Here is a 60,948-nt window from a genome sequence, read left to right as displayed (position 1 = left end):
CATGGGCTTAGTTGCCACATGGCATGTGGGATCTTAGTTCCCAGACCAGGGACTGAACCCGTGTGTCCTGCACTGGCAGGTGAATTCCTTACCACTGAGTCATAGGAAACAATCAGACAAACGCAAATTAAAGAATATTCTATAAAACAACTGGCCTGTAAACTTCAAAAGTGTCAAGATCATGAAAGGCAAGGACAGATGAGAAACTATTTGAGATTAATGGAGAATGTATTAGTCAGCTTGAGTTGCTAATATAAATATTAATACCACAGACTGTGTGGATTAAACAACTGAAATGAATTTTCTCACAATTCTGGAGGCTGGGAGTCCAAGATGACGGTGTTAACAGGTTGGTTTCTTCTGAAGCCTCTCTCCTTGACCTTCTACCTGTGTTCTCACATGGTCATCCCCCACCTGCGCTGGCTCTGTCCTCATCTTTTCTTCTTTATAAAGACATGGGTCATGTTGGATCATGACCTACCCTAAAAACCCAACGTTAACTTCATGGCCTCTTTAAAGGCCCAGTTTCCAAACAGAGTCACATTCTGAGGTACCGGGAGTCAGGGCTTCCACATCTGATTTCAGGAGATTCAATGCTGTCCATAACAGAGGCTAAGGAGATTTCTTTATATGTGGTCTTAGACTGGAAAAAATTGTTTCAAGGTATATTATTGAGACAACTGGAAATGAGTATGTACAGCATGACAAATTAAAAACAGCTTCAAATTCTCTGACAGTTCTCTTACTGAGGAATGGGGCTATGTTGCCCATGCCTTTAAATCTGGACTGGCCTATAACTGCTCTGTCACATAGGAGAGAATGGAAGTGGAAGCAGAAACTCCCTTTAAAAGGCTGGACTCAGAACTAATAGAGCTTCACTTCCTTATTTTCAATCTACTTAATTACTTATTACTTCCTTATTTTCAATCTACTTATTACTGCTTAATATACTCATTTCCAATTGTCTCAGTAATATACCTTGTAACAAAATTTTTTTTCCAATCCAGGAATTTAGATGTCACATCTAACATTCCCCCTCTAGCCTTGTCTTTCATGACATTGACATTTTTTTAAGTGTACAGGTCAGTTGTTTTGTAGCACATCCTTTAATTTGGGCTTGTCTGACTGCTTCTTCATGATTAAATTCCAATGATGCATTTTTGGCAGGAATACAATAATGGTAATTTTATGTCCTCAGAGTATCACCTCATGTGTGATGTCACTTTGAACTATTGCTGAAATTAATTTGGAGTACTAGGTTAAGGTAGTGTCTGCAAGATTTCTCCAGTGAGTACTATCTTCCCTTTGTAATTGGTAAATAACTTCTAGGGATATTGTTTTTTCTTTAAAAATTTAAAAAGGAGCTTTCCTGTATCCTGTTGCAGACAATTCCAGTATCTGATGTCCTTCGGGGATCAGGTGGGTCTAAATCTTTTGGGTATTCCTGCTAACTGTTCTTACATGCGGCTTCCAGTGCTTAGGATTTTTTTTAATTTATGAACTTGAATTTGAGTCCTACAGGACTAAATTGAGGATGCATCCTCTAAAGTGTGCTTCCATTGCTCAGCGCACAAAGAACTCCTCAGTGCTCTTCTGCAGCCTTGGCTTGACAAGGAAGGCACAAGTTTGGCTCTTCTCATTTGGATCCCAAATCAGTGTCAGCAGAGACTTTCAGTTACTTCAGTCATGTCTGACTCTTTGCCACCCTTTGGATTGTAGCCCACCAGGCTCCTCTGTCCATGGGATTCTCCAGGCAAGATTCAGTTCAGTTCAGTAGCTCAGTCGTGTCCGACTCTTTGTGACCCCATGGACTGCACCACGCCAGGCCTCCCTGTCCATCACCAACTCCCAGAGTTTACTCAAACTCGTGTCCATTGAGTTGGTGATGCCATCCAACCATCTCATCCTCTGTCATCCCCTTCTCCTCCTGCCTTCATTCTTTCCCAGCATCAGGGTCTTTTCCAATGAGTCAGTTCTTCACATCAAGTGGCCAAAGTATTGGAGTTTCAGATTCAGCATCAGTCCTTCCAATGAACATTCAGGACTGATTTTCTTTAGGATGGACTGGTTTGATCTCATTGTAGTCCAAGGGACTCTCAAGAGTCTTCTCCAACACCACAGTTCAAAAGCATAAATTCTTTGGCGCTCAGCTTTCTTTACAGTCCAACTCTCACATCAATACATGGCTACTGGAAAAACCATAGCCTTGGCTAGATGGACTTTTGTTGGCAAAGTAATGTCTCTGCTTTTTAATATTCCTATCTAGGTTGGTCATAACTTTTCTTTCAAGGAGTAAGCGTCTTTTTCTTTCATGGCTGCAGTCACCATCTGCAGCGATTTTGGAGCCCCCCAAAATAAAGTCTGCCACTGTTTCCACTGTTTCTCTATTTGCTATGAAATGGGACCGGATATCGTGATCTTTGTTTTCTGAATGTTGAGCTTTAAGCCAACTTTTTCACTCTCCTCTTTCACTTTCATCAAGAGGCTCTTTAGTTCTTCACTTTCTGCCATAAGGGTGGTGTCATCTGGGTATCTGAGGTTATTGATATTTCTCCCGGCAATCTTGATTCCAGCTTGTGCTTCATTCAGCCCAGCATTTCTCATGATGTACTCTTCATATAAGTTAAATAAGCAGGGTGACAATAGACAGCCTTGACGTACTCTCTTTCCTACTTGGAGCCAGTCTATTGTTCCATGTCCAGTTCTAATTGTTGCTTCCTGACCTGCATACAGATTTCTCAAGAAACAAGTCAGGTGGTCTGGTATTCCCATCTCCTGGAGTGGACTGCCATGCCCTCCTCGGGGGTATTTTCCCGACCCAGACATCTCCTTTGTCTGCTGTATTGGCAGTTGAGTTCTTCACCACCAGCGCCAGCTGGGAAGCCTGTTTCTTCCCATGGTTTGTTCCTTTTGGGGTGGGGTGGTTCTTGGAGACATCTACTTCCCCATCAGTAGAAGAGTGACTTGGAGAATCTAGTCTGCTATCTTCCCTGCCTAAGCAGAACCCACTTTAATGATTTTCCACTCTAATCGTTAGTATAAATATGATTCTGCTTGGCTTTTTGTAATGCTATCTTTGAAGAAATTTGGTTTTCTCACAACTTGTTAATATTCTCAATAATCCTGTGAAATGAGGAAGTCAATTACCTTGGTAGATTGTGCAGCTGGGGTGGTGCTAGTATTAAGGAACACGCCTGCCAATGCAGGAGATTAAAGAAACACGGGTTCTAATCCCTGGATCAGGAAGATCCCCTGGAGAAGGAAATGGCAACACACTCCAGTATTCTTGCTTGGAGAATCCCATGAGCAGAGGAGCCCAGAGGGCTACAGTCCATGGGGTCGCAAAGAGTCGGGCACGATTACAGCGGCTTAACACAGGGTGATGTAAGGTAAATTCATTAACTTGTAAAACCCCAGTTTTCTACTCCGGAAAATGGACAAGTTCCTATCTCCTTCCCAAAGCTTTGTGAATATTTACGAGGATGTGATTTGGGAAGTGCCCAGACCCTCGCGCAGTACTGGCACAGGGCTTTATAAGATCACCCGAAGAACAAGCGGTCCTTTTTCCTCCAGCTTCCCCTTCGGTCGCCGCGGGCAGCGGGGCGGGGAGGAGACCGAGGGTAGGGGCTGGAGGGCTGGCATCCGTCGGGCCCGCCCAGCGGAGGACCGCGCAGACCCGCCCGGGGCCTGGCCGTAGCGACTCTGGACGCGGCGGGGGCGGAGCAGGCGAGTGGAGCCTCCTCCCGGCGGCGGGGGCGGTCCCCACGGCAGCTGCTGGGCGGTCCCCACGGCGGCTGCTCCGCGTCTCCCGTTTCTCCGGGCGGTCCTCGTCGCCGCGGCGTCTGGGGTGAGTTCGTGGGGCCTCCGCTCCGCCGGTGCCCGGGACGCAAGGTTTCACGCGGGTGAAACCGTGTGGGCACTGCTGGGCGGCCGGGCGGGTCGGTCCCCGGGTTGCGGCTGGGCGCGCGCGGGCCGGGCCTCGGAGGGCCGTCCTGCCTCCTCCCGGGCGGCGGGGCCGGGCAGGGGGCCTGCGGAGGCCGAGCCCGGCGGGAGGCACCAGCTCAAGTGAGGGCACCACTGCGGCGCTCCCTCTGCTGCCGGAGGGATGGCCAGGCGAGGTGCTGCCAGGTAGGAATCCAGGGGTCATCCCCCGAGGCCCCGCGTCACGGTTCCGGGGTCGCCACCAGCACCTCTGTCCGTGCGGGGAGCATCAGCGTGCAGTTGTCCCTGTCTCCTTGGAGCTCTCTTTCCCCAGGGTTTCTGCTGGGAAACTCACCCGCTGATCCCAGCCTGTGGCCTGCAGGGAGGGGCCGGCGAGTGGTGAGGATCGACAGGATGGTAAAGTGTATCAGCGCTCTACGCTTAGGCTGGCTCTGTGTCCATACACTGTTGATCCAAAGCCCATGAGGATGGGGACTGAGGAAAGGCCTTTGGGTTGGTGGCCTCGGGAGAGCAGTTATCAATAGCGTGGGCGTGTGCCGGGTTGCATGGTGTTCAAGAGTGGGTGAACGATGAAGACGTGGAGGCGGCCGGGGGCACAGCCGTTGAGTGATGAAAGGGAGCAGGAAGAACACAGTCCTTTGAAGGTTGGGAGTGTTGTTTGCTTAATTTCTAAATTTCTGTTAAAAAAGAAAAATAACATTGAGGATGCGAGAAAGTCAAGGAATCTAGGATAGAGATGACTAAGATTCAGGGTCCAGGCTGAGAAAGTGGGCTTAAAAAGAGGGGCAGAGGGCTGTCCTAGGCACCCTGGCTGAACAGGGGGGCTGGAGGGCTGGAGGGCTGGAATATCACTCTGGGGAAGGAGATAATGCTTAATAGGACCATAGTTTTCCTTTTGGAATTTTATCTTATAGAGCCGGGTTGGACTTTAAACCCTATGAAAGTGCAAAATTTTCACGTGCCTGTTTGTGTTGTAGGGGAGAAAAACTTCTTGCTCCCTGCTAGGTTCTTTGGCTAGACTGGTAATTAAATTGGATGAACATATAACAAATTAATAGGAGAAAACCAAATTTAATTTCATGCCAGTGGGATCCTTTAAAAATATGAGGCTCAAAGAAGTAACCAAAGCAGGCAGGCTTTATATCCTTTAGACAAAGAAACACCACATATGTGAGGAATTGATAAGACAAAGAAGTTTGGGTTTGGGGTAGTAAATTAATGAAAAAGTATTAAGGTTTGTTGTACTGAGCTCTCCACCTTGCATTCTTATCTCTGATAAGAATACCTGATCCTGGTGCCCTCCTGGTATAGAAAAGGCACCTTTCACATGGGATATATTTCTGCTTTTAGGGGAAGAAAAAAGGGTAAAGTGTCCTTACACTGGCTGTTAAGTAACTTTAATTCAAAATAATCAGTATGTCAAAGTGGCCTATTTTGGTGTGGCATATCTTGCTTCCCTTCAGTGTGCATTTTTAATCTGATTCAAAACATCTGTTAAAGAGCAGTACTGAAATGTTTGACTATACAATGTTGCAGGGGGGCAATAAAACTAACTCTTAGTATATTTTAGGTGCCACTTGATAGAATAAGCTTTTGGTATCTAGTTTAAACTGAGCTGTTAATAATGTGTGTTTTTTCCAGAAATGCATGCAAGACTTGAGAACTGTTTCTTTGAAGATCTTTAATTCAAAGTGGAAACATTCAAAGCAAGTCAGTGGTGGTTTTCTTCTCTCTTTTTTTTAAAAAAAAAAAGCCATCGATTAACAATGGTTTCTCAAACCCAAAATATTGATCACCTGGTCCCAGCTTGGGCCTTGGCAATAAAGATCTCTTGGGGCTGGAGCCTAGGAATAGGAATTTCAGAAAGAGACCACAGAGTTCTCTGGCATGGGAAATTATTGACCCCTTCTGAAGTTTTTTAAGATTTGGGTTCATTGAGGCCTCTTTGGAACAGATTTCCTTACCAGTTATGTTAATAAATTGCTGCTGCTGCTGCTAAGTTGTTTCAGTTGTGTCCGACTCTGTGCGACCCCATAGATGGCAGCCCGCCAGGCTCCCCTGTTCCTGGGATTCTCCAGGCAAGAACACTAGAGTGGGTTGCCATTTCCTCCAATGCATGAAAGTGAAAAGTGAAAGTGAAGTTGCTCAGTCGTGTCCGACTCTTAGTGATCCCATGAACTGCAGCCTACCAGGCTCCTCCGTCCGTGGGATTTTCCAGGCAAGAGTACTGGAGTGGGGTGCCATTGCCTTCTCCGAAATTGCTACTAAACTTAGGTAAATTATAATCCCTGTCTGTATGTTGTTTCTAAATTTTAATATATTTTAAAGGAAAATTATATAGTCATCAGAAAAAAAACTTCATTTCTGATTATAACCCTATTTTTAAAAAAGTAGATTGTGAAGAAATAATATTTCTCTAATCTGTTATTAAGAGACAGTCACCAGTGATTCTTTCTGGCGTTTTATATATAAAAGGCATGTACACCACACATACATAGCATAACGTGGACTGTATTCTATGTACATTTTTATGTTCTATTTTTTTTTTCTCTAGCTATCATGAGTATTTTCCTGTGTAGTTAAATTTTTAAGTGCCATTTTAAGGAAAGCATGTGTGCCATCATATGTAGGTATTGTAATTAATTCAATCAGCTTCCCTGGTGGCTCAGATGGTAAAGAATTAGCCTGCAGTGCTGGAGACCCAGATTTTATCCCTGGGTTGATAAGATACCCTGGAAAAGGAAATGGCAGCCCACTTTAGTATTCTTGCTTGGAAAATCCCATGGACGGAGGAGCCTGATAGGTTATAGTCCATGGGGTTGCAGAGTCCGGCACAACTGAGCGACTTCACTTTCACTTTCTAGTATTCTTGCCTGGAGAATCCCATGGACAGAGGAGCCTAATGGGCGACAGTCTGTGGGGTCGCAAAGAGTTGGACACTACCGAGCAATCTCTGTGTGTCTGTTGTCCATATTGTTAGCATTTTGATTCTTTTGAATTTTTGGTGGTTTTATGTAATGTTGGTTTGAGTATCCTGGTTTACCTGTCTGATTATTTCTTAGAATAATCTTCTAAACGATAGAGTCGAAAGCTATTCAAATGCATTTTAAACATCTTTTCACATATCTTCTTACTGCTTTGCCTCACCAGAAGGAAAATGGAATGTTTCTGAAGATCTACTGCATTACAGGTCCAATCTCTTATTTCATCGGTTCTCAAACTTTAATGCATATAAGAATCACCTGGGGAGCTTGTTAAAAATTCATTTTCCTGAGTCCCAGGACCAGGTGTTCTAATCTATTAGCTCTGGAGCAGGGCCCAGGAATCTGCAATCTTAACATATTTCCCTCTGCATTTGATACAGGCACTCTTGAAATCAAACTTTGGAAAATGTTTTTAAAATAAATGGCAAAAGAGACTCAGTTTTAGGTCACTTGCCCAGCACCATTCATGCATCTGGTAACCAGATTTGAATTAGCTTTCGTGGCTTCAAAACCCTTGTTTTTTCCGTTATCTCAGACCTTCTTCAGCCTTTCATTGATGTGCTTCTAATAATGGCAGAAAGGGAACTTCAGCTGACCCCACTGTAGCATTCTCTGGGATAACTGAGACTGACACACAAATACACAGTGAGCCTCCATTAAAATCCCCCATTGGAAATTCTTTTCTTTCATGCTGCATAACATAGACTAAATGAAACAATTTCAGTCCTTTCCCGGTTGAATTTATTTCCTGCTTGCTGACCGTTTCATGCCAACCCTTGTAGAATAGATGGTGCCTGACCATCATGCTCCTCTTGCCCAGGAGGCAGGGACACCGCTCTGGTGTGTTCCGTGGGATCAGGGAGGAAGTGGCAGGCTAAACAGCATCTCCTCCTAGAGTCAGAAAAGAGACTACTGCTTTTGAAAAGTGAGTGTAGAGGAGCAAAAGGTGGTGGGCATGACTAAAAGAAAGTGTCCTTTATTAGAGATAGGGCCTCTACCCTTAGAAAAGCATTGGTGTTAGTAAACCAAAGGGAGCTAGGAGAGGGGGGTGAGCCTTTTTCAGTTTTAAAAATCTTCCCTAAATAGAATTTTATGCCCAGTTAACTTTCCCCCTTCTTTGTTAATCTTTATTTTTTCTCCTTTTATACTATGTCACATTTATTTTAGCAGTAGTTGGGGATAAATTGTGTGTCCTTATGTATTTCAACTAGTGTATCCTAGAAAGTCATTCATTATTTACCAAATTTAGCACCTATTATGTGTCAGGTCAGTGTGAGGCACTAGGAATACAAAGAAATAGTGATTCTTCTTGAGAATTAAGTTAACCTTACTGCTGTATGTTGACTTGAATTATACACAGCCTTTGACTTTTTAGCTTTAGTTGTAATTAATTTTAGACTTACAGAAAAGTTGCAAATACTGTACAGAGAATTCACTCAACTTCCCCTATATTGGCCCTTTACATAACCATTATTCAGTTATCAATACTATTAACTATAGACTTTATTTGAATTTCATCAGTTTTCCTGCCAATGAATTTTTTCCTGTTTCCATATGCTGTCAAGGGTCCTGTCTTGCATTTAGTTATTTCCCCTTATCTCCTTCAGTCTAAGTAATTCCTCCGTTTTGCCTTATTCTTCATTATCTTGACCCTTTTGAAGAGTACCAGTTGTTTTGTAGAATGAAGGTATTTTGTAGAAAAGTGCTGATTAGTTATTTGGTAGAGTGCAATTCATCACTGATTCATGAGGTTGCTAGGGCTTATCACTGATGATGTTAACTTTGATCACTAGTTAAGGTGATGTCTGCTAGGTTTCTTCACTGTAAAGTTACTTTTTCCCTTTGTTGTTTGTTTTTTAGTTACTCAGTCTTGTCTGACTCTTTGCGACCCCATGGACTGCAGCATGCCAGGCTTCCCTGTCCTTCACTATCCCCTGGAGCTTGCTTGAACTCATGCCCATTGAGTCGGTGATGCCACCCAACCATCTCATCTTCTGTCATCCCCTTCTCCTGCCCCCAGTCTTTCTCAGCATCAGGGTCTTTTCCAGTGAGTTGGCTCTTCCCATCAGGTGGCCAAAGTATTGGAGCTTCAGCATCAGTCCTGCCAATGAATATTCAGGGTTGATTTCCTTTAGGATTGATTGGTTTGATCTCCTTGCAGCCCAAGGTACTTTTAAGAATCTTCTCTAGCATCACAGTTTGAAGCATCAGTTCTTCGGTGTTCAGCCTTATTTATGGTCCAACTCTCACATCCGTCAATGACTACTGGAAAAACCACAGCTTTGCCTATATTATTTGAGCGGAGATACTTTGAGACTACATAAACTCTGTTTATCCTCAAATTTTTACCTACTAATTTTAGCACCAATTGGAGGATCTTGTCTGCCACAATTATTTACAGTGATGTTTGCCTAATGGTGATTCCCCCCCCCCCATTTCCTGCTTCTTCATTAATTGTTTATTGTAAGAAAGAGCTGCCTTTTCCCATTTATTTATTTGATCATTTATATCAGTATGGACTAATGGATATTCATTTTATTCTGTGGGTTAAAATACAATGATATCGTTATTTTCTTGCTCAGATGCTTCCAGTTTTGGCCATTAGGAGCTCAGTCTGAGTTTAAATGACCTGTACATGTAAATGGCTGTTATCATTTCTATCCTTCCCTTGCCAATAAAACAGCCAGTTACTTTACAAGCAAAATGGGTTTATTCAGGAGCAGTAAAGAATTGCAGTTTGGAACATGCAACTGTGTCAAACCACATGCAAGTCTGGTAAAGCAAAGAAAAGGAAACTCTATTATAGAGGAGAAGGGGAAATTGGGAGGGGCTGTTATTGGGGAAAAAAAATGAAGTCCATTGGACGAAACTGGGAGTTTGAAGTATGGTGGCTTTTCATTGGCTCAGTTGTGACAGTTGTGACAGTCTCTCATTGGCTGAGGTGTTGCCAGACTAGGAGAAAAGCTTCCTCCTCCTGCTAGTGGTAGGAAAGTTGCAACACTTCCTGCCAGAGTTGCAAGAAGTCTGTATTGATGTGATCTGTATCTCCCCTTCTGGCCTCCCAATTCCACTTCAGTTAGGTTTCTCTTCATTAATTTTCACAGAACCATTGCTTGTTTAGGGTCTGGGCAATGATCACTGAAAACCCAGGTTCAGTTCAGTTCAGTCGCTCAGTCGCGTCCGAATCTTTGCGACCCCATGAATCGCAGCATGCCAGGCCTCCCTGTCCATCACCAACTCCTGGAGTTCACTCAAACTCACGTCCATCGAATCAGTGATGCCATCCAGCCATCTCATCCTCTGTCATCCCCTTCTCCTCCTGGCCCCAATCTCTCCCAGCATCAGAGACTTTTCCAATGAGTCAACTCTTCGCATGAGGTGGCCAGAGTACTGGAGTTTCAGCTTTAGCATCATTCCTTCCAAAGAACACCCAGGGCTGATCTCCATTAGAATGGACTGGTTGGATCTCCTTGCAGTCCAAGGGACTCTCAAGAGTCTTCTCCAACACCATAGTTCCAAAGCATCAATTCCTCAGCACTCAGCCTTCTTCACAGTCCAACTCTCACATCCATACATGACCACTGGAAAAACCATAGCCTTGACTATATGGACCTTTATTGGCAAAGTAATGTCTCTGCTTTTCAATATGCTAAATATGGTAAAGGAGCTTTAATTCCGAGGAAAGTAGGACAATATGTGTGCAAATAGTCTGCTCTGAGGAACTCCGCAGGAGTAAAAGGAGTAGCGAAATATTGGCCTTTCCATTGGTGCTATCCCAGAGAAGCTCAAAGGGGTAGGACCATGTGCCTGGTGCCACATTTTGCGCACTCTAGACATCCTGTGTGTGCAGGATTACCAGATGGATTTAGAGACACTGGAATGCTGATTTTAGTGTTCTTGGCTGCTGAATGAAAACCACGCCCCTCTCCCTGGGTGCCTAAGTGCTTAGTGAGTATTTATGGAGTGACACTTGGTGTCTTCCCCTGGTCTCCCATGGTGCTATAAAAATGTGTGCATGTAGAGATTCTCTAAGAATGATAATCATACTTAGCATTTATGCTGATTTGCCCTTTGTTATAGCTTGTCTTACGTGCTAGATTTTTTTTTTTTTTAATGGAAAATTCCAAGCCTTCAAAAAAGTAGGGTGAAAAAGAAAATGAAACTCTCAGGTACCTGTCACCTTACTCAATACTTTTCAGTATTTTGCCAGTCTTATTTAATCTGTTTCCCCATTTTCAGGGTTGGGGTGGCATATTTGAAAATGAATTGCAGACATTAAAATCTAAGGAAGAGTTGGAAATAAACTCTGAGTACAAGGACTATATCTTAATTCCTTTGGTGCCTAGCACTGTGCCTGAAAATAGCAGGTGCTCAGAAAAGACTGGTTAAATTGAGAGGAGAAAGAGCAAAATTATGAGAACATCGTCGTTTTGAGCTAACTCTAGGGCAGACCTAAGAAGGAAAAAGGTGGTGAGACTTGCCCTAAAATAACTTCTTTCACATTACCTGAATTTGTTCTCTATAACTATGATCCTCCTGTCACTTTAAGACAGCCTTAATTAAAAGAGAAAACTCATTTTGGGGAGAGTTCAGGGACTCTCCTTTATTTAAATATTTTTACAGGTAACTCCAATCTGATGACATTTCCCCAAACACCAACCAGGAATGACTGGCCCTAAAAAGAGCTTTCTTTAAAAAAATCATTTTTTTAAAAAAAATTATAAAAGTAGAATATACTCATTGAAAGAAAATAGGAAATAACAGAGAAATAGAAAATGAAATGATTCAATATGGATTTCAATATGTAATTCCAGAGATAACATTTTCTTGGTTAGCATTCTGATAAAATTTGAGTGTGAATCACATTGGTAATCAGAGTCAATAACTATTTATTTGTCTGTGAGAATGTGCTAGGTATGACCGATGCATCATCTCATTCAGTTCTTACAGCAGTGTTGTAAGATAAGTTGATTTTTCATTATTGTTTTGCAGCTGAGGAAATGGAAATGCGGCAGGAGTATTTGCCTTCGATCACTTAGCTGATAAGCAGTCTGGGCAGATCTCTACTCAAACACTGTTCCTCTATAAGCATAGCAGCTCTTAGAAAACCAATGTTCCCTAAGTTTTCCAAGACTGAGATTTTATCAAAAACGATTGCCAGTCCTAGCATTCAAGCCTCCTGCGGTTAAGTCTGTGACACAGTCTGGCTCCAGGAACCTGCAGACTTACTGTTACCTGGAGCGAAGGAAACAGACCTCCAGGAAACCATATCAAAGACAGTCCCAAAGAAAGGGACAGGAGCAGAGAGGTAGAAAGCTGCATATTTCAAGGGTTTGTGCTGGGCACACCCAGGTACCAAGAGCAGGAAAGAGATAGCAACATCTACGTGGAGGATGTGGCTGAAGTCTAGGCTTTGGAGCTGAACACTGGGCTCACACCCCAGCTCCACCACTTACTATTAATAGTTGTGTGGTTTCTGGCAAGTTCCACAATCTCTAAACTTTTGTTTTCTCCTCTATAGAATGAAGAGACTAGTAATTCTAAACTCACAAAGCTGAGAAATAAGTAAGTTAATAAAAGTGATTGAACTCCTAGTACACGGCACAGAATAAATGCACAAGTGAATCACTCCTCTTTTTAATGATTAATCTTCTAATGAGTTATTACTGCCTTCAGCATTTCCTTGTGATGCCTTCACAAGACCTTAAGCACAGGCCATACTCTTTAATTGCTTCCTGGGTCAGATTTTCTCTTTTGTGGTTTGATCCAGGAACCTAACCTCCATTTATAACATTGTGTCTAGAGAAGAATGCTTCCAAGGTTTCCCGCAAACTCATCTAGGCTAAAATTTTGGGATACTACCCTTTAGTAAGTATGAAGCTGTCTTGAGAGTCGCTAGGGTTGATTTATTTTTCACAGTAAATTACCACATTCCCACATCTCATTTAAAGAATCAAATTTGTTTTCATTACAAAAAGACAGAAGTGTGTTATACTTTTCCAAAAATGAAGGAAAAAAGGAAAAAACACCCTTGGCTAATCCCATATTTCTAATAGAATCATTGCTAGCTTTTGGTTCTATTTCTTCCTAGAGTTTTCTTATTTCTATCATTTTAGTGGTAATCATATGCACAGATAGACTTTGTTTTCTATTTTCCTTTTTATTAGGATTTAATCATACATGTTTTTGTGTTATTTTGGCAGCGAATATAGTTTGGTCTCTATTCTCTCCATTTAATTGAGGGTATGTTTGCTAGTGGAGATTATCGGCATCCTGGCTTTAGCATTTTCCACACTCTTATGATGACACATTTAGAATTTGAGAAGAGACGTGGTTTTGGTGATGCAGAGAAGATGTGGGGCCTTGCCACGTAGCTTTCATCACCTTAGTGTAGTTACCATGGTCCAGGGAGGGCCCTCAACTATGTGGCCTCAGAAACTGCATTTTTGTTAGTTGCTAAGAGCATAGCCATCTCTCATGCTATCCTAGTACATGCAGCTGAAGTATGAAATGAGGAAGGCAGTTTCATTCCTGACGGAAATGCAGCACAGCACAGTGGGGATTCTGGCAGCCCAGTGGTCAGCCTGTAGGCCATCCCTAGTCTAGAGTCGTTACGTAAATAATATAACACAGCAGTAACAGTCACCACTTGGTGGGTGCTTCAGGCGGCACCAGTGGGGCAGAGCCTGCCGGCCAGTGCAGGAGATGTGAGAGATGCGGGTATGAGCCCTGAGTTGGGAAGACCCCCTGAGGAGGGCATGCCTACCCACTCCAGTGTTCTTGCCAGGAGAATCCAATGAACTGAGGAGCCTGGGGTTGCAAAGAGTTGGATGCGACTGAAGCGACCGCGCATGTCTGCATGCACTGTGCGAAAGGAGGTGGGCTAACACTCTTTGTATTAATGTGTTAGGTCATCCAGTCCCTCAATAACCTCTCTAGGAAGGTACAGTTTTTATCCCCATTTTACAGGTAAGGAGACCAAGGCCCAGTGAAGTGATGGGTGTGAGGTTTCATACGTTCTGTCTAAACCCAAACCCCAGATATGAAACACTGTGCTGTAGTCTGTTATTCTTGCAGATTCTTGCGTCCTGTGTTAGCATCTTGTGTCCTCTGCCCTCTTCCCCACCTGTTGGGGTGTGCTCTGTGTCTTATTGTGGCTTTAACATTTATAACTGAAAAACCTTTGAACTTGGGGCTGTGCCAGCTCAGAACTGAGGAGGCAATGATTGGCTCTCCTTTACCTTCTCCACCTGTGTGACGTCTGGAGTGATTGACAGCTGGAACCTTCTATCTGCAAAATCTCTGTTTTTCTGATCTTTAAGCTCTCACTGGAGAACTCCCATTACTGTTATAGTCAAGATTGGTTGGGGACAGGTTTTCAGTGTGTGCTGGTGAGTATTATCCCAGGTTAGGATTTCCATCTGAAACAGCATGTCTTTGTGATTGCGTTTCAGGGATTGTTGGAGCAGAACGCCCAAACAAAAGCAGGCATCGCACAGTTGTCATCAAGTTTGCAGACTGGAATAGCTGAACTTGAAGCTTCCTGCCTGCATTGGAGGCCGAGAGATACCTATTGCTCACATAATCAAAGACATGAACTTCAACGTGACTTTCCACCTTTCCTACAAATTCCGATTGCTGTTGCTTTTTACCTTATGCCTGACAGTGGTTGGGTGGGCCACCAGTAACTACTTTGTGGGTGCTATTCAAGAGATTCCTAAAGCAAAGGATCTCGTTGCTAGTTTGAGCAAGGGTGTCGTTTTAGGGAAGAAAGGAACTGTGACGGATGAAGCATTTGTGGAAAAAGCAAGACTTGACAGTTGCCCTTCTGTGTCTCCACACCTCAGTAAGTACTTGCTTTTCCTTTTTTACAACTAGTACATACACTTTTTATTTAAATACAACAAATGTACAGAAAAGTACAAAAAGCAGAAGTGTACATTCAAGATTCACAAAATGAACATACCTGTGGAACCAGGGCAAAAATTAAGATGGAGTCTTCCCAGAACCCCAGAAGCGCCCATACTTCTTTCTGTCACTACCCTTACTCCAGGTTTATAACACCAGCCTTTAGGTTTTTCCTGGTTTTGAAACTGTAGGTAATTGGAAGCACAGTATGTACTCCATAGAGTACATACACTATGTACTCTTTTACGTCTGGCTTCTGTGGCTCAGCGTTATGTTTGTGAGCTGTGTTCATATTGTGGACATATTATATTTATTATATGAATATCCCCAGTTTGATCATCCAGCCGCAGAAGTCTCAGCAGGCATGTCAGTAGGCGCGTGTGATGAGCTGGGGGTCAGTTGCCCTAGGCTCCGTGTGTTTCTTATCCTCCCGGATCAGCAGGCTAACCTGGACATATTCTCCTGGCATCCACAGAACACGGGTGGAGAAATGCCAGCACATCCAAGCTTCCACCCATGGCACATCTATTAGCATCCCCTTGGCCCTAAGTATGGAGTCAAGGGACAGGATAGTACTTTTTCAGTGTTGTCTTAGTTTATTTCTTAAATATGTTGTATGTGTTGATTCTCCTCTAATGCCTTGCCTTTCACTTTAAATGAACAGTAAGTTGGTCTTAGGGAGCACATTAATTAGGAAAAACTCCACAGCAACATTCTGTCTAACCCACAAAGGTTCTATCAGACCTCTCTAGAACATTGAAAGCCTTGTAGTTCTTCAGATAATCGTCGGAGTGTCTTCCCAGAAGGTCTTTCCTCAACCCATGTGGGTCTGGCAGATTCGTGTTTAGTCATCAGACATGTGGTTTAGATCACTTCTGTTCCAGAAAGTTTTCTGGGACTGTCGCAGAGTTAATCTCAGGCTCCCTGTGTGCTTGCTGTTGTTTCTGTTGCTGTGTTGTCAGTGTATTGCCTCATGTTTGACTTTCTTTCCCAGGAGCCTGTGCAGTCAGGATGAAGGCAGGCTGATCCTTTCTAGCTCTGTGACGTTCTGAGCTCCCCGCTGGTTTTCCAGAGGTGGCTCTCTGCATTCACCCACTTAGCACTCCGGGGGCCAGTCTCCGGACTCTTCAGACGCTTCTTGCACTTAGTTATGCGAAACCAGTAGACCCTTTTCTGAGTGACTCGCAGACTCATACTGTGCTCATACTGGCATGCTGCTTCCCTTTACTCAGTCATGGAAAAGCCAAAACATTTTCCCTGATTGTTTGAGGGAAATCATTCTGCTCACAAATTACACACGTTGAGATGGGAAAATGAGTTGTTGAAACACAGATCTGACTGCATCATGCCCCTTGTTCAAAATCCTCTCAACATACGTAAGCAACAAACACATTCATGGAAACAGATGGGCAGTGGCATAGTCCTGTGTATGGACCCAGAGGGTGAGGCAGTAGCCGTCACTCAGGATAGACTGTGAGTGACCCAGGGAGGGACAGAACTTGAGAGCATTTCACGGGGGCGCTAAGGGAGAGTGCTAGAGCCAGTGGAACCAGGTACTCAGGATTAGGCGCATTGAAAGCTGTGGCCATGAGAGAGAGCAGGGGGACTCGTTTTCTTCGAACCTGTTGCTTGGTGTTCTCTCAGGGGCCAGGGACTGAGACAGGGTCCAGTTAGCCCAGATGATGGGACTTATGAACAGGCCACGTAGGAAAACATCGCAGCGGCCATCCATCCCGTCGTCTCCCAGCAGCTCTGGCAGCTTGCCTTTCCTTATAACTGCTTTTCTTACTGTTAGTTTTTAGGACGTTACTGCCTGCTGACCCTGTCTCATGTGCAAACCCTTCTGAAAAGGGTCTTGCAGGTCAGTTATTTTCTCTAGGTGGCTGGAAGCAGTCACCTGCTCTTGCTGCTATTGTCGTTTGGCCGTGTCACAGACACTAGAGCCTGGTTTAAGCAGCCACGGCCCGTGTAGAGGATGGTCACATGGAGCGAGGCACAGTGAGACACACAGGAAAAGCGGGCGACTGCTCTGCTCAGAAGAGGATAGTGCAGTTGCAAGCATTTTGAGATTTTGTAGCCTGACCAGGATACGAGGAGTGTTGAAATGTGTGGCTCTGTTCCCTAACCAGAGCTCTGCCTCCTCCCTTACCAGTTGGTATTTCCTGTTCATTCAGAGCTGAGGGGAGGGTCAGTGGCTTCAGCTGTATCTTTAAAGCTTTGTGTGAGATTGGTTACCCTGAACGGTCTTGAGTTTCATCCAGGCAGGCTGTGTCCAGACTTGCTGAGCAAATGCCCCATTGGGGATATCTGCCTTGTGAAACGATGGGAGGGTTCTTAAGGTGTTGCCCATACCTGTTATTGCTGAGTTAGGGAGGGAGGCTAGTTTCTGTTTCCTTTCACTGTTTTACCTTCAGGGAGTTAGGGTAGCGCTCAAGAGCTTAGGGAAGGACTTTAGGGAAAAGGGTCTTGTCCATGAGCTTGATTCCATGGAATGCTTCCAGTTTTTAAAAAATCATTTTTGGCTGTTCTGTGTCTTTGTTGCTGCATGCAGGCTTCCTCTAGCTGCAGCAAGCGGGGACCTACTCTCCAGTTGCAGTGTGAGGGCTTCTCATTGTGATGGCTTCTCTGGTTGCAGAACATGGGCTGTAGGCACGGGCTTCCGTAGTCGTAGCCTCCGGGCTTAGTCGCCTCTGTGGAATCTTCCTAATCTAGTTATCGAACCCCTGCATTGGCGAGTGGACTCTTAGCTACCAGACCACCAGGGAAGTCCTGGAATGCCCTTGAGTTTTAGGAGACTTCACCCTCCTTTGGAATTGTTTTTTAATGACAACCAAAAAGTTGGATTTATTTATTCATTCATGTATTCATTCATTCCATGGGTGAGGCTTCCTGGTATTTTTATTTTCCCCCTTTGGAATTTTGAGAAGGAAAAGAGATTAGAGCAAATTTGAAGTTATTTAGTCTGCCCCTGATCTCTGCTCTTCACCAGGGTCATCAGGACAGAGTATATTTCCTAGTGCGGATGAATCATAGAACCAGAACTGGTTACTCTGCCACAGGGGACTACTTTTGTATATCATTTGCTTTTTTTTGCAGCCAATAACCTGAGTCATAGATTCTGTGGTTCTGTGGTTATATTTCGTGACCAAAGGAGGCTTTACAATAGTGCTCATGGTGTGCCAGGCAGTGTTCAAAGTGTGTGGCATGTACTAGCTCCTACAAGCCCGTCAACACGTGATAAGCTTGCCCCTGTTAGTTCCCGTGTCCTGTGTTTATTGTAGAAGGCCAGACCAAGCTCGTGTTCAAGCCAGATCTCACTCTGGAGGAGGTCCAGGCAAAGAACCCCAAGGTGCACAGAGGCCGGTATCGCCCTGAGGAGTGCAGGGCTTTGCAGCGGGTTGCCATCCTCATCCCTCACCGGCACAGGGAGAAGCACCTGCTGTACCTGCTGGAGCACCTTCACCCCTTCCTGCAGAGGCAGCAGCTGGACTACGGCATCTACGTCATCCACCAGGTGAGTCTGCGGGGGCGGACGAGGCCTCTGCCCTCCAGACTCCCCTCTCTTTGCGGCTCTTTGTCTGTCTTGGGTAAAAGAGCGTCTAACCATCATCAAAGGTGAGGTCTCTTAACTCATTTGTCCTTGAAAGGAGTAAAGGAGTTTCTTGTCCCAGAGTTTGGAATAATGGGATAAGTGCTGGGAAATTTTACTGGCTCTTTAGTGAACCTCTGGAGGAAGCCTGTTTTCTTTTGTGAGCTCTTCCATGTTAGCCAATGACTGCCCTGAGATATTCCTCTGGTCTTGACCTTACATTGCCTTCTGCATTTGCTCTGCATTACACGGTGAGATGTTGGAACCGTGCTTTATTATTGAGCTTGGCTCTTTGATGGGGATCTAGACAGAGGAGTCGACTGCTGTGTGCTAATCACCGTGGAATTCTATAACTCTCTCTACCTTTCTGCCTTTAACTTTGCCACTATCTATTACATAAAGCATTATGTTTCGTTTTCGCTTTTTTGATTCAGTTTTGTGACTTCCAGAAGCATGAGTTAGTAGGAACACAGTAAGTGTAAGTGTAGGCTGCTTTTGAAGAGTTTTGCTCTAAATGAAGCAGGTGATTTATGATGCCTCTATTTGGTTTTAACATATATTGAAAGAAAAATAAGACATCAACTTAAATATCTTTTTTATGGCTATCTTTTCAAAATTTTCCTGGGCCATCCAAATAATTCCCCTTCAAACCCTTACAAATGCTATGAAGGCAGGTGCTCAGTCGTGTCTGACTCTTTGTGACCCCACGGACTGTAGCCCACCAGGCTCCTCTGACCCTGGAATTTTCCAAGTAAGAATACTGGAGTGGGTTGCCATTTCTTCCTCCACTGATTACAAGGAAAATAATTAACTACATGCCTAATATCAGTTATAACTGGTAACATTTGTCTTAGGAAAACCTTTGATAGATCAGAAGATGTTATTCTGCAGTATATACATTGTAATAAACTGGGGCTTTTAGAAATTGATGTGCATATATATAGATATATTACATTTATGCCCATTTTGTGAGGATTTGAAAAAAATTAACTGTTACGCTGGTTTGTCATTATTTTTATTTTTAACGCTGTTAGTCATTCAGAGTTCTTACTCAAGACAGCAGTCCCCAGCATATAATATTTTATGAGTCGAAAAATGTCTGCTTTATGTTACTCTTTTCAGGGAAGTACTGTGGTGAGTTTTGAGAATTGCCTGTACTTTTGTTATGATAAACTGTTTACTGAACTGGAATCTATTCTTAAGGAATTTGATTCAGATAGCCATGAAAAAATTCCTAGTGTAAAATTTTTTTTAATACTATAGCTTTGATTATGTTACCGGTTGATTGATGTTCTTTTCTTACTTGGTAATGAATCCCCTCTGTCAGGCCACTGCAAGGATTAGCATCTGCCATTAACTGTTAAAACAGGATTGTTTCACAATGATTCCATGAGACTTTTAAGTAGCTTAGGAATATTAGCAGTAAACCTCTCTATTTGTAGATCAAGAGTTCTTTTCCTTTATTTTTGTGGACCTCACTGTGCAGCATGTGGGATCTTAATTCCCTAACCAGGGATTGAACCCATCCCCCCTGCAGTGGAAGCTCAGAGTTTTAACCATCAGATCAGCAGAGAAGTCCCTAGGTTAAGATTTTTTGATCCTTTCTGGCCAGCTATATTTTGGGGGGGCTTAGTGTAGATCTGTTACATGGGGTATGATTGGGATTAGCTGAGAGTTGAACAGTGAAGCTGTGATACTACTTGTCATGACTAGTATATAAGAAAGGTTTTTTAGTTTTACATGGAATAAAGGTACATTTAAAGGCTTTTTGAGTTTCTTTATTAGTAAAAACTTAAAAAAACTATGTTTTAAAAAAATTTGCTATAAAACACACATAAAATATACCATCTTAACCATTTTTATTGTACAGTTCAGTAGTGTTAGGTATATTCATATTATTGTGCAACTGATCTCAACTAGTCTTTTTTCCTGCAAAACTGAAGCTAAACTCATTAAACAACAGTCTTTCATTTTAAGGTGCTTTTAGTTATGGAATATAAGTATGTATGAAGCATAAAGAAAAACACAAAGGGTCTGTTATTGTTAATTCAATCTACTGTGTCAGATTTTCATGTCATGTGTATATTCTTGTGCGTTAGAGAACAATACCCACTCCTGCAAGTGAAATGAAGAGGGACACAGTGTGAAATCTTGTCTTAGGAGCCTTTCAAGTTGTGATTTCCATATCTACAGGCTGGAAGTAAGAAGTTTAATCGTGCCAAACTCCTGAATGTGGGCTATCTAGAAGCTCTCAAGGATGAAATTTGGGACTGCTTCATATTCCACGATGTGGACCTGGTGCCTGAGAATGATTTGAACCTTTACAGGTGTGAGGATCAGCCCAGGCATCTGGTGGTTGGCAGGAACAGCACGGGGTACAGGTAAGGTGGCTCTGCTCACGGCTGGCTGGGGTCAGGATGCCTGGCCTGTTGTCTTCAAGGCTGTGGAGACATAGTGTCTGGGAGTGGCTGCAGAAAATGAGAAATAGGAAGAATGGTCCATGACAGCTCCTTCAAAGTTTAAAACAGGAATTAGAGAAATTAGATTTTTTTTTTCTTATTAGGAAAAAGTCCTACAAACGCCTTGGCAGAAGATCACAAAGATAAAGGGGGAGAGAACAGGAGAGGGAAAATAATCTGAACATTGCACATGGTGGCCAGACTTGCCTGCAGGGCCCGCCTGGTGAAACTTTGCTAAGCGCTCCCACACTGAGTAGGGCTACAGTAACTTATCCATCTGTCCCTGACTTCTGTCTCTAGGAGGCAAAGAGAGGGAGCCTCCAGGTCAGCTTTTAGGCCTCTTTTGTGAGACTGTGATGTCTCTTTCCAGACTGTGGCATCTTATAGAGTCCAGGGGGAGCCTGGGAGGGGTGTGTCCATTGAGCGGTCTGTCCAGCAGCCGGGACACCCAGGACAAGTCCCTTTCCCTTAAAACCACTGTGGGAAGAGCTAGGCACCATCATTTCTGCTTCCATTCCTCACCCCACCCTTCCCTCAGGAGAGGCATAGGTGCTTTTCAGTCCTAGTTTATTAATAAGTTCCTCTTGAAAACAACCGAGAGGAAATAGTGAGCAGGAAGCTTTTCCAAAAGTGAAGCTGCATGTTCACTCATATGTGTGCACACTTACCTGTCAGCCTTCCCCAAGCCCTTCCTGTCAAATGTGCTCATATATGGGGTGCTTACTATGCTGGGGCCAGGAGACCAGTCTGAAGAAGGGAGAGTGCCTGCCCTCACAGTGCTTCCTGGTGTGGGTGGGCACACGGGCATCTAGAGTGGAGCTGTGTCAGCTTTGCACTTCTCTTGTGCAGATTCAACTAGGAGCGCTTGTTAATGAGGGGGAGAGTGTGGGAGTGGTGAGGCGGAGGAAGAGAGAGCTGTAAAATAGTAAGGGAAGTCCCACCAGGGTCTACTCCAGGAAGTGAGCACACTCTGCTGACACCTCCCTTGGTCTTTGTTTCCATGTTGTTCTTAGTACGTAGGTTTCTCACTTTGGACTGTTTTAAGAGTTTTCCAGGAGTAATACTGACTGCAGGGAATTTTTGCCTCAGGTAAGACTGTACAGACAGAGGATGAGATGGTTGGATGGCATCACTGACTCGATGGACATGAGCTTGAGTAAGCTCTGGGAGTTGGTGATGGATAGGGAAGCCTGGCGTGCTGCAGTCCATGGAGTCTCAAAGTGTGGGACACGACTGGGTGACTGAACTGAACTGATAGACTGTAAATCCAGTCCCTGTGTAAAGGGTGGGATATAAACAAACACCTAGAATAAACTACAGTGGGTGAGAACGCACTGTCGTTAAGAAACACCTAGTCCATGAGGTCGCTAAGGGTCGAACATGACTGAGCGACTTCACTTTCACTTTTCACTTTCATGCATTGGAGAAGGAAATGGCAACCCACTCCAGTGTTCTTGCCTGGAGAATCCCAGGGACGGGGGAGCCTGGTGGGCTGCTGTCTATGGGGTTGCACAGAGTCGGACACGACTGAAGTGACTTAGCAGCAGCAGCAGCAGCAGCAGGGAAGGGTTTACAGCTGTTGTTCAGGAAATGTGGCACCTTTATCTTGTGGAATCAATGGGAGCTTCCCAGCAGAGCTCCAGGACATGGAAGCAAGAGAGAATGTGGCACAGGTTTGGAGGAAAGGCGGGTGGCTCATTAGTGCTGGAGAATGAATGTCTGGGATGGTGGAAGGAGGAGAGGCTAGAGATGAGAGTAGGCAGGGGCCAGGTTAGGCAGGCCTTATTCAGTCTGGTAAGGCGTTTGGAGTTCCTGTGGAAGGTATCAGAGTGCTGCTGACACGTGGTTAGAACCGGAGAATGACAGGAGAATTCAGCTGGCCTTTGGTGTGCAGGATGGAGCCACAGGATGATAGGAGAAAGCTCAGTTCAGCTGGCCTTTGGTGTGCAGGATGGAGCCACAGGATGATAGGAGAAAGCTCAGTTCAGCTGGCCTTTGGTGTGCAGGATGGAGCCACAGGATGATAGGAGAAAGCTCAGTTCAGCTGGCCTTTGGTGTGCGGGGTGGATCCAGAGGATGATAGGAGAAAGCTCAGTTCAGCTGGCCTTTGGTGTGTGGGATGGAGCCAGGCAGGAGGGGAGAATATGAGGGCAGAGGCCCACTCTGGCCTCCAGGCTCCAGAGACAGTGGGGCAAGAGGACACGGGAAGGTCTGGAAGAGAATCCCAGGATTTTTTCTTTTGGAAAACTTGATCATTTTCTGGAGGTTTTGGTGTCTGGTCTCTGAGCCACCTCTGCGCTGAAGAAAGCAGTATATCATGTCCGGGTACCTTGGTATTTTCAGAAGCATGGCAATTATCTGCTCACTTACTGGTAGTAAGATGTCACTCTCTACAATACAGAATAAATACTGTACTTCAGACCCTTGACATGGATGATAACTTCCCGTTGCCCAGTCTTTCTAAACACTGTGATGAGAAATTATAGTCACACAGGATTGTTTTTTGTTTGTTTTTGGAGTATGGATACACTGGATTGTTTCAAGGACAGCCCTTTTGTTAGGATTCTAGAGTTTATCTCTGCTTTAAGCTGGACCATAAGGAAATGAGCTCTTGGGCTTTCCTGCTTGGAACCGATCTGGAGTATAACTTCGGTATGATGATCATGGGTTTTATCAGATGCCACGCAGTCTAAAAACAGCCCCTTATGAATCTTGCTGTTTTAACTCGCTATGGTAATTGGCCAAATGTTTCTTTTATAACTAGATATCTGGCAGTCTTTGTCTTCCTTGAATAACTGACAGTTTTCCTAATGTAAATCATGTGGTTGAATGTGTTTCCTCTTTTGATCTGGATGCAAGAAGCTGGGAGCCAAATCTATGACCTTCTTGTAGAAGCTGAAAGAGTCTTCTTTGCAGATCAGAGTTCTAATGTGTTTCCTATGCTAATTTTCTGATTTAAGTTTTCCTCCGGTCCTGGTTTGTCATTTATATTTTCCAGTTTTGCTGTATGTGTCATGTACACGGCCTCGTCTCCTGTGGTCCAGGGAGGCTTGCATAGGTAATACAGGAGTTGTCTGCATCCCTCTTACTTCTTGCCTTTCCTCCTTTGGGCAGAATCTCTCTAGTTGCTGACAGGTGCCTTCAGTTGCAGGCAGCTAAGTGTCTGCCCCCTGCTGGTAACTGTGTGTCCCTGCACCACAGAGCTTAAATCAGCACAATATTGTCACAACTGCCCACCGAGTACAAAGAGAAGTGCGAGAAATGTTTTCACTTTAGACACATGCAGAGGGAAGAAGTTTAAGTAACCTGTTTCAACTATCTCAGTGTCTGTGAAGATAGAAAGAAGTCTTGTTTCTCCCTGTGATTGTGTCAGTGTAAAGATCTCTTCTAGGCCATGGGACATTTTGTTGCCAAGAATTCCTTCAATACCTTCCTGCTTTCTCCAAGGACGCTCCTGTTATTTTATGACTGCATCTTCCCCACCCTTGAGCCTTTAAAAATAAGTAAAGCTGTCTCTGGGCCAATCAAATATTTTATGCTTTTCTAGGTAAGAAGAAAAACTAGGAGCAATGAACAATAAACATGTAGATATTTGGCACCTAAGAGGCAACTGAGAAACTGATAATTCTGGAACCTCTGTTTCTGGCTGGTCTCCTCCTGCAGCTGAACAGGCCTCTAGGTTCTCCTCAGACAGCCTGTACTTTTCTCCCTCTCTGCTTTTCCTAATGGAGCTTGGGTCGCCAGGTGTCAGTCACTCAGTCGTGTCTGACTCTTTGTGATCCTGTGACCTGTAGCCCACCAGGCTCTTCTGTCCATGGAATTCTTCAGGCAGGAATATGGGAGTGGGTAGCCATTCCCTTCTTCAGTGGATTTTCCCGACCCAGGGATTGAACCCGGTCTCCCACATCGCAGGCAGATTCTTTACCATCTGAGCCACCAGGGAAGCCCCTGACTACCAGGAGTTCCCCCCATTTTTCTACCTCTCTGAATCCTTCCAGGCCCACTTGCCCTGATGTTGTCGTCTCCTTCCTCAGAACCCCGAGAACAGTCACCCCTCTTGCTGGACTGTCAACCGTGCGTGAGGCTGGGCCCACTTACTCCAGTGTTGAGCCGCTGCTTTGCACCCAGTGGGTAATAGTTACTTAACAGATGACTCCAGGTCATCAGTGCTGTTCCCTCCTGGTGACCCCTTTTTGGTGCTCTGCAGGTTATGCCTGAGCAGTGATTCTAGTCAGGGTCCTGATGAAGCTGCTGGTCCTTTGTAGTTTAGGAATCCCTTCCCAGCCAAACAGTGTCCAGTCACAAGGCAACAAATCACTGTAGTCAATGTCTTGGTCAATACCACCTGTCTTCTGAGTACTTTGTTCTTTTTGTTTGTTTTAGGTTGGGGGTGTACGAGTAAATCTGTTTCCATTGTGGGTTAAGCAGGGTGCACCCCATCTGTACTCAGAGTATAGAAACAAACAGCTGAACTACAAATTAACTTTTGGGACTTCATCTGTTAGGTGGCAAGTCTCAACATCAGGGGTCCCTAACCACTGGGATCTAATCTCTAATGATCTGAGGTGGAGCTGATGTAATAATAATTAGTAATAAAGTGCACAGTAAATGTAATGCACTTGAATCATCCCCATACCATCCTCCCCTCACCCCCTGCACTGTCCATGGAAAAATTGTCTTCCATGAAACTGGTCCCTGGTGCCAAAAAGATTGGGGACTGCTGGTCTACGTGGTGACTGATCTTTCCTTTTGGTTTGCCTTCTTATCTGGAAAAGCAGAAATATTTCACTGGTTCTGGAATACTTTGACATTAATTAAAGTAAGAAATCCTCCATATATTCACATTCTCTTATTCGGTAACATCCAAGTGGTTAAGCTGCCTTCCTTTGCGTTTCTAAGTGGTTACCGTGTTCTGAGGATGTCTCTATTTCTCAGATTTGCGTTAGTCCTAAGCGAGTGGGACGTGCTCTCTGGCCAGTGCCTCTGTCCTTCCCTTTTCCTTGTTGGTTTCCCCGTAGCTCCACCCTCTTCTTCTCTCTTCACTTACTGCATTGTCTTCAGGCAACTTTTGCTACCCTCGGGCCCTCAGGCACCACCTCTGGACAGCTTATTTCCGAAGCTACCTCTGTAACTGCTTTTCTGTATTGAACCTGGCCCCTGTATCCTTTTTCCCACTGGCAGAAGCCCCACAAGTACCTCGAACTCAGCATATCCAAACCATAATTTGTCTCCTTCTCAAAACCTAAATATTGGTGTGTATGCCCTGTTTTTGTGACAGGCATTATCATCTACCTAGTTGCCCACGCTGGAGCCCTTGGGGTTATTACGGTATGTCGGGTTCTCCAGGAGACAGGCTCTGAGATGGAGATTTGCTTAAAAGTGGAGTTTGCATACACAGTGTGCTCAGGCCCTGTCTCTTGCCCTCCACCCCACTCCCTAAAAAAAGTACAAGCGAAAAACCGGTTTGTTGTTGTTCACTCATGTTGTTGTTGTTGTTGTCGGTCGTGTCTGACTCTTTGCAACCCCATGGACTGTAGCACGCCAGGCTTCCCTGTCCTTTGCAAAATTTAATGCCTAACCTGGACCCAGCCTTAGATTTCTTCTTAACCCACAACTATTTGGCACACAGCTATTTACTGGATTTACACGTGAGATGAAGTCTGTCATCCAGGTCTGATGTTATAATGTACATATACAGGTACCTTGTGTAGACCTCTGCACACAACCATGGACAACCAAAGGTGGGTGGCACCTTGCTTAGCGAGCCTGTCTGGACAGAGGTTGGAGGGCCAGGAGTGTGGGGAGGTGGCTCTGGAGCAGGAGTGGACGGGTTAGAGAGCACAGTCTTCAGAGTGTTGCAGGAATACGCCCGCCCTGTGAAGTCTGGAGCAGCTGTAGAGAACAAAAGGCCTTTGTGTAACCTTCTTACCTTCTCTCTCCTCTCTTTCAGGTTACGTTACAGTGGATATTTTGGGGGTGTTACTGCCCTAAGTCGAGAGCAATTTTTCAAGGTGAATGGATTCTCTAACAACTACTGGGGATGGGGAGGCGAAGACGATGACCTCAGACTCAGGTGAACAACAGAGACAGGTCCCCTTCACGGGGTCTGCTAGCTGTAGTTGTGTGTGGTTCCTGTGGATGCCAGGCCAGAAGGTCATGAGGCTTGAACTTGTCCTAGAAGGGTGGCAGAGGTTGGGGAGGGGGGTGAACAAGGTGGCCCAAATTGCTCTTTGCAGTTCAGAGATGACAGAGGGTGGTCCAGTTCTGGCTCATGGATGTCTGCAGTCCAGGAGTGTTGATGGAGGTGTCTCTGGACTTGGCAGCAGGTCCGAGCTACTGAGATAGGGTCTCACCAGTGAACGGGAAGCCCCAGACTAGAGTGTCTGTAAAGCTACAATCCGAGGAAAGTGGCCAGAGGTCTGTTCTAAGCCTCTGCCTTCTCTCAGACCCCAGGTGACACTGGCTGTTCCCAGTGTTGTGCACAGCAGGGAGTGCCAGTCACACACCCTGGAGCAAACCAGGATGCCCTCTCCCATGCTCTGTGGGAGCAGCTGCTGGCATAACCCGGAGCTGCTGGCATGACCTCAGATTCTCTTGAACTCTTTCCCACTCTGGAGGATTCACAAGGAATATGCCTGGTCTCCTCTCTCAGCCCCTTTTTCTGAACTTGGGTTTCGTGGCCAGATAGTTATGGGCATCCCTAACTCCCAGAATTAAGTAATTTTTTTCAAGAGCCTGGGGCCAGTATATTCAGACTTGTATTAACAAGGTCTTTCTGTTAGGAGACCGCCCCCGCCCCCCGCCATCCTCCTATTGTTGCCTCTTAGAAAGAAAACCTCTCAGCTGGGGTTCTGAATTAATGGATGTGTGGCTTCCAGCAATTTTCTTTTGCCTTTCCATTGCTTCAGCATGAGGAAGCCATGGCTCCAGGTTGGTCTTGTTCCCAGGTCTAGGCTGAGAGTCTCTGCAGTGTTTTTGGCAGAAGGGAATGGATCTCTCTGACCAAAGGCTGCCTAGGAATGTCTGTAGTGATGGGCGGCGTACTTCACAGCCCAGCCCATCAGCAGCCTGTGTGGCCGTGCCCTATGAAGTGGACAGAAGATGCCTGCTAGATTGCAGGGCAGGAATAGCTAGGGCTCAGTCACCGTATCCATCACATTCCCCAGCTCCTCTTTACTTCCCAGATGGGGTGGTTAGTAGAATTTTACATTGGTGATGGATCTTCACTCTTTTTCCTGTTGCTCTTTGGCTTCAGTGTAAAAGGGAGCCCCCAAGTTTGCTTTCAACATCATAGCCTCCAGAGTGGTTCTTGACTAATGCTATGAATAAACCAACTGAACTGAGCATAAAGATTTTGTGGAAATTTCTTTACTACTTATTTACTCACCTGTGCAACAGGCACCACCCTCCTTATGCTTGTAGAGTACATTACATTTTGCAAAGGATCTTCCCCATGGACTGTCTTATTTGAGCCTGTCAGATCAACTGTGTGTCCCATTGCTATTTTACAGTTGAGGAAACCCAGGCCTGGAATAATGAACTGACTTCCCCAAGGCTGTAAATAATAAAGTCTAGATTTGAATCTAGGTTTGTGACCTTTAGCAGTTGTACTTTCCCTAAAGAAGAGAACACTAAGTCAATTAGGGATCCTGAGAGACTTGGCCTTTTAAAGATGTATTTTCTCAGCTGTTTTTGGAAACCAACAAACTGTGTATTGATACATCTTTGCACCTCATTAGTAAATGTTAAGTGTGATTCTTTTATGGATTTATTGCCTGAGGTTCAACATAAGAAAATTCTTTTTTTCAAATATCAAAAGAATCAAGATATATGTATCAGTTCAGTTCAGTCGCTCAGTCATGTGCGACTCTTTGTGAACCCTGCATGCCAGGCCTCCCTGTGCATCACCAACTCCTGGAGTTTACCCAAACTCATGTCCATCAAGTCGGTGATGCCATCCAGCCATCTCATCCTCTGTCATCCCCTTCTCCTCCTGCCCCCAATCCCTCCCAGCATCAGAGTCTTTTCCAGTGAGTCAACTCTTTGCATGAGGAGGCCTAAGTATTGGAGTTTCAGCTTCAGCATCAGTCCTTCCAATGAACACCCAGGACTGATCCTTAGGATGGACTGGTTGGATCTCCTTACAGTCCAAGGGACTCTCAAGAGTCTTCTCCAACACCACAGTTCAAAAGCATCAATTCTTCAGCACTCAGCTTTCTTCACAGTCCAATTCTCACATCCATACATGACCACTGGAAAAACCATAGCCTTGACTAGATGGACCTTTGTTGGCAAAGTAATGTCTCTCCTTTTTAATATGCTGTCTAGGTTGGTCATAACTTTCTATGGGCACGTGTATATACCTTTTTGCAAGTGATTTTTTTCTTAAGAACCTAGTGGCAGATAAGTGGAATAGAATTTTTCATTAAACACCTCTGTTATTTTTTCAGGGTTGAACTTCATAGAATGAAAATAACCCGGCCACTGCCTGAAGTGGGTAAATATACTATGATCTTCCACAAGAGAGACCAGGGCAATGAGGTGAATATAGGACGGTAAGTCCTGGAGTCATGTGCCTGACAGGCTACTTGTTTAGTCTCTTTAGTCCATAGTCCTATGCCAGATTTGATCAGATAAACCAGTTTATTTTGTTCAGAGCTTTTTCTTAAGGTACTTTTTCAAACAGACCCAAAAGCAAAGGGAAGAGTCTATCGAATTCTCATATAGACGTATCCCATACCTAGTTTCAAAGTTATCAATTCATAGCCTCTCTTTCTTCTCTCACTTTCTTTTCCTCACCCACTGGATTCTTTAGAAGCAAATCAGATATTACAGCATTTCATGTGTAAATACTTCAGTATGTATCCTTAAAATAAAAGAAGTGTTTAAAAAAAGAACGGCAGTACCATTATCATGTGCGTGCATGCTCAGTGGTGTCTGACTCTTTGCGACCCCTGGAGAAGGAAATGGCAACCCACTCCAGTGTTCTTGCCTGGAGAATCCCAGGGACGGGGGAGCCTGGTGGGCTGCCGTCTATGGGGTCCCAGAGTTGGACATGACTGCAGTGACTTAGCAGCAGCAGCAGCTTTGCGACCCCATGGACTGCAGCCCGCCAGGCTCCTGTGTCCTTGGGATTTTCCTGGCAAGAACACTGGACTGGGTTGCCATTTCCTACTCCAGGAGATCCTCTCGATCCAGGGATTGAACCCATGTCTCCTGCTTTGGTAGGCAGATTCTTTACCACTGTGCCACCTAGGAAGCCACCATTATCATACCTAAAATAAAATTAGCAGTACTTCTTTACTGTTATCAGATGTCCAATTAATATTCAGATTTCCCTGATTATCTCACAAATGCTTAAAAATTTTTTTAAACAGTTGGTTTATTCAGGTCAGAATTCTAGACAAGATCGGCACATTACGTGTGAATGATCTCTGTGAAATTACTTTTAATTTTGTAGGTTCCCCTTTCCTTTTTTTCCCCATTGTAAGTTATTTGAACAAGCCAGGTCATTTGTCTGATGGAATTTTCACATCGTGGAATAAAGGGAAAAAATTGCATTGGTCTATCATTTCGAAATGATGAGTATATGCTACCTACATCCTTCTGAATGTAGTTAATATTCTTTCTGATGCTCGGATTGTCTTTGGCGAACATTGTCTTTTCCTAGCTGTTCCTGAATCCTTTGACATAGCTCTAGTTGTTTTGAGAGCTTCTTTCCCTTTGCTCTGGTGTGATGAACTGTTTTAGGTTCATCTTGTGTTTCTGCCCCAGAAATTAACTCTTTCGCCACGGAATCCTGTCAGATAAACCAATTCTTTTGGGGGCTATGACTGAGGATTCATAGATTCCCTGAAGCTTATCCAAGGGCCTGTCAGCAGTGGATGCCATGTATCATTGTACATTCTTCTGTCCTGTAGACCAGGGGGTCACCGCTTGCAGGATTGTTCTCATCATTGGTTCTCAGGGTCTTCCATGGGGTCTTCCACGGGAACACATGGCTGTTGTTGGTGTCTGTAACCTTCGATGAGAAAAATTAACTTCTTTTACAGTAGGAAGGCCAGCAGGTGCAATAATTTAGAGAGATACCTTTGCCAAACTTTATGGCAAGGCAGAAAGCAATGGAAATAGATGTTCAATTCTTATCATTCATGTTTGTTCTTTTTATCTTTAGGATGAATCTCCTACATCAGGTGTCACGTGTCTGGCGAACAGATGGGTTGAGCAGCTGTGGTTATAAATTACTCTCTGTGAATTACAATCCTTTATATGTCAACATCACAGTGGATTTCTGGTCTGATCCATGACCTGGCTCTTCTGGTGACATTTGGAGGGACTGAATATTGGATTGCAGTAATCTAGAGACTTCCCCTAATAGAACACGTTAAGAACTTGTTGTGGCCGATCTTTGAGCTGATTTTCCCTCTTTGGTATTTTCTTAGCAGAGTTCCTGGTGATGTGGAATGTAAAACAATTGTAGAAGACAGCTTTCTTAGTTGTTTTGATCATGAAGGTTAACTATGGTACTGGAGATAACTTGGGACTAAGTATGAAAGGACCACTCAAAAGATACCATGAAGGCTACTTGAGAACTCTGATTGGAGAAGATTTATTTCTGTTTGAAGTGATACATATTTTCTGGAATGAAAAAGGCCATGGGAAATAAGATGCTGAATGTCCCAGAGAATCAGAATTCTTCTTGTCCCAGGGGGAAAGGGTTGAAGATAAGTTTCTGTTACTCATTTATCCTGCGTGGTTGTCTGTGAAGAGGCGGGTCCCACATGAGAGTAAGGCTGAAGAAGAGGAGAGAAAGGTGAAGAATCAAGATGCTGTGAACTTGGGGCTGAGGAGGTGGCAGAAGGACCCCGTCAGGCAGAGGGCGGCAGTGGCTGTGGCCCTGCGTCTGGTGTCCCCTGCCCAGGCACCCCTTCCAGTCCCAGCTCAGCAGAGAACACATTTTATCTACTAGGTTTTAGGGCATTTTTGTAAAATCATTTTGTACATGTAGGGTATGATGTAGCAGTTTACAAATTGCATATCAACTAATAATACATTGGAAATACCTCTGTAGTAAATATGAAGAAGCTTTGGTTGTTCATTCTTGTTTTTTTTTCTTTTTTAACTGTTCATTTGTTACCAAACCAAACTTGGGTGTGCTTTCTCACATGCGGTACAGCCAGTCTACTGAAAACAGTCTGTGGTGAAGCACTTATTGTGGGCACCAAGCAAGGGAATCCAGGCAGCTAGTGCTTAAGAGGTTCAAACACTTTAAAAAAATTTATTTATTTTAATTAGAGGCTAACTACTTTACAATATTGTACTGGTTTTTGCCATACATTGACATGAATCAGCCATGGGTGTACACATGTCCCCCATCCTGAAACCCCCTCCCCCCTCCCTCCCCATCCCATCCCTCAGGGTCATCCCAGTGCACCAGCCCTGAGTGCCCTGTCTCATGCATCAAACCTGGACTGGCGATCTACTTCACATATGGTAATATACATGTTTCAATGCTATTCTCTCTAATCATCCCACCCTCGCCTTCTCCCAGAGTCCAAAAATCTGTTCTTTACATCTGTGTCTCTTGCTGTCTCACATACAGGTTCATCGTCACCATCTTTCTAAATTCCATATATATGCGTTAGTATACTGTATTGGTGTTTTTCTTTCTAACTTACTTCACTCTGTATAATAGGCTCCAGTTTCATCCACCTCATTAGAACTGATTCAAATGTATTCTTTTTAATGGCTGAGTAATACTCCATTGTGTATATGTACCACAGCTTTCTTATCCATTCGTCTGCTGATGGACATCTAGGTTGCTTCCATGTCCTGGCTATTATAAACAGTGCTGCGATGAACATTGGGGTACATGTGTCTCTTTCAATTCTGGTTTCCTCGGTGTGTATACCCAGCAGTGGGATTGCTGTGTCATAAGGCAATTCTATTTCCAGTTTTTTAAGGAATCTCCATACTATTCTCCATAGTGGCTGTACTAGTTTGCATTCCCACCAACAGTATAAGAGGGTTCCCTTGTCTCCACACCCTCTCCAGCATTTATTGTTTGTAGACTTTTAGATAGCAGCCATTCTGACTGGCATGAAATGGTACCTCCTTGTGGTTTTGATTTGCATTTCTCTGATAATGAGTGATGTTGAGCATCTTTTCATGTGTTTGTTAGCCATCGGTATGTCTTCTTTGGAGAAATGTCTGTTTAGTTCTTTGGCCCATTTTTTGATTGGGTCATTTATTTTTCTGGTATTGAGCTGCATGAGTTGCTTGTATATTTTTGAGATTAATTCTTCGTCAGTTTCTTCATTTGCTATTATTTTTTCCCATTCTGAAGGCTGTCTTTTCACCTTGCTCAAACACTTTTAGGGAAAAGTTTTTAAAGACAGGATGAGAGAGAGGGGTTGCAGTGTGTGATCAGCTCATGGACTTCCTTCTGATTGGTTGTTGGTAATCAGGAGTCCGCATCATCAACCTTCTGGTTCTAACACGTCTGGTGTCTAGGTGTTTGTGGACAGCATAGAGTTAACTTCTTCCACCTGGTGGGTTTCAGTATCTGCAAAATGGCTCAAAGGACATGGCTCAGAATATTATCTATATAGTGCTTGAGGAAGAACTAAAGCTCCTTGACTTCCTTCAATAGCTAAACGCTCATGTTATCTCTTTTTTCTCCCGTTCTGTCTGCAGTTCTTCACTTCTCTGATTGAATATTCTCTTTGGAACTCAGGGGAGACATCGGAGGCTACAATTTCTGTACGCATAAGAGGCAGGTGGAGGAAATGGAGGAGGGTTTCTTCCGGGAAGGCCCCATACGGTCCTCCTTGGTTCCAGTTTGAGGCCTTCAGATGTATTCATGTCAGTGATCCTACTGCTTAAAAACAAGCAGGTGGGACTCAGTCCTCTGTCTCCCTCCCGTCTTCATCCTTCTCTCACTTCTGGGCTGTCATGTGCACATCCTTGTGAGCAGCTCCAGGCTGTGCAGGTGCCTCTGCACCTCGCTTCCTGGGCTGTGTCGGGTTTTTGTCTCTATCCTCTCGCGTTTGCTTGCGGCCAGCGACGGGAACAGAAAGGATGCCTCAGGGGCACACCTGGTTGGTGAGAGGATGGGAAGGGCTACAGCCAGAGCCCACGGCTCCTGAGGCCTTTGATTTTGGAAGGAAGGGGCCATGGCACTGATGTGGTACTGCTGAGCTTCCTGGGAGAGGGGTCGCAGTGTGGGAGGAACATCTAAGGAAGGTAATTGGAGATGGATGCTGGCTCAGAACACAAATAAGAATATTTTGTTCACCCAGGACAGTGGGCACAAATAGTGTAGATGTTGGTGTTCTTGAGCACGTGTTATGCACCTGTGCCCGGGGGTTTCTCAATCCATCATCATATTCTGACACTTAGTTGTTAAACTTCTGCGTGAATGTGTGCCAGCCAGTTTGTGGGAATAATATCCTTCCCAAGGAAGGTGAAGGAGGGCGTAGGAGGACCGGGGCTTCCAGTAAGGACAGCAGCCACCACCCGAGTGGGCTTCCCTGGTGGCTCAGTGGGAAAGCATCCACCTGCCAATGAGGGAGATGCAAATTCAATCCCTGGGTCAGGAGGATCCCCTGGAAGAGGAAATAGCAACCCGCTCCAGTATTCTTGCCTGGGAAAATCCCATCAGCAGAGGAGCCTGGCAGGCTACAGTCCACGGGGTCGCAAAAAGTGGGCTACAACTTAGGAACTAAGCAACAAACACCACCACCCAAGTGGAGAAGAAGAATTTGAAAGGAAAGTGCATTCTATGGACGTGACAGGCTTACCTCGGGCTGGCCTGGCTTACCTTTAACCCAGTAGGGAAAAGTGAAAGCTGTGGTTTTTCTTTCTTTAGAAAAGAAATATTGTAATAATGGTTTTATTCCCCCCATACCCTCTTGTCTCTTCTGAAGAATCTTCCTCGAGCATTCCATACTGATTTTTTAAAATTGAAATATAGTTGATTTACAATATTGTGTTAATTTCAGGTGTACCGCAGGCTTTGGTTTTTTTCACAGATTATATTCATTACAGGTTATTACAAGATACAGGTATCTTGTGCGATACAGTAAATCTTTGTTGCTGATCTGTTTTATTTATAGTAGTTTGTATCTGTTAATGATCCCAATTTTCTCAATTATAATCTTGTGCAGGCTGAACCTTTGTAATTGCCAGCAACCTATGTTAGGGCCCTCCAGTTTGGAGGCTGTGGGTCCCTGGTCATGGCTGGGGAAAGTAAAGGAAGAGAGTGGTGTATGCAAGGAATTTGAGGATCCCAGCTGAGAACAATTTCTCATTCCATGGAAACAAAATACAATAGGTACTATGAGGAAACTCCCTATGTATTTTCAGGTATTAACAAGGCATGTGCATTTTTTTAAAGGTTGGAAACCACCATCCCATGCCTATTGATGTTCTTCATGTAATTCTTTCAACCAAGGTAACATGCAAGTCATTTGAAGGACTCGCTATGAAAGTTCTTGTGGTGGAAGATAGTTTTTTAAGACCTTTCTTTTCCCACTCTGCCTCTGTACTTGCACCGGGGATTGAAGCCCGTGACACTGGAGGTGTGGCTTCTGCTTGCTCTGCGGGGAAGGTTGGCCTCAGAGCAACCCAGCTTTCCCAGTTGCCCGCCCTTTGTTGTCATTTGCCACAAAGAGGCCAAGCTTTTTGAGTTTTGTAGATAAGATTACTCCTCTTGCTGGGGATTATATGGGTGCAGTCTGTTTGGACACCACAGATACTTAACATGAAGAATATACTGCTATAAAAGTTTTTATTGATTTTTTCTCACTTATACTACCACTCCTTTTTATAGTGCTTTATGGTTTATAACATTTTTACACAAACTTTATTGATGCTCTTGAGTCAAGAGAAGTAGGGTGGAAGAGGATGTGGAGGTGCTTTTATACAATATTGTCTCCATCTGGGCCTCTCTTATTCTTTTTCTTTTTTTTTTTTTAAGACGTGCCACATGGCTTGAGAGATCTTTTTTCTCTGACCAGGGATTGAACCCAGGCCCCAGCAGTGAGAGCACCAGGACCTAACCACTGAACCTCCAGGGATTCTCTGGACTTCTCTTATTCTTTAAGGAAGGTTTCCTATCTCTACATCCTTGTCCCAGCTCCTAGAGAAGTTTGGTTTCTTTTGGACTCGAAAGTATATTCCATTCTCATCATTTTTTCCCTGATTCCCTCCCTGGTTTTTCTGCCCTTTTCCCCCTCACTTCCATTCAAGCCCCTAGGGGGCTTGCTTTTTCCTGGGGCCCCAACTGCTCTGTGAATGGACTCTTGGGAGAGAGGAAAGACATTTTCTGCTAGACTAAAAACATCCACTTTCCTCAAGTCCTGTGTGTATATAGTCTCTCTCAAAAGCCATTAAGATGTCTCACAAAATGGAGCATATTCAGGAACATTTGATAAGTTCTTCCCTCATCACATTCCAAAAAGTTTTTTCAAGATAGGCTATTGCCACCTTCATTAGCTTCAAAAACAGTTTGGAGACGGTCTTATACCTGCTGAGAGGGCCAGACCAGTCTCTCAAAGATATTCACAGAGAAGGGGGCCTCTTGGCCCCCGGGAGTGCACCTGTACAGGTAAGCCTCCATTGTTCCACTGGCAGCTGCTGAAGTAGAAAACTCAAATAAGATTGAATCTTACGTATGCATGTGGGGAGTGTGATGTGTGTGTGATGTGTGTGTGTGTGTGTGCGCGAGCGTGTGATTTGGGGCTGTGGGCTGAGAGGTTGGTGAAGGGTGGGACACAATAATTGAATGCTGGCTCTGTATTTCAGTTTTCCTCAGTTTATAAATTTTAACTTTCCAATAGTCTTATAGGTAAATATGTAGTACTGTAAAGAAAATGCAGGTTCAAGTAACTTCCCAAAGTTGGTAAGAGGAAGAGATAAAATTTGAACCCAAGTTTCTTGACTCCACTGTCTTGTTCCCCACCCCCCCAGAACACTCAGGAGATTATGAGGTTTCTCTGTGAAGGCAGAAAGGGCAGAGATCTCCTTTGTATTAATGAGACTCTGGAATAATAATACACAATAATATAGGACTCTGGAAATAATATACAAAACTTGAGATGTACCCATTAAAATGCCTTATCTTGATGTCCTAGTACATTCTTTCACTATTGAGTAGGAGTTTTGCTGAAAAACTCTTACTCACAGCTATTGTTTCAGGGCCAGTGAATTTAGACCAGTATATTTGGTCATTAAACATCGCAGTGAATTGAAGTAACAGGTTATTAGCTGGCATGTGGGATTATGGGCCAAACAGAGATCTTCAGACGAGATTTACGGTATAACTTCCTGTTGGTATTTCTTACAGGCTGTTAGCTGTTCAAACACATACTTCTCGCTGAATCCTCCCAGTCCCCCGTGAGACCTGTCTTTCTGAAGCGGGTTCTAAGAGGCTGACTTGCCAGAGTTATGAAGTGCTGGGGTTGGGAGTCAGGTTTTTGATTCCAAGGCTCGTGTTCTTCCCCACCTCATGATAACAAAACAACAAATAGAGAGAGGAAACAAGGGTAGGCAGAGTTATTTGGAGACTGTCTATCTAAAGAAGCCCAGGGACACATCTGCAGATAAATAAGTGGGATTCTGACTCATTGCAAAAGCTCTTGAGAACACACCATGGGGAACCTCGAGGTGTCTCAGGAAAAGGGAGTCAGACCAAGTCTTATCAGAGCATTTGGGTTTGGGGTGGGTCATCTGGGGAGGGTTTAAGCCAGCCAGACGTGCTCTGTAGTGGATGCTGTCAGAAAGCAGGGGCAGTTCTGTGATTGTGTATCAACACATTTTACCCACAGGGGACTAGTGGAAGAATAGAGCTGTAATTATAAGCACGTAGCAGTCACTTATTTTAGCCAAAAAAGGGTGTGTTTGGCATTTTGTGAGTGGCGCAGTGACCTTATCTTTGTGCTTGGACAGAATTATGAAGTGGCCTTGATTTGTCTCATTTCATGAGACATTATCTGAAGCTGATATTCTGTGAATTGTTTAGGTCTAGCAGGAGAATAGCAAGGCGTGGTTGTGAGCACCAGGCTGGCTTCTGGAAGTCAGGGGCTGTCTTTTTTCGAGAGGGACTCAGGGTGGATACCACTAGAAAGTAGGGCATGGCAGCAACTTTCTGTCTAACCCCAGAAGTTGGCAATTTGTCTTATTTAAAGAAGATGTTTGCGTCTGTTTTTGGAGTTGTTTGGGGTCTCGGGGGAGGGTGGCTTGGGAAAGGGTTTGGTAGCTCTGCATTTCCCAGCAATGCACCTTTCTCCAAGAGGTTTTGGATCTGCTCAGTAGATGTGGCCATTCGAGCTTTGTGATAAAAATGTCACATGTGAAAGCAAACTCAGTAGCTCACAACTAGTCTCCCCTGTGTTTCTTCTTTCTTTTAAAATTTTTTATAATTTTTAATTTTTTGGCCACAGTGTGTAGTATGTAGGATCTTAGTTCCCTCAGCCAGAGATCAAACCCGGGCCCCCTGCAGTGACAATGGAGTCCTAACCACCAGACTGCCAGGGAATTCCCTCCGCATTTCCTCTTTTTTTTTTTTCTCATTAAACTTTTTTTAATGGGTCTCAAATTCTGTGACAGATTTTTGGTCAAGTTGTTTTCTTTAAAAAGTGCTGATTTTAAAAACTAATAACTTAAACTGCCACACACAAAACATATGGTTCACAAAAACATTCTCCTTTCCTTCTGAAGGTTTTACAATGCATTGTTGTCATTAACCAGTCTTTTACTACTAAGCTTAAATGGCCAATTGAGATAAACAGTTCTGAGACCGTTCTTCCACCACTGATTAAGACTGGGATGGCAGGTATTGAGGATAACATTCATTTAGCCTTCTGAGCTTTCTGGGCAGACTTGGTGACCTTGCCAGCTCCAGCTGCCTTCTTGTCCACTGCTCTGATGACACCCACAGTGACTGTCTCATGTCACGCACAGCAAAACGGCCCTGGGGAGGATAGTCAGAGAAGCTCTTGACACACACGGACTAGCCAGGAACCGTATCAACGATGGCAGCATCACCACATTTCAAGAATTTAGGGCCATCTCCCAGCTTTTTCCCAGAACGACGATCAATCTTCTTCAGCTCAGCAAACTTGCAAGCAACGTGAGCTGTGTGACAGTCCCGCACAGGTGCATATCCAGCACTGACTTGGCCTGGATGGTTCCAAACAATCACCTGAGCTGTGAAGCCAGCTGCTTCCATTGGTGAGGCACTTTTGCTGTCACCAGCCACATTGCCATGACGGACATCTTTGACAGACACGTTCTTGACATTGAAGCCCACGTTGTCCCCAGGAAGGGCTTCACTCAGTGCTTCATGGTGCATTTCTACAGACTTCACTTCAGGTGTTACATTGACTGGAGCAAAGGTGACCACCATGCCAGGTTTGAGAACACCAGTCTCCACACGACCCACAGGGACAGTACCAATACCACCAATTTTATAGACATCCTGGAGGGGCAAACACAACGGTTTGTCAGTTGGGTGAGTTGGTGGCAGGATGCAATCCAGAGCTTCAAGCAGGGTGGTTCCACTGGTATCGCTGTCCTTATGGGTGACTTTCCATCCCTTGAACCATGGCGGGTTAGCACTTGGCTCTGGCATGTTAGCACTTGGCTCCAGCATGTTGTCACCATTCCAGCCAGAAATTGGCACAAACGCTACTGTGTCGGGGTTGTAGCCAATTTTCTTAATGTAGGTGCTGACTTCCTTAACAATTTCCTCGTATCTCTTCTGGCTATAGGGTGGCTCAGTAGAATCCATTTTGTTAATGCCAACAATTAGTTGTTTCACACCCAGGGTGTAAGCCAGAAGGGCATGCTCACGGGTCTGCCCTTCTTGGAGATACTGGCTTCAAATTCACCAACACCAGCAGCAACAATCAGGACAGCACAGTCAGCCTGGGATGTGCCTGTAATCAAGTTTTTGATGAAGTCTCTGTCCTGGGGCATCAATGATGGTAACATAGTCCTTGCTGGTCTCAAATTTCCACAGGGAGATATCAATGGTAATACCACGCTCACGTTCAGCTTTCAGTTTGTTCAAGACCCAGGCATATTTGAAGGAGCCCTTTCCCATCTCAGCAGCCTCCTTCTCGAACTTTTCAATTGTTCTCTTGTCGATCCCGCCACATTTGTAGATCAGATGGCCAGTCGTGGTAGACTTCCCTGAATCTACGTGCCCAATGACAATGATGTTGATGTGGGTCATCTCCTTTCCCATTTTGGCTTAGGTTTAACGGTGGTTTTCACGACACCTGTGTCCTGGCGGCAAACCCGTTGCGAAAAAGCCTCATTTCCTCTTTGATGGAGCCTCACGTACAGGAGGTGATAAGGATCTGGGTGAGGTGAAGCAGAGAAGAGAAACGAGGCACAGGAGAGGAGACTGTTGATTCTATAGAAATGAGAAAGCAGCTTAGCTTCCAATTCCTCAACCACAGCCTGCTTGTCGGTCAGTCTGGTGGGGGTAGGAATTGGAGTGAGGTTGGAGAAGGAAATGGCAATCCGCTCCAGGACTATTGCCTGGAAAATCCCATGGACAGAGGAGCCTGATAGGCTACAGTCCATGGGGTTGCAAAGAGTCAAACACGACTGAGCAACTTCACTAAGAGGAGGTTAAGAGGAGATTCAACTTTCAAACCCACGTGACGGTTGCTATTTCTTCTTGCCTTTAAGGGTAGCCAGAACCTACCTGGTCTGCTGCGTAGATTAGGAGCAGTCCCTGTTTATTCCAGCCAATGTGGGAAAAACTTAGAGGGCTAAAAAAAATGAGCTTCCTAATGTTCAGGGTGAACAGCCTGCCAGAAGCCTGAGTAACAGTCTGGGGAGGAGACGGCCAACCAAGGAGCGTGATGACCCGTCCAGTATTGCAGTTGAGTAAGAGCTACCCCAAGGTCAGCCTGACACATTTTCAGTGTCAGTTTGGTGGTAAATTGTTCCTCACCCACCCGATAAGCAGGCCTGTTGAAGCGGGAGATTTCTCGAGATGGTTTTGTCTGTGTGTGTCTCCAGCCAGCAATCCAGAGCCCAGCTCGCCTGCTGTCACCCTCTCCCTGGATTGGTGGGTGGGTGGGGCCCTTAATGAGGCTGGGTCCAGATTCCCCCTGAACAGTGTGGCTTGGGTCTTGCTGTGAGCCCCACTTCCATCCCAGAAGGAAGAGGGGCAGGCTTGGCTTCCAGGGCAGGTGGAGAGGGTGGACGCAGGAACTGGGTAGAGGAGCTGCTCTGAGATTAAACTACAGAACCTGGTACCAGGAAGTGCGGAGTCCTGAATGGCTGGACTCTGCAGGGAAGCCCTCAGGCCCGGGTCTGTCTCAGCTGAAAGATGTGTCCTCCCCAGCTGCCAGGGGCTGAACACACTGAGTACCTGGGCTCAGGGTCTTACTTGGTAGGAGGCTATCTGGAGAGGGGGTGGTGGGTAGTGACCAACTGAAGCCCATTCTTTTTCTAGTTACTTCTTGGTGGAGAAGGCAGGGGTAAAATTTAACGAGCAGCCAGTAGGCCATCTTTCTCCACAATAGCTCTTTCCAGCTTGCATTTCTGCACTGGATTCTACCAACAAAGATCCATTTCAGTTATTCGGAAAAAAAATCTACAGAGAAGATTAAGAGAGTGTGGATTAGCTGTCACTCACACCTTAGTTGACAAAAACGCTTTCCCTTAACCTAGCTGAGATCAAGTCACAGGAGAATGGAATTTTGTAGGGAGAGAGAATTCTGAAGCTCTGAAGCCTTCAAGAGGGAAGGCAGGATTAGGTCCGAGACAGGATTTGCTCAGGCTTGAGGGCACTGGGAAATCCAATTAGCGGCAAAAGAAAAAGACACCGGAACACGTGAGAGAGGATGGAAAGGGAGATGGGAAAGGCGTCTCAAAGCTTTGCCCAGAGTAAAGCTCCTTTCTCTTCCTTTCTTCAAAAAGACCAGAGAGAGACTTCTCAGCCATGTGCCGGTATCATTTATCTTGACACACCAAGCTCTATCCTGGAGAGGCAAGTGAGGCCGGGGAGGGGCAGGCTGGTGGTGTGTCATGACAGGAGCCTTTGACCCCTGTCTGGGGAATAGGCTCCTCCTCCAGCTTTACCACCCAGGTGCAGGCCGAGGTGCCATCCCCCCTGCTTTGTCCCTCCCTGCCCTGGGGCTCAGTCTGATGCACAAGGAAGGCCAAGGCCTGGAACCCGGCTACTGCATGAGAGTACCTGAAATGCCAGGTACATTTTCTTCATGGCAGGGGGCGGGGTACGGCTGAGCAGTTGGAGTCAGAGATGCAGGGGGAAAGGATTTGAGGAGCAGCAGCCCCGCAAATTGTTAACAGAAACTTGAAGTTCCAACCATTTAAATGTACAGTCGGATTACCCAGTATCCATGGGAAGCCACACCTTACTGCATTTTCCATCTCCTAAACTTTAATTCCCACCAGCCTCCTATGCTCTTCTGTTGGAAAACCCATTTTGCTAGACTCATACATGACCAATTATGACAGTGCTAAAAAGAAAAGTAAGTGAGCATATTTAAAATCCTCTTTATTTATATAAAGACAAATGTTGTTATAAGAAATTCCTTCAGGATCACAAAAGGAAACAGATCAGAAGAAAAATATTTTTCAGTGCACAAATCACACTAAATCACCTAAATAACAGCTGGCTTGCTTCTTCCCGGTTGGAAAGCAGTTTTAGGTTGAAGGTGGTAAATATGTAACAGGTCTCTCCTTTGTCCCAAAAGTTCATATACTTTAATTAGTGGGGGAATTGAGGTTACCAGCATGAATCACTCTGCAGTGTCTGAGAGGAAATTTCAACCACGGTTTGATCAAGATCAGGCCGTGCCTTGAATAATAAAGGGTTCCCAAGCTAGCTTTAAGAGAATCACTTGAGTCTGTAGGTGGGAGCCAGCTTAGAACAAAGGCAAAAGATATGTTTCAGCAGTCTTCTCCTCAGTTCTCTCACTGGGACAATACTGACACAATGAAAGCCTTTGAAGGGTACTTTTAGAAAGCAGTGAGAAATACAGGCCGATTTGCTATCCCAATGCAGACTTGACTTGCAGTAGAACACAGGTTCCTATGAATGTCTTTATGCCCCCACATTAAAAATAAACAAAGATGGGAATAGTTATTATCTACTATCCTAAATCCTCCCTTTCCTACAGCCTATAACAATGTTGCAGAATCCTAGATCAGGGTGAAAACAGATGTGCTGAAAATTTCAGGAGTCTGAGAGGCTAAAGGAACTCCATACCAACTGACTTGGCAATGTGAGAAAGAATGCGTAAGTTCCCGGGCAGCACGAAGGTAGAACATCAGGAAAGAGCATTTCCAGCACCAAATCCAAAGTCACTGTGGGGAGTGGTATGGTGCGTACACCTCATTCTTAATAGTCAATTCTGCTCCAGTAGAACATGGTACCCAGGAGAACCCAGAACTAGAATACAAGAAAAATAAAAATAAATAAGGAATTGTTCTAGAAACACTGGAGTTGGGGGGGAAATTATGTTAGGTTCATTCAAGCTTAGGGGACACTGGATTTTTAAGAATAATCTTGCCTTAAGCATCACAGGGGCAGAGGTGACTGAGACCATCCTGTTACACGCATTGCAGGTGGATTCTTTACCAACTGAGACACCGTGGAAGCTTATCCTGTCATGCAGTGAACCAGTATTTTCCCAAATGGCCAGTCATGAGTGGGTAAAAGATTTGTGCAAATTGCAAGACACACCAATGTAATGTCCTTTAATGTAACAGAGTCCTAAAAGTTCTTTGACGAAGTTTCAGATTCCATATTGCAACTAACCTTTAAGAAACTGCTACTACTTGACCAGTTTTCAGTAGTGCCAAAGAAGAATATTCAGTTATTTTCAGATAAGGCTACCTAAATATTCCTCTTTTTTTTTCAACTACATATCAGTATGTAGGATGGATCTCCTTCAAAACTTTCAATGTAAGCAACATATTATAACAGATTAAATGAAGATGAAATATGGGAAGCCAACTCTCTTCAGAAAGAGCCAGACATTGAAGAGACTTCCAAAAATGTATAAAAATGAAAGCTACTTTTCTTTTTGTTTGAGAAAATAGTCTCTTTTTTCCCCACAGAAATATATTGTTCACAGTAACATGTAATAGTTTGTTATTGTTATTTTAAATGAATTAACACATATTTTAAAAAATTCTGTGTTAATTTGTAACAGGGTTAGTTGGTTAATTTTCGCCATAGATAAAAAGTTTTTGGAGTCCTCAGTAATTTTTGAGAAAGTGAAAAGGGGTTCTGAAGCCAAAAGTTTGAGACTGCTTCCTGAATGCGATGGGTCTTAATCCTGACAGCAAATTAGAATCATCTGGAAAATTAAAAGGAAAGACCTGGGTCCTGCCCCTAAATCGACTGGAATCTGAAGCTCAGAGGTTGGGGCTCAGGTATGGCCCCCTCCAGCTCCTCCATGCGGTCTTGATGTGTGGTTAGGACTGAGACCCACTGTCATACCCTCCTGTCTGCATGTGCGTCACGTAAGGTGGGCAGAAGGACCAGCGGGGAATGGTGAAGGCAGCCCTTTGTAAGGAGGGAGGCGGGTGAGAGTTGGGCAGGAGGCATCTAGAGAAATGACAGTCTTCGATGTCTACTTGTAATGAATTTATAAGATCTAGAGAGATGGAGAAGTGCAAGTACACCCCAATCAGCCAGAGAAGGAGCTGGTTGGTAGGGGAGGTTCACGCCTACCTCCCCCCGGAAATTCACTGCCCTTCCCCTGGTGCCAGCACCCTGCTGACAAGCCCCCAGGTCTGAGCTTTTGTTCCTAGACAGTCTATTGTGGTTGAGTTAACCAGGGACAGTCTCGAGGTCTCTCCTCATCACTATCCTCTCAGAAATAAAACATGCGATGGGAAATACTCACAGTCCAACAGAGAATGGCAAATCCAAACCACGCAACTCCCCAGGCATGTCGGTTCATTGGTCCAGAGATCAGCTCATAGCAGCCCTGGAGAGAAGTGGGCAATTCCACATCCGCGTGAAAGGGACCAGAAAAAAGAGGTAAAAGATGGTGGGAAGGTGATTTGAATCAACGCCAGCCCAAAGTCCAGTTTAACATGACCAGGCTATTTCTATATCCCCATGGACAGCCCCCCTGGGACAACTGTGCTCTACTGAAGAAATAGGAATAATCCTGATGAACAACTATTCTATATCATATTTATTTCTATTTCTTTTCATTTGACCTAACTAACTGAGGTGCTGCTATTTTAGCAAAACTTTTTCTCATATTGAATATGTGGCAATGTAAAGTATTCTTCATAAAATTTGAGGTGTTTTCCTCTCCCTAAAGATTTCATTGGTGATTTGTTTGAAGGCAGGGTCACTTTTTGATTTGTTTTTCAATAAAAGTGCTTCTAGTTAATGAGAATTAGAGGTTTTATTTTTTAATCATTAAAGAAACTCCTACACAGTGCTTTCTGAATTCTCACTTGACATTGTATTCAACATATCTTTACAGGATTCTAGAAGAGCCACCATGTGTGTGCGAAAGAGTGATTCATTTTTTACTCATCGAGTCATTCATTCATTCACGCATGCCATAATCTGGTTAGTTTTACACATAGCACATTCTGTCCTAGTCGCCATGCAAAGTGCTGGAGTGATACACGTGCATAGGGCTAGACCTGCCATCTGAGTGGCCTCTGCTACAGCCCTTGAAATCACAGGAATGCCTAGGAAATGCAGTGACCAGATTGGTTTTATGAATACTGAGATCTAGAGAGAAATGTCTTTGAAAGGCTGAGCTTGAAGTTTAGGCCCTGCCCAGTGTCTACAGTCCTTTCCGACCCTGCCCCAGTCTCTTGCTCATCCACTCCCATGCCCTGGCTTTGCTATACATGCCTTGATTTCTCTCCATTTACCCTACTCCATCCACCTGACACCTCCATTCACCTTGATGCTCAGATGAGTCTTGGAATTACGCTTAATTGTTTTTCTCTTAAGCACATCTGTTTAGATTTAAAATGCACTTCAAATCCAAACATGTATTGCTTCCTACTACCACCTCGGTCCACCATGGCCTCACTCCAGGGTTCCTACAGTCTCTGCTCACTGGCCTGAGGCCCAAGTCCACCCTTGGCACCCTACTAGTTTTCATACTGTGCCAGAGGGGTCCTAGTGAAACATGTCAGATCACTTCGCCTTCTTCTGAGCAGGAGCTCAGAACCCTCTGAAGGTTTCCCACCATCTTAAGATGAAATTCTAAGTCTTCACAATGGCCTGTGAGATGCTATAGGATATGGCCCTGCCTCTGTCTGTGGCCCCAGCCACTGCTAGCAGAAGCTGTCTCACTGCAAAGCTTGGGCTCAGGGCTCCTTAGTTGCAAGACCATTTCAAAGCCCTGTACCTAATTTTGTATTCATAGTATGCAAAAACATTTAAACTGTTTTTCCAAAGCAGAATGCTGCTGCTAAGTCACTTCAGTCGGGTCCGACTCTGTGTGACCCCATAGATGGCAGCCCACCAGGCTCCCCCGTGCCTCGGATTTTCTAGGCAAGAACACTGGAGTGGGTTGCCATTTCCTTCTCCTATGCATAAAAGTGAAAAGTGAAAGGGAAGTCGCTCAGTCGTGTCCGACTCTTAGTGACCCCATGGACTGCAGCCTACCAGGCTCCTCCGTCCATGGGATTTTCCAGGCAAGAGTACTGGAGTGGGGTGCCATTGCCTTCTCCACCAAAGGAGAACACCTCCCCGCAAATCTGAAAAGCTTTAGGCCCTAAGAAATCTACCTTCTTCACGCCTACTGTTCTTCACTTGTTCTGGCCTTGCCAAATGGATTGCCTTGAGAGCCCCCACCTTAGGGCCTCTTCACTTGCTACTTGCTGTGTTCAGAACAGTCTTCAATTTTCTTTAATTGAGGGTCTCCTTTCCTCACTTAATTCAGGACTCTGTGCAAGTATCTTAATAAAGCCTTTCCCGACAACCAGAGAAAACTCCCTCCCCATCATTTTCTGTATCTTTATCCTGCTTTCTTTCTGCTCATAGCACTTACCACTGCCTGGCATTGATTGTGTGTTGGTTTGGTGACTTGTTTGTGGTCTGTCTCCCATACTACAGTGCAAGCTCTATGAGGGCATGGACTTTATCTTGCTCCTTACTGAATCTCTAGAACCTAGAACAAGTGCCTGGTGCAAAGTGGGCACCTGGTTAGGATAAATGGAACAGGATAGAAAGTAATAACTACGATGATGTTATTTGTGACACACTTGATGCTTCACAAACACCCTTGTATCCACCTCTCACTTGGTCCGCCTGACAATCCTGGGAGGTGGTCATTTGTCCAGTAATATGTTTAAAAGCCCACTTATGCCAGGTGCCAGGCTCCAGGCTGGGCATTCAACTGTGACAAGGCGGAAATGAGTCTTGCCCTCATGAAGCTTACAGACAAAAGTCCCAGGTTTTCACCCCTTCTCATTTAGTACCTTTCATGATGCCTTTTTCTCATTGTAGTGGTGCTTACCTTCATCTTCCTTAGTTCCATCATAATGTTCTTGAGGTGTAGTGAAATCAGAATTTGCACATAGCATTTTAGGGGCAGATGAACTATGATGTAAGAATGTATGTATTTGCATCTGACATGCTATGTGACATTCTGGTGGCTTTCTATTATTACTACCCATTTCATATTGCCCCTCATTTTGTTAGCCTTTCTTTGTGAATTGCAGATCTCATAAAGCTGTTGGATTGCCTCAAAACTGGGTTGTTCAATTTTAAATGAAAACGAAAAATAAACATTTTTCATTTTCATCAATAATTTCATTGAACAATGTATTTATTAAGTGAATAAACTTTCTGGCCAGCCCAATACAATGTGGATGAGAAAAAGTCATTCACCTCTCCATTTGACCACCTAGCAAACATTTATTGATGCCTGTTTTGTGCCAGGCATTATGCTAAGTACTGAGATACAGAACTGAATGATGCATGGCCCTCAAGGAGACTAATGGACAAAACAGGCTTGCAAGCAAATACTCATTTTTCAAGGTGTCAGCTGCAACAACAGAAGTAGAGTATATGAGGTACTGGGGTGGCACACTTTGCTTTGTGGAAAGCGAGTGCTATAGGAGGGTTAGCAGGACCTGTCACTTGGAGAGAGTGGTGGTGTGTGGGAATCTGGGAGATCGGAGAAGGGAGAATCAGGAGGAAAGTGTAGATAAGAGATTCAGTCAGGGGTGAGTGAGGGGGATTGAGAAAGTAGGAGCACAGGGAGTTAGACAGAGAGGAATCTCAGAATGCAGGAACTGGGTGCGAGAGCGTGATTGAATGACGTGAATTTGTAGTTGTGGTGTAGCTAGTGGGTGGAGGAGGTGGTAAGGCCAAGGACTGTTAGGGAGGGTGAGACAAAAGTGTCAAAAGGAGTGTAGAGTTCCCTCATTACTAGAATATTCTATGTGTAAGGGAAAATGGCGTGGCTATGAAACAAACCAATTTTTTGATGGCAAACCTCTTTTTTGGTCTCTTTCAAAGACATGATCAGTGTGTATGGAATTACAGTCCAGTCAAGTTACATCTGCATGGGCTAGTTCCAAGGCTGAAATGTTAAAAGCATTTTATCGTTCTTCAAAGTGATCATTATATTGCATATTGTGATTATAGACAAGACATTAAATTTTTTGTAGCAGTCTGAATATAATTAAAATGATACCAAAACAATGTTGCTGAAAGGCTAAGTGGGAGTTTCTCTGAACAACTCTACAACAGAATCTGTATCACTCCCATGTCCTTTTCTGGGATAATGCAACCAATCCTAGTCCAGGGACCCTTCCAGAGGTGGTGGGGGGTGCTGTTAAGGGCGGGAGGAGGGGAGGCATGATGGCCAGCAGTGCTTTGTCCTTCCTTCTGAAAGTCCATATTATTTCATCTGAGACTGAAGAGTCTGGCATTTCTCAATTACTTAATGTACTGGCACACAACTAGCTTTGCTCAAAGTGGTAACTGGCACAGCAGTGTAAGCATTTTAGAGGCCGACTTCAAGTGTATGAGGATTCTCTTCAGGGCTTTTTGGGATGATCACCAAGTTCCTCCTTGGCTTAGAGTCTGGGCTCTGCAGCCAGGCTGCTAGCATTTGAGTCCTGACTCTTCTACCTACCAGCTGCATGACTTGGGCAAGCACTTATTAGTATCTCTATATCTTAGTTCCTCTTCTGTAAAATAGGGATCAAAATGGCACCACCTGATGAGCCTTAATGAGTTAATATCTGTATGACACTTGGAATAGTGTCTGGTATTTGATAAGTACTCAGTAAATGTTAGTTTTCATGATCATCATATCATTCTCATCAGGCTGGAAACACTTTTTCAAAAACCAATTGTATGTAAACCACATTTTACCCAAATCACCAATCGAATGTTTCGGGAAGACTATCCCAGCTTACCAATGAGTAACGAAGGGGAGGCATCATTACTGCATCTACCCTCAGCAATCACCATTGCTTTGGAACTGGCAAAATGTTCCTTTTGTATGTCATCCTTTTCAATTTACATTTTGCAAAAATAGAGCAAATCTTTGTTTGATGTAAATATTTTTCAAAATACTACTTCTATACATTGTACAAATAGTTTTCATTTAAATAAAATTGGATTTTACTATTGCAAATCTCATGTTCTGTTCAATTCATTAAAAGGTGAATTTTCCTAGATCAGCCCTGGACTAGCATTTACATTTTATTAACAGAGAAGGAAATAGTTAACATGAGGTTTAGGAAAAAGGATGCAGAATTCCTTAATGAGAGACTATTACCTACAGTTAATTAGTATTTTCTTCATGAAGAGCAGATAAACCTTCTGGCAGGTCTTGGGTGGAACAAGGACTCACCTGATTGTGGTAGTATCCAGGCACTCCTAGTTTGCAGGCTTCCAGGTTGAGAGGTTCTTTAAGGTTGTTCATAACACAGCACTGACGAGGCCAGGGGTAGTCGGCATCGCTGTTCTCAGTCCGGAAGGCAGAGGTGTATTTCTGCCAGTCTGATGGGCCATTTACACCACAGCAATTGTCCTGTTAGCACACGAGATATAAAATTCTCTTCCATGATCCTTGACAAAACCACCAATGTAGCAACTGAGATTTTGTGGAGAAAAGAGATAGAAAGTGTACCCTATTTACTGTTTACTAGAAATCTGCAAATGAAAGCTGAAGGTATTTTTAAGGTATTACATTTTAGAGTTTTCAAAATACATTTATATTTACTACTTTACTAGCCATTAATGAGCTCTGTGCTGCTGCTGCTGCTGCTAAGTCGCTTCAGTTGTGTCCGACTCTGTGGGACCCCATAGACGGCAACCCACCAGGCTCCCCTATCCCTGGGATTCTCCAGGCAAGAACAGTGGAGTGGGTTGCTATTTCCTTCTCCAATGCATGAAAATGAGAAGTGAAAGTGAAGTCGCTCAGTTGTGTCTGACTCTTGGCGACCCCATGGACTGCAGCCTACCAGGCTCCTCCGTCCATGGGATTTTCCAGGCAAGAGTACTGGAGTGGGTTGCCATTGCCTTCTCCAGTGCATGAAAATGAGAAGTGAAAGTGAAGTCGCTCAGTTGTGTCCGACTCTTGGCGACCCCATGGACTGCAGCCTACCAGGCTCCTCTGTCCATGGGATTTTCCAGGCAAGAGTACTGGAGTGGGGTGCCATTGCCTGCTCTGAATGAGCTCTGTAGCTTTTGGCAAGTTAAACTTTCTAAGCCTCATTTTCCTTAACTGCAAAACTGGGACAGATGAAGTACCTGACTCATAAGCTTGTGAAGATTAAATTAGCTAATACTGTTAATGTGTTTACACAGCCCCTGGCCCCTAGTAAACCTTTAATAAATATTCATCATTTTTAGTATCTTGATACAATAAGGTGAGAGAGTTATAATTATTTTCATGTTACATATGAGAAAACGGAGAATCAGAGAATTACAATTTTTGTGGTGAAGAAATTATGAGAAATTCTTCTTGTTTTACTTTTCTATTTTTAAAAAACTTTTTCTGGAGCAATTATGCATTATTTTTACAGTGGGAGAAAATAAACTAGAAAAAAACAACAAAACCTGGTGGCACATGGTTATGCCTCTACATAGGAAAGAAAGATCACTAAATATGTAGCTCATGGCACTCTCAGAGGAGGCAGTGGCAACCCACTCCAGTACTAGATAGAATTGAGGATAGAGGATAAAACTCATTTCATATCACCTTCCTTCCTTTTTATAAAATCTGCAAAAATGTTTCAAGGGAAGGAATGAAAACTATGCCATCTCTCAACTTTTAAGACAAATATATTCAGCATACTTGGTGATAAAGCAACTACCTTAAAAGCATGTCCTGTTTTTGGCACTGGATTATGGAAAATATCTCACCAAAGAAAATAGTCATTCTGTAATTTGATGTGAGAATTTTGAGGGGAATTGGTTAAATTTGAACCAGACTTGTTTCAGACCAGACTTTAAAAAGTTGGTAAGTAGATCTTTCAAAAGTGTGACCATTCACATTTTCATTTGAAAAGCTTAGTTCTTTGCTAATTGAGTGGGGGGAAAAATACAGTCAGAATAGTGATAGGAAATGAGAAAGTGACCAAGACACTGGAGGTCCTAATGGGCTAAAATCTACAGAACAGGAATATTAGACTAAATGAAGGAAATGTTAGAAGATAGAGCGTAAAGAGAGTTCAAAGAAGGGGTGGAGGCTCTAAGGAGTTTGCTGACGACGGACTGGGAAACATTGGAAGCTGGTTGGGAAGGAGGACAGGGCTGTACAGAGTTGGGTCAGATAAGGGCATATGTAGGAGATAAGTATGTATATTCTTATAGCCATATGGGTATGATAATGGGTATTCTGCAAGACTTGTACTTTTGATGGTATTTGAGGTAACTTTGGATATCATTATGATTGCCAGTTAGAAAAAACTGGGTGATCAAGTGTAGAATAGGACTAGCCCACAGGTGTGAAAAGGCACTCAGTCAGCAAGATAGATAATAATTTCCACTTGAGTTCACTGTGGGGTGGAGGCAACATTTTCTTGATGAGTGATGTCTGAGTTCTAAGAAGTAGAGCATATGAGTAATCTACATTTTTTTTTACTCCTATAAATGGATGTGAATCAACATCGTGGTTTAAAATAAAATATAGATCTAGGGGTTCACTGAGTCATATGTCCCTGCCAGTAAGTGAGAGGAAATAGATGAACTTGCTTATGTCATGTTTCCCTTATTTTTAATTTTTTTTTACTTGGGTGCATCAGCTCTTAGTTGCGCACATGGAGTCTTTGTTGTGTCATGCGGGATCTTTTGCGGCAGTGCATGGACTCTCTAGTCGCGGTATCGGGCTCAGTAGTTGCTGCGGGCAGGCTCAATTGTTCTGTGGCATGTAGGATCTTAGCTCCCCGACCAGGGATTGGACCTGTGTCCTCCACATTGCAGAGTGAAAGTCGCTCAGTTGTGTCCAACTCTTTGCGACCCCATGGACCAGTCCATGGAATTCTCCAGACCAGACTACTGGAGTGGGTTGCCATGCCCTCCTCCAGGGGATCTTCCCAACCCAGGGGTCAAAGCCAGGTCTCCCGCATTGCAGGCAGGTTCTTTTCCGTCTGAGCCACCAGGGAAGCCGACACATTGCAAGGTGGAATCTTAACCACTGCAGCGCCAGGGAAGTCTTTGCTGAAGGAGGCCCCTTTGGAGGCTGTGGTCCCCAAACTTTGACTTCACTCCTAGCCACCCATACACCTTGGATTCTGGTTTAGGTACAAAATGGAATCTCCCCAGCAGGTATTACCTGGAGCATAAGCCTGTCCCAGGTCTTGGTGACTCCATTGTTTTTCCATTGGTCATCATTGTTTGGAGGACTGTTGTTTTGGTATCTCTCCAGCATCTGCTTCAGGAAGAGGTTGGGTGTGAACTATGGTGGGAGGAAGCAACACAAGAGGACGAGTGAGCATATTAATCCTCAAGGAGGCAAAGTGATGCTTAGCCCGTGGCTGGGGGCACTGAACATTATCTCCTAAATAAAACTGAGCTCAGAGGCTGGGGTGGGGGTTGGGATTAGGTGTGAGGTTTTTCCAGGGGTCTGAAGTGCCTGTGTCGGGAGAAGACTCCCATCTCCAAACACATCCCGGTGAAACCCGGGTGGACAGGCACGGGAGGGTGACCTAAGCCAGGGAACGGAGAAAGGAAAGAAAGCAGGATGCTGACTTAGGAAGATGTCTTAGATACAGTGGGTTACTGATCATCCTGGTGGAAGGCCCGTGGCTGTGACAGAGTGTGAAGGGCATGGCGGTGCAAGCTTGGGCCCTGGACATGGCCTGGACTCAGGATTCCCCTCTTTCATTTATCAGCTGTGTAACCTTGGACAAATTACTTTTTAAGTCTCATTTTCTTTTTATCTATAAAATGACAGTCGTGTTAATACCTATTTCAGAGGGTTGTCGTGAGGAGAAGAATTATATATTTATTATGAATGTGCATGTTGCGCTGCCGGGTGCAGGGTAAGGGCTTAACGCGTGTCAGCTATTGTATTGTTATCGTGGTAACGAAGATTCAGACGGCCGTTTCTGCTCCACTTTGGGAGGCTGTACTCACAAAGTCTCGCTGTGTTGCTGCTGTGATACAAGACGCTACTTCGAAAGCATATACAAGAAACGTCAGGACGAAATACTGGGGAGGAAACAAATGGAATTAAAAAACTACGTCTACCTCCAAAGAGTTCTTTCAAAACAAATAATTATTATGTTTTCTGTAGCACACTTGCCTAGATATAATTATGCAATCATTTACACAATTATTCAACAAACCCTCACTGATCAGTGATTGGAGCCAGACTTGGTGCTAGGTTCTAATCAGCTCAAGTCCCTTCTTTCCCCAGAGAATAGAAGACTGTTGAATACAGAGCTTTCTCAGTTCAGCACCTTGCATTTCCATTTAAACTGGGGGAAAACATACAAGACAATGAACTGGTGTTTCTGTGTGTCCATTCAGTGGCTGGCAAGAGAGTCTTAGTGTATCACACGCTAGGTAGAGCCTCCTAACTTCCCTCTCTTTGGGGAACATCTTTATGGTACTGAAGATTTAGGATTACCAGGGACACAAAAAGCTGAATAGGGCCATGTTTAATATCTATCCTGCCTCCTGACAATGTCCAGTCTTATCAGAGAGGAACGGGCTCTACCTAGTGTCTGATACACCTGCTGATGTGTCTTCTCTGACAGCCCCTTCTCTCACCTACTCCCACCCTACTTGAATCAGGTCAGTTGAGTAAAACAGCATATTGTGAGTTTTGTTGTTGGTGGTGGGGTGTGTGTGTGTGTGTGTGTGTGTGTGTGTGTGTGTGTATGTGTGTGGTGGGGTATGTGTGTGCTCATGATGCCTCCACAGCACGCTGCCCCTGTTTGTGGCTGGAGAATAACGGAAGGACAAATGACTTCTGGATATGGGCCGGGGACTACTTTGCCGTCCTCAGCCTTGCACAGTGCTTACTGTCCTCGGGTTCTTCTGTGGAGGGGCGCAGAGGAAACCGTTCTTCCTACCTGGGCAGGGGCGATTGGTTCTCAGAGCTGGACCTCTGCCGCCCTAACCATTCTGCCCAGGAAAAGGCTTTGGCTACTTTTCACTCCCAGTTAACAGCAGGAGCCCCTTCAGAGGTGTCATGACGGTGTCCCCTGCTGTAATAGCTGTTGCCTTGCTATTTGTCGAGAGCTTTGCTTGCTCCCCTTAAAAAGGCTCAGAATCCCCCTAGAGATGCTCCAGAAAGGAGACACAGGGTGCAGGTGTTTCTCCTTAGTCGCATGGAGGGTGCATGGCTTGGTCTCCTTGCCAGGCATGGCCAAGGGTGCTTCCAGCTGTGCCGTGCACACACGACTGGCTCAGAGTGAGACCAGGACGTGGCTGAAGCTCACCTCTAAGGACACCTTTCCCTGCATTCCTTTCCCCACCCTGAAAAGGTGGGTGCTTTTGCCCTGGGACTAACTCACACTAAGGACCCAGAGAATGTAAATATTCTACATTCCCTGGGTACCAACATGATGTTAGTCCACAGGAAAAGCAAACCAACAGGCACCTTAGCTTGCTGGACTCGTTCCATGAAGATGGAACTCAGGTCCTGCAGCCTTTGGCTAGGAGAGGTATTTCTGGGTAGGAAGTGGGGCCCCATCTTGGGGTGAGAAACTGCTGTCCTGAACATGGGTAGAGGGAGTGGAAGTTTAGACCTAGTACCGAGGGTTCTTAGCCTGGCTGGCTGAAAATCTGCTTCCACCTGCAAAGTCAGGGCACAACCTGCTGTCTGCAGTTTGGGGCAGAAACCTCCCTATGGATGCCCAGAATTAGAGCCTTCATAGGTAGGTGGGAGCTGAAATTCATCTCTACCTGGAGCCCAGCAAGGGTTTCCAGGGTCCCTGAAAAGCAGAGTGAATGCATGAGATGGGAAGTGTAGGCCATTCCACAAAATCATCAGCCTTGAGCTCAAAAAATGTCTAAGGAGGCTCATGCTTTCTCTTAAAACTTTATGCATATTTTGTGATTTATATCCTAATATATTAACACTTGATTACTATTATAATAAGATTTTAAACTACCTTTTTTCAGGAGAAAAAAAATCTTATCATTGAGTTCTCACTTTGTCTCTCCTTTGGCCCATGTGGCTCCTGGCTGTATCTGCTGGGCACCAGTCAGAGAAGCCAAGATCTAGAATGTACTTAGTAGGTGAACCCCCAGGTGTCTCCCCTTCAGCCTCTCTGTACTGGACTTTTCTAGACTTGCGATAGAGGAGAGCAACCTTGTCCCCACACGCAAGGAGGGTCTTCCCCTCTATTCACCCCTCACCTGGCACCTGCTTCTACCTACCCTGCTGAAAACCAAAGCACTGCGCTCAGGGAAGAAGAAACAGTCCATCAAAATTGGTCCAGGAAAGAAATGTACAGAGTTTTCAGGTCTTACCACCAGAAGAATTTTCCTGTTGGACTTCATGATGCCTACGATGCCCAGGACAGAGAGGCAGAAGAGGCAGATGCCAACAAACATGCCAATCCAGGCTGCACCATAGATGTCGTCATTGTTGGTGGCTTCAAGCAGCGGGTAGAGGCTGTTTTGGTCTGATACAAAGAAGATGCACTCTGCCATCAGGGCGATGCCGCACATCTGTGAGCAGAGGGGGTTCAGTCAGGCTGGTGGCCAGGAGAGCAGCGTTGGGAAAGGGATGGAGGAGGCGGCAGTGCTGGGAGGGATTAACTCTGCCCCCTGCATACGCTGTAAGCAGCTGACTTAAACTCCTCACTGCCACGCAACCACACAGCTCCTTCCATCCTGTGAACTGGTTTCATGCCTCCTTCCACATTTCTCTCTACTTTAGTCTTTGGGAGGAGACCCAGACAATTTCACACCATCCATAAAACCCTTGGGGGCATGGACCACTCGAACAATGACTTCTTGTAGGAAGCTCATCTTTCACTTACATTCCTGCTGCCCACCACCCTAATTCCTGGACTGTAATAAATATTTAAACTGGACCTGGTCATGTTTATCAGTGCCAGAGAACCAGGCAATGTTGGAGGAGGAAGGAACCTTGGTGGTTATCTTTCCTGCTCCCTGGATTTTATAGATGAAGGATCTTGGCCCAGAAAGACAATGACCTGTCCAGAGTCACGCAGAGTCAGGCAGGGCTGGGCCCAGAGCCAGCGATCCTGACTCCTAAGAGTTTGCACCTCACTGTGCCCGTGCAGCCCGGCCATTGAGCTACTCTCACATCCCGGTCCTGGCCTCTGTGTGACCAGAACAGGAAGATGCAGACACCTGCCCCCAGTAGTGGAGTCCATGGAAATCAAACCCAGGAGGGAAAGGAAAGACACACTGCTGTGCGTGTGTTGAGGATACCTGCACACTAGCCATGGTAGGTATGGCTCCTTTAGATGCTGGTGTTTAAAGCCTGGAGGGAAGTAGCTCTCATTTTCCACGTGGTCTTTTGATATATTACATATCTGGGTGTGTGCTAAGTTGCTTCAGTCATGTCTGACTCATTGCAACTCTGTCGACTATAGCCCACCAGGCTCCTCTGTTCATGGGATTCTCCAGGCAAAAGTACTGGAGTGGGGTGCCGTGCCCTTCTCCAGGGGATCTTCCCGACTCCAGGGATCGAACACAAGTCTCCTGCATCTCCTGCACTGCAGGCAGATTCTTTACTGCTGAGCTACCAGGAAACTCTCTTACATAGTTACGTAGGATTATTCATATTGTTAAATTCTAGCTAGCATGTTTTACTAATGCATTTCTTAAAAGGGAGAAAAGGTGAAGGGAACCAGTCTCTATCACATTATTTTCCTGTAAAGTCTCAGTTTTGTTGGATCTAAAATCGTGATTACAGAAAGAGCAGAATTTCCTGGAAAATACTCATTACTTACACCGATAATCACATTTCCAAAAATCAGCAGGCCCTGGAAGCAACGAACAGTGGAGTCGTCTTTCGCCATCTCCAGGATTTCCCCCAAGCTGTGGACGCAGTTGAGAACATTACAACTGGATAGGAGCAGGGAATAAAGACTGCTGCAAGTTCCCCAGCAGAGCTGGCTCACACCATCGTGCCTCCTTGTGTTCTGGAGCACCCAAACTAAGCCAGGCGGTCATTTAGCAATGGAGGATGTTTCGTTACTATGTTCAGTAATCACTGTAATTTCATAAAGAAGGAAAAAAAGGTAAAGCCGGTCTGAGTCTGATTGTCAGCTTTTAGGAGTTCTTTAAGATGTGCAGCATACAGACTGCATCCCTCTGAGTGATGAACTGAGGCCCCAAGTCACCCAGCCCAGACCTGAGGTGGTGACGAAGCACCCTGAGGTCCCTGGTGTGGTTCTTCCTGCCCTTGGTCACGGCAAGCTGAAGCCCAAAGGAAAAACATGTGGGTGGAGTGGGCAGTTGGTTCCCATTTAGACTCTGGGCAGCTGTTAAAAACTATTATTTTCAGGAGGTCTTATTGTCTTCGAATATAGCTGGCAAATTAAACATACTCTGTCACGTTGAGCGGGGGGTGGTGGGAGAAAGAGGGGCTAACCGTTCCTTCTATGTGCTACTCTACTAGGGGCTTGACATACACATATCTGATTTTCATAACCCAATTAGGTAGAAAAAGAAAAAGGATGAGGAGGCTCCATTTTGCAGATGAAGAAACTCAAGCTTAAATTGGTAAATTAAATTCCCTGGGGTCTCACACCCAGTAAATGGAAGAGCTGGGCTGGAGGCTTGGTCTATGTGACTCCAGAGCCCAAGTGCTTCTTCTTAGCCCATGTGGCTCCCAGAAAGTATTTACGAGGTTTAATGCTGTGTCTGGCACTTTAAAAAATGTCTCTCCCTTGGTGAGGATTCTCTGGAAGGAATGCGGGGTAAGTGTTTGGGAGATTTATTTTGGCTTTTACACTGGAATTATAGCTATCCACATCTCTCAGTGTTTTGTTTATTAAATTAATTAACTATCCACGTCATGCACTCAGGCTCTAAATCAAACTGTATTATATGGCACAACTTGCATTTCGAGGTATACAAAGATACATATGGGAGACTGATGCATTCTAGACTTTCAGGTTTTAGTAGGGAAGCTGTGTTCCCAAATCATTATAACGCGTGTAATAAGATCTTAAGAACATCAGAGTTTTGAGGAGGGAAGAGATAATGCTCTCAGGGTCTGTGTGGTTTCCGTGTATCAAATAGATGTGGGTGGGTGTGGGAGGAAAGTGGGAGTGACATTCCAGGTAAAAGGAAAGGAAAGATCAGGGAGTAGAGCCTTAGAAGAGTGAAGAGCCTGGGAGATAACAAATGAGCCAGTTTGGCGGAAGTCCTGCTGTGTGTCCTGAATCCGTGGGAAGCAAGCCTTCCATTTGACTCAGACTTTGCTAAATTGTAACTTCTTTGTTACACTCTAATGTAAGTATTTACAACCTTCCAAGTAATCTTAAACATCTCTAAATATTTCCCCCTACCCTTCACTTGGCTAGTGGTAGAAACTGAAGGAGTTGAAATTTATGAGAGTTGTTTTTGGCCCAGAATGCGGCACACGGTGGATATCACCAGTGTCATCAGTGTTTGCTGAGTGAATGGAAGAAACGGGGCCGTTGTTATAAGATTGCTATGCGGAGCTTCTGATTAGAAATGCCATTCATTTCTTTCCGGTTGGAAATGTCATTTCAGGCTTAGAAGTGTCATTTCTTTGCTGAGACGGTTGCCCTGAGACAGAGTGGAGCCAGCGTCTGGAGTTAATGCACAACCTCCACAGATGGGAGCCTCACTCACATAGCCGGCTCAACATGTTATAAAGTCCCTCCCTGGAATGTGCAGATACTGCTCCTGACCAGTTGGGTTACCATCTAAACTAGACACAGATACACAGACCGTGAAAGGTAGAAGTTCAGGCAACACAGATACATATAGAGAGTAGAGGGTAAATGTCCAGAGAGGCCGGAAGCAGCCTCGTGAGCACCCAGCACCCATCTGCAGGGGCAACTTAGTTGTGGTCATTAGTTGGGCTTAAAGAACGGAAAAAAGGCAGTTTGTTCCTTTAAGGAATTTAAAGTGTGATGATAGCAATGTGGATTCTAAGCAAAAATGACTGTACTCCCATAGAATAAAGGAGGAAAGTAGAGGGGAAAAGGGAAAAAGCAGGTAAGTCTCCAAAGAAAGAGAGGGAGCTCATGGGACCCTGAACAAAGGACCTGGCCCCAGGGGCCTAAATATATCCCGCAAGATCCCAAAGACAGTTCTGCCACACAGAGTTTTAAAGAAGGGGAAGAGACCCAGGAATACTTTGTGGGAGAATTGCAAGTCAAAATTAGGGTGGGAAAATGCGGACCAGAGTGGGAGAAAGGAAGGAAGGAGGCAGGTGGGAGCTTGGTTTGAGGGAAATGAGAGAGAAATGAAGAAATCGAGACAAGCATGAGGTAGGAGATGTCAGGGAGGCCGGCCGGCGACTGATTGAGGAGGGCAGGACTGTGTGGATGGGCAGGGAATGACCTCAGCTTGCTGCCCGCTCGATGTTTCTCCTTTTCCACTACCAGTTCTCTTCTCCTCCTTCAGCAGTGCTTAATCACTTAGATAATGGCACAAAAGAACAAAGCAATGGTGAAAGCTGTCATGTTGCCATCACTTAATGATATCCTCAGCACATGCTGGCATTCTGTGTTTTCATCCTCTCATGCTGAGAGATGGGGATTTTCACCAAAATCTGTGTTTGTTTCTTGTTGCTGTTGTAACAAATTACCAAAGACTTAGTGACCTCAAAGAACACCCAGGTTTCATCTTACAGTTCTGGGGGTCAGAAGCATGATGTGAGTCCCAGTGGGCTAAAATCTAGGTATCAGCTGAGCTGATTCTCCCCTGGAGGATCTAGGGGAGAAGCTGTTTCCTTGCCATTTAGCAGATGCAAAAAAAAAAAAAAGAGCAAAAGAGATTAATTACTTTGCCCAAGGCCATGTTGCAAAATGCAAAAGCTGAGACTCAAACCCAGCTCTGCCCAGATCCAGATCATTCACTTACCAGGGCAGATTGTAAAGATCTGCCATGTGGCTGACACTTTGAGAAGGAAAAGAAACACGTGGGTTGTTGTCCTGCCTATCCGGGAGCAGAGAGGCTACATTTTCCTGCTCAGATGATCCTGTCTTTGCAAAGGTCAGAAGCGCTAGGTCTGTCTTCACTCTCCTAAGTTCTTGCCTCCTAAACCCCTCTACACTGCACTAACTTTTGCACATTTACCTTAAACCCAAGGCTGCACCAATAAGTTGTTCTAGAAAACCTGTCTAGATGCATCCCAGACCTGGAGCTCTCCCACCCACCCTTTGGTACCAAAATTTTTAGAAGAGGTGCAAACATGCAGGTTAACATGAGAGTCAGCATTTCATAGACTCTCCATGGCCACCTGTAGTTAGACTAGGTTGGTGTCTAGAAGACTTAAAATATTTATTCCAGCCTCCAAACAGCCACAAATGTCAACAGGTGTGGCAGTTAGGGGCCCAAATGTAGGTTTCTAGCAGCTCACAGTGTGATCTACTGGCTGTGGTTAGGTGAGCATCCCAGACTTGATGTTAGAAA

The 60,948-nt window shown here is 44.7% G+C and overlaps 2 protein-coding genes and 1 pseudogene across 3 annotated transcripts; 1 reads left to right on the top strand and 2 right to left on the bottom strand.

Moving 5' to 3' along the window:
* Window positions 1-3,810: 3,810 nt before the first annotated feature.
* B4GALT4 (beta-1,4-galactosyltransferase 4) lies at window positions 3,811-31,920 on the top strand. Of its 2 annotated transcripts, XM_052642641.1 has the most exons (8): window positions 3,811-3,847; window positions 5,584-5,652; window positions 14,381-14,772; window positions 18,116-18,348; window positions 20,617-20,804; window positions 26,833-26,955; window positions 29,333-29,437; window positions 31,057-31,920. In XM_052642641.1, the coding sequence occupies exons 3-8, from the start codon at window positions 14,520-14,522 to the stop codon at window positions 31,187-31,189; spliced, it is 1,035 nt and encodes a 344-aa protein (XP_052498601.1). In that variant the 5' UTR covers window positions 3,811-3,847; window positions 5,584-5,652; window positions 14,381-14,519; the 3' UTR covers window positions 31,190-31,920. The 2 variants fall into 2 exon arrangements, with proteins under 2 accessions (XP_052498601.1, XP_052498609.1); XM_052642649.1 differs by lacking the exons at window positions 3,811-3,847; window positions 5,584-5,652 and adding an exon at window positions 13,791-13,804.
* A 6,814-nt stretch (window positions 31,921-38,734) lies between these two features.
* Window positions 38,735-40,134, bottom strand: LOC128050569 (elongation factor 1-alpha 1-like; annotated as a pseudogene).
* Window positions 40,135-43,275: 3,141 nt separating this feature from the next.
* UPK1B (uroplakin 1B) lies at window positions 43,276-57,350 on the bottom strand. Its single transcript, XM_052646980.1, has 7 exons — window positions 57,282-57,350; window positions 55,825-56,025; window positions 53,476-53,550; window positions 52,673-52,795; window positions 49,745-49,924; window positions 44,792-44,875; window positions 43,276-43,326 (listed from the first exon to the last, which is right to left on the bottom strand). The coding sequence occupies exons 1-7, from the start codon at window positions 57,348-57,350 to the stop codon at window positions 43,276-43,278; spliced, it is 783 nt and encodes a 260-aa protein (XP_052502940.1).
* Between the last annotated feature and the right edge of the window lie 3,598 nt (window positions 57,351-60,948).

The sequence above is a fragment of the Budorcas taxicolor genome, chromosome 1 (genome assembly GCF_023091745.1).
Source record: "Budorcas taxicolor isolate Tak-1 chromosome 1, Takin1.1, whole genome shotgun sequence".
Lineage (NCBI taxonomy): Eukaryota > Metazoa > Chordata > Mammalia > Artiodactyla > Bovidae > Budorcas > Budorcas taxicolor.
This window is presented reverse-complemented; position numbering and strand designations above follow the sequence as displayed.

Bases quoted from the DNA above. Each gene is read 5' to 3' on its own strand.
- B4GALT4 (XM_052642641.1), top strand. From the start codon at position 14,520: ATGAACTTCAACGTGACTTTCCACCTTTCCTACAAATTCCGATTGCTG. The intron at 18,349-20,616 runs GTGAGTCTGCGG...CCATATCTACAG, and splicing joins GCATCTACGTCATCCACCAG to GCTGGAAGTAAGAAGTTTAA. The intron at 29,438-31,056 runs GTAAGTCCTGGA...TTTTATCTTTAG, and splicing joins AATGAGGTGAATATAGGACG to GATGAATCTCCTACATCAGG.
- UPK1B (XM_052646980.1), bottom strand. From the start codon at position 57,350: ATGGCGAAAGACGACTCCACTGTTCGTTGCTTCCAGGGCCTGCTGATT. The intron at 53,551-55,824 runs GTAAGACCTGAA...TTTCCTCCCCAG, and splicing joins ACAGGAAAATTCTTCTGGTG to TATTTCGTCCTGACGTTTCT. The intron at 49,925-52,672 runs GTAATACCTGCT...GTGTGCTAACAG, and splicing joins GGGACAGGCTTATGCTCCAG to GACAATTGCTGTGGTGTAAA.